This window comes from Myiozetetes cayanensis, unplaced genomic scaffold, assembly GCF_022539395.1.
Source record: "Myiozetetes cayanensis isolate MyiCay16 unplaced genomic scaffold, myiCay2020 scf5-8, whole genome shotgun sequence".
Classification (NCBI taxonomy): Eukaryota; Metazoa; Chordata; class Aves; order Passeriformes; family Tyrannidae; genus Myiozetetes; species Myiozetetes cayanensis.
Window position 1 is genome coordinate 94,025,198 of NW_026087742.1, and position 72,089 is coordinate 94,097,286.

Genomic DNA, 72,089 nt, shown 5'->3' on the forward strand with positions numbered 1-72,089 from the left:
TCATCCTGTGACAGAACACAGTTATCACTGGTCACTGCAAGGTGGTAGTTCCATGCTTTTTCCCTTAATTTCAAGGTAATAAAAATATTTTACACGTGTGGGTTTTTTCCTTCTAGTTTTTCATATTTTACTAATGGTAACTGATAATATCAGAAGTATACAATATCTACAAGTAAATGCCACATACATTCTGGCTGTTTTTCTGCTTCACTTGTCCTTTAAAGCACTTCTCATCTAGATTAATGTATTCAAAACCTAATTTCAATTATTTTTATTATGCCTGGCTTCAGCTTTCTGCCATTAAAAATGTGAGTGTACAGTTCATTTAAGGATTCAATACCCCTGTTAGACTGTAACTCATGTCAGCTTCCCCATTTAAATTCCAGCAGTTCATGGAATTTAGTTGATTTATAGAAGTTCATTTGGAACTGAATCCCTGCCTCTGCCACTGAATATGGTTTTGTGTAGGGATTATTTTACACTAAACCGTAACAGTTAGTAATAAGCCATTTCTGTTTTGGGTAGCTACTGCTGATATTGTGTTTTTTTGATTATCCAAAGGCAACTTTCTCTCTTTCCACTCCACTTTTAAAATATTGACTTCAATATTAAACTGTCCGCTCCTCAGTGCTGTAGTTAACTCTTTGGCCAGTCTTGGCATGAATCCCAAAAATTAGAAGTGAAAGAATTGAAACAGGTGGAAGTAGCGCTTTTAGTGTTTATGTAAAAACTTCTTTTGCAGTTCTGGTGAAATGCATCTTTAACTTTCACCATACCATTTTGATGAATTGAAACTCTGGAGCAGGGTAAGACAAAATTCTTATATGCCTGAATTGGAAGATTTTACTCTAGATTGTATTAACACATTTATCCTATTTCTAAGAAGCTGAATTGAGATTTAGAGGGGAAAAAATAAGAACAAAACAAAAATGGGTTTAGAAGTCAGTGCCGGGAGTGGTTTCACCTCATGACCACTTGTAAATGAATGAAGTGGAGCAGTCAGTGCAAATGCAGGGCCAGAAGGCACTGGCTGAATAGTCATTCAATTCTGTTGGATTTTTGCTGAATAACTTACAGTGTACTGTCTCAGGGAAGGAAGAGACTCCTTATGACTAGGCATGAACATGTATATTAGTGAGCCATACTTAGAGCTCAGGAGATAACTTTACCTTAGGTTGTCTATCATCATTTTTCTTTCGCTGTTCCAAATAATCTCTCTTTTTCTGAAGAGTGGAGCTTCCAAGGATGTACTCTATTACCTCTAATGAGCTTCCCTGAACTGACGTATGGAAATGCTTCCTAGCAAGCACATCAGTTGAGCAGACACCATTTATAACAACTGCAGCATAATAAATCAGAACCTGTACTTGTTCTTGCCACTCTTTAAGTGTCTATCTTATTTTCATCCCTGCAAACCTGTAGCCATCTGGAGAGTAATTCCTTGAAGTGACAGAGATAAAGCAACAGCAAAATGCAGATGCAGTAAACTGAAACTTTTAGGACAGTTCAGGATGTGGCTGTTTAAATGTACAATCTCTTCTGGAGTAACATGTTCTGAGATGAGCTCCCCATGTTTCAGAGCAGTGCCCTCAAAAAGATCTTGAAGCTTGAGTTTCTCTGAAAAGAGAAAAAGTAATCATACATATATGAAGATGGATGAAAGTTGTAATTTTATATATAATGATGGCATTAAATGAAAGCTGATGACATGAGCTGTTCATGCTGTGAGGTTGCTCTGGCATACTGGGGTTACCTAACACTAACAAAGCTGAGATGAGACAATATGCTCCAGCAACCAGAATGCTTTCCAATTATGGGTCCAACAGTTAGTGATGCACTAATATTAAGTAATCATTTGTTTATTTCAACCTGTATGTGCTCAAGGTCAGAAGACACACCTATAACTGCAGGAAAATCTGGTGGTGGTGTTTCCTAGTGCATGGGGTACACCTGAATAAAGAAGGTAATGCATGATCATTTTGGTGTGTTAATCACATTTCTGTCTGAGTATAGTGATGTGGCCTTTATTGTTTGCATGTACATATTTTTGTCTTTAGTAATCTTTCAATTCCCTGTTTTAGGTAGGTATTTTATTGCGGGTATCACCTGCTGCAAGATAGATCCTATAAAGGACATGAAAGACTCTACCAAATACCTCTTAACACAAATTTAAACTTGTGACAATAATTGTCAAACCATACTGAAGATAAGATGGTACCAATGGCTATATGTTCCTTTATTTAGTCCTGCAAAACTTAATCTGAAATTTTGAGCTTGATGATTTTGAACCCTTTTAGTTTTCTCAGACTGTGAAAAAAACTTTGTGAGTGATTTATTTTCATACTTGAGATCTCAATGTGTTACCCTCAGAATAAAATTTAATTTCTTGTGGGACATTTGCACCCAATGGATGGATTTTCTACATAAATGTCTTATTTATGCTTTCTGCTACATATCTTTCTTAGTGAAAATTAGTCATGTGAATGCCTACAGTTCAAATACAGTTCATGCACTGACTCTGCTTTGAACTCATCATTAACATTATTCTCCTTCTTAAATGTCTTGTGAAGGTCTTGTGGACTAGGAAAAATGGCTGTATCATACCATAACTTATTTATTGTTGTGTGGGAGCTGCACCACAGATTATATTGCTCTCCTTGATATTCTTGGCTTATCTACCTGTAGCTTTCTTAAGTGTCAAATTGCTGTTGACCCTCAGTCTGAGTGTCATTCAGTAGGCTCCCTTACCCTAAATTATAACCTTTCGTCATTAAATCTGTTTATAGAGCTATAGAGTTGTGTAAGATTGTGGACGGCTGTGCCAATATCTTCTATGGATTCCTTCATCATGAAATGATGAAAAATACCTCTCTTGTAAATGAAATTTCAGAGGGAATTAAAGAGCTATTGGATTTAGTTATGATGGTATTATATGACTTCTTAAGTTTTAGTGTTTATCTTTCTTTTTAGTTGCATGGCTGAAAGACATCATGATTCTTTCAGCCTACAAGCTTTTCAAGTATGGATCAATTTTTTTCCTCTTCTGGCTTACATTTAGGCTAAAAAATATGAAATAGATCTGATAAGTTAAAACATATTTTCTCATCCACTCACCACCTGCACTTAAAGAAATATTTGTGTCTAAGGAATGACAGTGAAGTAGAGTAGTAAGGAAGAAACTTTGCTCACTGCAGAAGCAGTGGGGAAGGCCACAGAGCTGGACAGGGATAAGAATTGGATCACCCTTGTACATGAAACAGCTGGGGAACAGAAAAAGTAGATGACCTGTTAGAATGAGAAAGAGCCATGCTAGGTCATTTATTCAAACTTCTGCTCTTCCGTTGTCTGTAAAATGCAGACAGTAATAAGCAATAATAGTGATAAAAAATTCTCATTCACCTTTTCAGGAGAATCCTTTGAAAATATCCCAATAATGTAAGTTAATACAATATTTAAAGAAAAAAGTTAATGAATTGTATAAGTAAAAGCTTAACTTCCATACACATGGTTTCAGTTTGGAAATTGACTCTCTTTTCTATTGCTCCTGTGTCAAACCAGGAGGATCTTGCATGAAGCCAGTTAAATCACAAGGCTGAAAACTGAAGTAAAGGAAGAAAGAACTAGGTCCTACATTCATGTACTTTGACTACTTAGGATTAACTGTTCATGCAAAGCGATCCAAAAAGAAATTCAAACAAGTTTTACTTGAATTTAATTTTCAGACTGAAATGAATTCTGACAATTCACTGTTGCGTCAGCTCTCCTTCCAGCAACTAAGTGATAGTGACATTTATATTAAGGTCACCTAATGCTTCTCATTAAAATATCTCATATCTTAGCTATCACTGGCTTATATTTTTTGGCAAAGCTTGCCACTCATGATAAAATATCCTGCCTTTTATCAAGCTTTTCTTTCTCCTCTCTGACATTCCAAAAAAGTTTTGGTAATAATAAATTAGTCTCTTTCAAGTGTGAAGTACAGAATACATGGACAGACTCAACATCTTTCAAATTTATTTTTTTTATTAGGTTAGAACTTTGGAAACAGATGGTGGATTATGGAAGAAGCAATTAGTGCCCTGTGAGAATATGAAATAGGATCTCATTTTCTTTTGCGGCTTAGCTTGCTCCAGATTCAAAACAATAGGTTAATGGAACAGCCTCCTAGGTGAAGGAAATACTGAAAGCTAACAGTAATAAAATCTTCCTCCAATGTAAGAAAAGGTTGTTGATTTGTAAAATTATTAAAGGTGAACTGCAGTCTACACATTATTGAAGATCTGCCTATTTGTAATTCTTTTTTTTTTTTATTATGTGCATTAGGTGACTGGTATTTCCAGTTCTACAGGACTGAGTTTTGTGAAACCACTTTTATGCATAAATTATTTAGAAATGCAAATATTTCCCTCATGTCAACTGATATAAAAGATCAATGTAATTAATAATCCATTATTGCCAAATTGTTTAAAGCAGCTGGAACAGTAGCATAGAAATAAACATCTGTTTATTTTTCAAATTAGTATGAAGTCATTCTGCTCAGAATTCTAATTATATATGCTACTATAAGTGCTACATTCCTATTATTTCTGAGACGCTTTTCTGACATGCTGTTGAAACTGGTGTAATTTTCCTTTAATTTTGTGTAGAAAATGTTTTTTTCTAATTGCATTTTGCAAGATGGGAAATGAATTTGAAAGGAGGCTCAAAGTAAAATATGTTGTTATGCCTTTCAGCTATTTTATTGATTTATATATCCTTATATAATGAAAGTAAGCTTATTTGGCTTGTTCATCCATTTCTTCACCAACTTTGTATGGAGAATCCATCATATTCCATTGGTCTTTATATGTTGTGCAACTGCTGACTGAAAATAACAGCTTGATCACATAAGCAGATGCTGCCTACCTATTCTGCAGTGATGAGACATATTTAAATACTGTTGACTGATCCCTGCTACACAAAAGTGGGCTTTTTGAGTAAGGGGGAGTACTTATAGGAGGGCTGGGCAATAGACAATGCTCTACTTCAAAGCTTGCTGTAATTTCTCCATTAAAGCTCTACATGGAACAGACAAAGTTTATAGTTCATAGCTTTTGTTATATGAGGAAATTCAAAGCTTACAGTTGTAAGATTACTCAATAATTGTAATTGGGTCACTTTGTATTGACTTCTGAGAGTGATGGGGCAAGGGGGTTGGACTAGGTGACCTCCAAGGGTCCCTTCCAATCCAAGCCATTCTGTGATTCTGTGATACAAGTAATAGTTTGTAATGCCCGTGCACACTCCACCACGGACATCTTTTAAGAATCAAGATGTCTGCATTTTCTTGTCCATTCTCTATTTCGCAGAATTACTCAAGGACTAATAATGTATTCAAGGTGTGGTACCAGGACACTGAGGTGTTGCAGATACCCAAGCAGGCTATTTTGGTTCACTCTAATAGATGAAATCAACTGCACAACTCTGTATGTTAAACCAGTGCTACAAAGAAAACGTTTAAGAGGAAAACTGCATGAGACTTCTGAATCACTTTTAAATCCTATGCTCCTGTTTCAACCACAATAGGTTCCTATCAGATATTATATTTCCTTATGCAATCTGCATTTAAAATTTTAATGCACCAAACAGTAAGCATTATAAGAACATTTGAGAATTATGTGAGTATATTTTTCCTTTATTAATGTTTGCTTGTAAAATGCAAATATGTACTGGGAAATATAGCCTCAAAGACTTATTTACAGTCTTGAACAAATTTGAATGCAGTAGGTTGCTATAAATATAAAATATTAATATGATGTATGATTTTTTAAAAGTGAAAATAGAGGTTTTTGAATTTGTTAAACAAGGAAATTTAATACTTTCTGTACAGCGTGAGTCTTCTTCAGTCAAAAAACTGGAACATATGTCTTAGTGTGAAAAACCTAGCAGTGAACTCCTTTACCATTATTATTCCCAATTATATTTGTTTACATCTGCAGACTTATTTTAAATGTGGAGCTAACTTTACTGAAAAGAAAAAAAAAGAAAAAGAAAAAGTAATACAAACCATCTGCAAAGCGTAAGTGGAAGCCAAGGTATTATATTTTGATTGAAATATTATTCCTTCATTTTAAGACCTAAAAAGGACAATACAAAAATAAAAATGATAAAATGCTGTCTCCAGCCTTCTTTTCTACCCTCAACCAATATACTGTTTTCTACACTGGATTACATGAGAAATTCTACATCATGTAAATGTTACTTCACACATATATTTCTTTATCATTAATTCATCACTTCCTCTTTGAAACAAGCCAAATATACAGGGTGGCTGAGATTGGAAGGCAGCTCTGGAAGTCATGGTATCCAACCTTCCTAGAATCCAAGCCACCTAGAGTCAGTTTCCCAGAACTATGTTCAGATGGCTTTTAAATATCTCCAAGGCAGAAGATTTTACTGCTTCTCTGGGCACTCTGTGCCCATGCTCAGTCACTCTCAAGGTAAAAAGAGTATTTCCTGATTTTCAGAGGGAATTTCCTGTGTTTCAGAGTGTGCCCACTCTCTCTGGTCCTGCCACTGGGCACCACTGAAAAGAGCCTGGTTCAGTCCTCTTTGCACTCTCCTTCAGGTATTGATGAGATCCCCTTGAGCCTTCTCTTCTCCAGGATGAACAGTGCCAGCTCTCTCAGCCTTTCCTCATGGGAGAGGTGCTCCAGTCCCTTAATCATTTTTGTGGCCTTTTCCTGGACTCTCTCCAGTATGATCACATTTCTCGTACTGGGGAGCTCAACACTGAACACAGCACTCCATATGTGACCTCACCAGTGCTGAGGAGATGGAAGGGATCACGTTCCATGACCTGCTAGCAGTACTTTACTGTAGCCCAGGGTACCATTACCCTTCTTTGCAACAAGGGCACACAGAGCTGGTGCAGGCTCAACTCAGTGTCCACCAGGATTCCCGGGGCCTATTTTACCAAGCTCCTTTCCAGACGGACAGCCCTGAGCATGTACTGGTGCCTGGGGTTGTTCCTTCCAGGTGCATTTTTCCCTTCATGTGGTTTATTTTGGTCCCTTTCTGCAGCCTGCCAAGGTCCCTTGGGGTGACTACATGACCCTCTGGTGTATCACTCACTCCTCAGTTTGTGGTCATCATCAAACGTGCTGCAGGTACACTCTGCCCCATCATTGACTATCGCTGGGGGGGGTTGTCCCCGCAACAGACCCTTGGGCACACTTTGTATAGGAAACGGGCACACGGATGTGACCCACAAAATGGCGTTTATTAAAACAAGATGTCAGTTTATATAGAGGGGAATATGAAAGAGTCTGGAACAAAGGAGGGATTCTTGCTAGGAACATCAAATCCTAAGGTTTAGTGATAAGGGAAAATGGAGGGATTGGCTGCAAGGGATATGTCCAGCCATCTAGGGAGAGTTGGGAGTTAGGGAAGGAAGGGAAGGAGGGGTCTGTGGGTACAAACAGGGGAGTTCCACAGAGGTTTGTGAGGCTGCGTTCTGTGGCTGGGTCTCAGGCAGCCCTTTGCAGCTGCAGTTGTCAGAGGACTTAAACTTCTTCCTCTGAGGTTTCTTCGCAGCCTTTCTGCATCTCTCTCCATTCTCTGTAGGCTTCTGTTGGTCCACCTCCGACAATTGACCCCTGCCCTGGTGTACACTGCTAGTTACTGGCTCCAGTTAGACTCTGTGCCACTGACCACCACCCTCTGGGCCTGGCCGTTCAGTCAGTTTTCAATCCAACTCAGAATATAGACCTGGTATGGATAAAATGTGACCATCAAGGCACTTGCAATTTATAATTTCTGGAATAATTTATCATTTGTACAAATCCAAAATTAGTAGACATATCCATGTAATTATTTATGTATTTGCATAAGTATTTTTCTGAATGTATATCTCAGACTAAATAAAGAAATGAAAGAATTAAAGTTTCAATTTCTCTCTTGTTTTTATTGATTTTACTGATCTCCAGCTCCTTACTAGTAGTAACCCCTAATAATATACACTTTGAAGGAGGATAGGTCCTCAATATGGAAAAATTTTTATTTCATAGAAACAAAATATATTAAATTCCCTCATCTATACATAACTATTACAAAATTGTATATCTAGATTCTAGATACTAATCTATATTCATAACTGCATACTGTTTTAAACTACAGTGAGAAAAGTAGACTAACCCAAGAAAACCTTTTATGGAAAATGTAGAATCCAATAGTTTTTTAAGTTCAATTTCCAGTATACGGATTGCGAATGACATGGCATTCTGGAGGTCTTGCAACATTTATAAATGTTAAGCAGAGATCACAAAGAAAAGCAAAACATCACACTGGGCACAGCATGTTAGTCAGTATTCTTGCCCAGGGGTTGGAGAACACTATCTTTTTCATTACTAACAGATGTCTCCCATAATAGCACTCAGCTTTTTTTTTTTAAGACAATAAATGATAGTTTATCTATTGCTTCCCACAGTATTATTCCCCAAACCTGTTCATCATAATTTCTTATTTCCTCCTCATAATCTCCCTTCTACTTCTGGCTAGTTTTTAGTCTCCTTCCCATTCCAAATTTGTCTTCCATTTTCCTCCACACCTTCCTCTTTCTCCCTTTCTGGAACTCATCTATCTTGCTTCCCTCCCATGCTCCACTGCCCCAAGTCTTTACATTCAAGTCTTTGTGAAAATTTTTGTTCCCATTTTTCCTTCTGGCTGTCTTGCTATGACTTTTAATAATTAAGAACAATCTTTCTGAGTCTTGGATGTGAGGTAATAGAGGAAGAGAGCCTCTGTCTTTGATGCTCTGTTTTGGTTTTGTTTTGATTTGGTTTGGTTTTGTTTTGTTGTGTTTTTGTTGTTTGTTTGGTTTTTGTTTTGTGTTTTGATGTTGGTTTTTTTTGGTTTTGTTTTTGTTTCCCTCAAGAATAGCAGAATTTAACATGGTTACCTAGCAGGACATGTATTATAGTACTATACTAAGAAAAGTATTCATTTAGTTTTCCCTTTTTCATGGCATGTTGTTTAAAACTTGTGCAGTCAGTCAGTGAAATAGTTAAATTCTGGCTTGACAGAAGCATCTGTCAAAGATGAATAAGAGGTGTGAATAAAACATCTACTTTTGTAATAAACAAATGCCTTTTCCCCAAGGGATAAAAATTGGGCAATATGATCTGGTACTGTATCACATTTCATTCAAACCTAGCCAGTGGTCTCATTTGGCTGTCTCTTACACCAAATGTCTGTCACAGCAGTGGAATAGAAAGAAAGTGGAATGTTGCAAAATGACCCATCTAAACCATCTTTTATAACCTTGGACTTTTTCAAATATAAACAATAAATGCAATGGAGACTTCAAGATACCTGTTGACCCTCAAAAATCATAATTAATCAAGAGCTAAAGACAAATATCTATTTCCTTATATGCATTATCATCTATCATATATAAAATAAATAGTTATAAATTACTAAGTCTCTGTAAAACAGGTGAAAATGCCACATTTTAAATAATTAAAACAGTCAAAACATAGCTGACATGAACAATTTTGCTGCCACATTCCAAAGCCCAAAGTAAGTGAAAGAACATGAACAAGGAAAGGACATCAATGGTTTGTTGTCTCACTGAATGTGGGCAACATTTTTTTTTCTACTGCTCTTTAATCCCTTTTCTGAACAACTGAACAGCATTTACAATGTTTTAGCTGAAATGTGGAAATCAAGTATAAATAATCCTAGTCTGAATGATGTAAATTGATAAGAGTAATATTCAGTTTAAACCAAGGTTCATACAGTAATATCTGTATGACACACCCTTAGTCACTTTAACAATAGGGTCAGGCCAGGCCATTACTGGCACAGAACATAGAATTCCAAATAGAAGTAACTGAAATTTTAAATGTGGTTTAATGATGTGGCCCATTAAATTACAAATACACTCTGAAGTTGATTCTTCTTGTCCACAGGACAGCTTATAACCATATTTCCCACCTGAGCTGAAAATATTCTGTAACTTAGTCTTGAAATTTCTTTCCGTGATAAAATTCTGAGAAAATGTAACTTTTGGTAATTTTTGTTTCTGTCCTGTTTCAAAACTATGTTTTTATGATATTTTCTTCAATGTTTAGAGGGAAGACTGTGAGTCCTAATCCGTTCATCTCTTGTAGCTCTTCAGATAGAAAGACCATTACCTTTGCATTTTCTATTACATGAGATGTGTTTCTTGGCCCATAAATGCCTTCTCTTGTTCAGCATGTAATTTTTCTTCCCACTTCATTTTTATATTACTTATTTTCCTGCCAATTTGAAATATCTCTCCATGGCCCTAGCAGAATTTCAGTTAATTTCTCTGATATCTTCTTAATCATAGTCCAAAATGTCAATATCAGAAATTGAGGACTATCATTTTTAGTATCAGTCTTGATCATCTAATAATAAGCATTGCTGCCAAGATGCCATTTCAGGATGAGAAAGTTCAAGTGTCAAGAGATAATGGGTTATGATATAAACGACCCCTCAGTTTAACAAGAATTTTATCAGATTGTAACAGTCTTTTTCATGCTTGATTTCTTCTGTAGTCAAAGTACCGTGAAGGAAACACCACATGTTGTTCTGCACTAACAAAAGGATGATAAAAACAACTCAGAGAAAACAAAGTATCACAAAGCAAACTTTGATGCATTGCTTTCAGAGATCTCTGTTTCAGTTTTTCAGATAACCTCCATTCATCTTTTTCAACTGTTATGAAAAAGGGAAATTCATGATTTGCATTATTTTGCTCCCATCTAGAACGGTCAGAGAGTGTCGTAGTTTGATGTGTTACCAGAAATATGCTCACTGAAGAAGGCTAGTGCTGCATGACTGTGAGGTAAAAGATCCATATTTTCAAGGATAAAATGCTCTACCATAAATATAAAAATAATGATAAAAATTTAACTTTGAAGGAGGCAAATAGTGTCAGACATGACTGTGTTTCTAATTGGAATTCTGCACAAAGATACCAGCATTTTAAAAGCATTTATCCATAATGGACCATTGATACTCTGGATAAATTTCTGCTATAAATAACCCTTGTGCAATCCCATTATGACTAATGAGGTTGCAATACTTTAACCTAAGCCTAAATTTCAGGTACTGTGAAACGGAAGATTTCCCTCTTTTTCATTTAACAAGTTATCATAGCAATCTAATCTAGCTTCACTAGTTCCAGTGAAGTAGGTCTTGATTTTCACCACTTTGATAGATGAAATGAAGGAAATCTGAGTAACTGTCATTTTGTGCAATTCTGTAATTTGAAAATAATGCTTTTATACATAAATTGCCAAGGAATTATATTTCTTCAATGAGCATCTTAACTCTGAAATGGGTATGAGAATGATTTATGTAATTAAACAACTTATTACATTAAAAAGCAATTTTAAGTTCAGACATTCATGAATATTAGTTGAACTTAATGGCTTGTTTCAAACAACTAAAAAGAAGAGAAACTTCACAGCAGTTGATATGTTTTACTTAAAAATTGTGAGATGTTGAATCTAGTTTCTGAATACAGAATCACAGAATCACAGAATAGTTCTTCCTAATATTGGGGTGAAACTTATGTTTTAGTTTATGGCCATTGCTCCACATCCTGTCACTGGACATCACTTTAAAGAGTCTGGTACCATCCTCTTGGCACCCACCTTTGAGATATTTATATGCATTAATGAGGTCCCCTCTCAATCTTCTCTTTTCTTGACTAAACAGGCTCAGCTCCCACAGTGTCTCCTCACAAAAGAGATACTTGAGTCCCTTAATCATCCTTGTGGCTTGTGCTGGACCCTTTCCAGTAGTTCTTTGTCCTTCTTGAGCTGTGGAGACCAGAATTCAACACAATGTTTCAGATATACATTAAGGGTCTTGGAAATTTTCACAAAATATAATGGGCACTGATATACACCCACCTCATTTGTTATTGAGACAGTATCCAAAACACAGACCTTTGCATTTACTGAATGTTCCAGGAGGAAACAAGCTAATTTTTAGTGTAATACTATTTTTACTGACTGAGACAGTGCTGGATTTTCACTGTACTGTCACTGATTAAAACAAAACAAAACTTAAAAAAAAAGTACATATTGGAGAAACTTTCTGAGAAGTTCCAGAAGCAAGATGCAATTGCATGAGTAATTATTAATAGGTTGCCTACCTCTGTCACCATGTTTTGGGAGCACCATTTAGACATGAATTATCATACAGCCAGTTGCAACAACAAAATGGCTCATTTTGATCTTACTTTCAGAAGCCTGACCTGGAAATAAGTAATTAAAATTATTAAACTTTGAGGTAGGTGTGGAGAGATCGACAACCAGTTTTCCACAAATTAAGACAACATTTATATTTGTTTATTGTAACAAAGAATCTTCTCAGAAGTATACAATAATCACATGATATGCATGATATTCACAATATATAACATTGAAATTTATTTATGTTTAGTTTTAACAGCTTTGTTTCCCTGGAAGTCCATGTTACTAGCATGTCTCTGAATTACATCTACAGCAGTAAATGAGAAGAGTTTATGTGAATAATAAGCAAGCTTTTCTACCACAGATTTTGATCATCAGATGTAGCTCCCTTCTCAAAAGGGAAACGAAGAGAATGCAACAGTATGCAAGTTACTAGCCATGAGGGTTTGAGGAAACTGCACAAGAGCCTGAACAGTTGAATATGCTGACAAATGACCTGGAAGAAGGAGTGAATAAAATGATCATGTATCTGTCTTACAAAGGATATGGTATTACGGAGGATAGTCAAGTCTAAAGTGGACTGAAGATTTCAGAATAATCTCGTGATACTGAGTAGCAAAATGAGCAAAAATCATTGTTAAGAGATGTACTTGAATAAATGTATTCTAAGCAGATCTATACAGTGATATTCTCAGTAATTATGTTGAATGATTATGGTCTCAGAGAACTTCAACTCAGTGTTGTATGGCAACCAAAATGGCAAAGAGATTATGAGAAGTTCTTACAAAATGAAAAGAGAAATAGAATAGATCATGTTGTTCCAGTGTGAATGTATGGTACACAGTTTCTGTTAGTGTTGTGTGCAATCTTTAAGAAGATACACCAATATATGAAAAGGTATAAAAGAGGGAAACATTCTAATCACAGCTACTGTGAAAATTCTGGAGCCCTTTTCAATGGGGAAAACAGGGGAAAGTTTAAAGTGTAAAGAATAATATAACAAATATGGTTTTTAGCATTCACATAAGAATGAATATGAAAGATAAAATATATCTATTTACTTCCAGTAATTGGACTTGATGATCCTTGGATCCCCTCCAACTCAGGCCTTTCTGTTCTGTTCTTTTCTACTCTGTCATCATAATAAAATTAATGCATAACAGGGTTGGGTTTTTCTGTTTTTTCTTTAATGTTACCACAGTGTCAGAATTTCTGACAGGGATCTAGACCATAATGCCGTAACATTATTGTTTGTTCTGTTTAGGGAAGCTCTACAGAATGAGTTTTCTCTTATTTGTCTCCATTGTACTTTAATTGTGTTTGTGCTAAACAGAAGCATTCTATGTATTATTCAGCTCCACTTCTATGGCATCAGTTCCAAAAAAACCAAAGTCACAAAACACAATCAACAAAAATATTCACTGTATTGATATTAGAGGAAATAAGAGCAAATATGCCTTATATTTTCCTCAGATATATACTTTGTAGTGGCTTTTAACCCAATTTGCCCAGTTTCTAAATGGCAAGCATTGATCCATATACTATTACAAACCATGACCTCACCCATGTTTCAGCCCACTGGCTTACAATGAGCAAACCAAGTAATTGAATGCAATCTCAGCGGTAAAACAGCATGAAGAACATTAGAAAAGCTGACCCCTTCTCTCCACTCTCACCTCAGCAGTCTATAAAATTTATAGAAAAGCTCATCAACTTCTGCAATGCATTCCTCAAGGAGCACAAGGGTTGCTGAACTCTGTCTGTAGCCACTCAATGAATTCCACAGGACTCTCCATGAGAGCTCCTCTGCTCTGTTCTACTTGTTGAAGCATGCAACCAGCCTTACCCTGCAGGGGTATATCATGCTATTGAACCACTGTTGCGTAGTGGAGCATTCTGAAGATCTGAAGTGCAGACTACAAAGAGAAAAGAAAAAGGGCAAATAAAAAGTCCCTTGGTTCAGGAAGAATTGAGAAATTTAAGCTGAATTGCCTTACTTTTCATGGCATTTGTGGAATATAGGCAGACATATAATAAAAGCTCCATATAGTTATTGTGGGAAGAAAACCATGAAGGAACCCTATTTTTCTAAAGGACAAACAAAGGTTAGACAACATATTTACTAATAGTTTTTGTACTGGCTGTGAACAATGTCCCATGCACATCTCTGTAATATTAACTAAGTTTTTTTGTGATATTCCAAAAGCTTTTCTATGCTGTAGATCTACATGCCCTGCATTTTAAAAGTAAGTGATATTAAGTAAAATACTTGTGTAGAGTTACATTTTCTGCCCAATTATTGCTGGGAATTAAAAATTAAAAGGGAAAAATCAGAAATTTTTAGGAAGGACCTGCCCTTCTGACAGTTTTTTTTTTTTTTCCTCATCAGCTTATAAGGATGCCCAAACAGTGTCTTCAGTGGGGGTATGTGGAGGGAGACAAGGAGAAAGAAGGCTGTTTTTGTTTTGTTTTGTTTTGTTTTGTTTTGTTTTCTCTTTTGTCTCTCCAATAATAGCTGTTTCTCTTAGGTCCACAGGGAATGATGCATATATATCCACAAAGAAATATAATGTACTCTGCTTTTTTCCACCCCTCTATTTTACTCTCTGTTGTCAGATCATATTCTAATAGTCTTAAATTACTACCCCTAAACACACACTCTCATGCAGTGCCACCATATCCCTCTACATATGAGTTGTTTCTGCCCAGACTTGATGCAGGATCAGGAGCTACTAGTATTTTCATATGGTAGAAAGTTACATCTAATTAGATAGTCACACTTAACTGCCCAGTAGACTCCTCTGGCCAAGTGCTCTGGTGTGCTCCTTCACTAGAAATGGGTTGTGAGAGAGTAGCTTGATAAATGGTATATATGTATTTGATCATGAAAGGCTGTATTTCCCTATTTTCTCTGCTTGTGATTATTTGAGTTCCTTTGAGAAACAGCCAGGTAGGATGAGTTGGTAATTAGTGTGAGATACAAAGGCTAATTGCCCAATTATCCCTAGAAGGACAGCTGGGAAACTTAGTGTCCAGAGCCAATTGGAACCAGTTTGTGTTTAAGAACAGATTCCAGGCTATTATACTGGATAAATGCTCTTCCCTTGAAAAAGTTCCTTCTAGTTACAAAAAAATCCATCTCTTTAAACAATAGAACCAAAAAACCAAGACACTAACATCCCCTACTTCCCCCCCACACCAAAACTAAACCATTGTATTTCATTTCATTTCTGTTAGTCTTCTGTGGTGGGTTGACCCTGGCTGGATGTCAGGTACTCACCAAGACCATGCCATCATTCAACTCCTCAACTGGGCCGGGAAGAGAAAATATAAAAAAGGGTTCATGGATCAAGACAAGAGCAGAAAGAGACCACTCACCAGTTAGCATCATGGGCAAAACAGACTCAACTTGGGAGAAAAATTAATTTAATTTATTATCAATCAAGTCAGGAATGAGTAAGAGAATGAAAAAAAAAAAATCAAATCTAAAACCACCTTCCAAGCCTCCCCTCCTTTCTTCCCAATTTTACTTTAGTCCAAAGTTTCTTTACCTCTTCCCCTCCACCAGTGAAGGGGGATGAGGAACGGAGTTTGAAGGTACACTTCATGACATCTTGTTTCTGCTTCTGCCTCCTCCTCAGGGGGAGAACTCCTCACACTCTTCTCCTCTTTAGAGTGGGATCCCTCCCAGAGGAGACAGTCCAACTCCACAAACTTGTCCAATGTGAGTCCTTCCCACAGGCAGCAGTTCTTCACGAACTGCTCCGGTAAGGATCCCTTCAAAGGGATGCCATCCTTCTGGAACACTCTGAGTCCCCAGCAGAGTCGCAGGTGCTGCCAGCAAACCTGCTCCAATATGGGCACCTCTCTCTATGGGGCCTCAGGTCATGCCAGGAACTTGCTCCATTGTGGGCTTCCCAAGAAGTTACAGCCTCTTCAGGCATTCCTCTGCTCCAGGGTGGTGTTCTCTAGGGGCTGCAGGCTGATCTCAGCTCTACCATGGAGCTCTCATGGAGCTCCAGTGACTGCAGGGGCACAGCTGCCTCACCACGGATGGCAGGGGAATCTCCGCTCCAATGCCTAGAGCACCTCCTCTCCCTCCTTCTTCAACGACCTTGGTGCATGCAGGGCTGTTTCTCTCGCATATTCGGACTCTGACTGCTGTTCTGCAGCAGGTTGTTCTTTAACTTTCCTCTTCTTAAATCTCTCTCCCAGAGGTGGTACCACCAACACTGATGGGCTCTGCCTTGGCCTGTAGCAAATATGTCTTGGAGCCGGCTGGTATTGGTTCTGTTGGACGAGGGGGAAGCTTCTGGCAGCCTCTCATAGTGGAAGCCATCCTTGTAGCCCCACTGCTACCAACACTGTGCCATGCAAAGCCAATACACTATCCTGCATGTTATGTTATTAAACTATTTCCTTAGCTATTGAACCAAAATTGCACTTTTAAGAAATTCAAAATGCATCTACATCAGTGTATTAGTAATAAGTAAGAGGCAGCTTTGGTAATGAATGCCTTGACTGTTCTCCCTTGTAGCACTTTGTGGAGCACTCTGAGAACATGTAGACTGGATAGATTAAACTAAATTGAAAGAGGAACTACAGAATTGTGCCTAATGCCCTCCACATATTAACAGGCAAACTCAAGGCCAGACTAGAGATACTGTGAAATAAAAGCTTTATAAATATACATACTGTGAACAGCAAGTCCTCAGCACCAATTGTTTTGCTGCACAAATCTACTTGTACATGTAAGAGAAAATAGTTTTGCTGTTTGCCAACGTATGCATAACATCAGATTCTCTGAATTGGTTTCCTGTTCTTGATTGTTCTCTAGAGTAACCCTTTATTTCTATTGAGAGTAGATATGACAAAGGGAGATAAATCTTAGTAGGCTAAAATAAACCTGTGTTAACATTCACATTGTTTTTTGATTCTTAAAAATAATCTACAATGTTTTAGGAAGTTTTATCTCTTCTCATAGTGATTTTCATCACCAAATTTCCTAAAGCCTTTAATTATACATTAGTACAGTGTTTAATTATACAGTGTTTATATATATATATATAGATGCATTTTATATATGCAGTACAGCAGACATATCCAGCTTATTTTAGACTTCAAAGCTCTTTTTTATGAATTTCAGAAAGAAATTGCTGCACATATTTTTCTGAGGAGAATGTGAGAGATGTGCAAGGTAAAAACAGGATGGTAGAAGCTCAGTAGTTGAGCCCTGAGATATTATTTTTTAGTGGTAAGTTTTAAAAAAAATATATTTGCTAGTCTACTATACATTTTTTAATCGTGTTTGCAAGAACACACTACTAAATTTTATTAGATAGTTATTTTTTGCATTGCCAGCAGGAAATATTTAAGAAATATTACAATAACACGTTTCTTCAAGAAGCAGTAATGTAATAAAATGCATCACTAGTTTTGATTGCACTGATAGCTTGTAGGAAGAAAAGTCCCTTTAGGGAGATGTGCTTTGTGTTCATATGGAATAGGAAAGACTATTTCGCAGTGCGTTAAAACCATGGGAACCATTAAGTTTGTATAATAAAAATCTTGTAAACACTGATAGTTTTATGGTTAGTCTTTTCAGCAGCTGTTTTGTATAAGAATCTGTGGATGCTTGAAGCCATAACACTCTTCAAAAGGACCATATTAGCTATTTGTTAACTCAACCTATATTTTCACTCCCCTAACTTGGATAACCATGAATAGTGGTCCAATTTCAATCAGTTGTAATAAAAAGTTATTTTCAATTTTGTGTAATAAGAAACAATTTTGGAGGGTCCATTGACTTTAGAGCATGGATATTATTTTCCGGTGAGGATACAGAAATGGAGAGCAATTTTGAGAGAAGCAGAACGTGAAAAAAACTTTAAACAAGCAGAAAGGAATTCAGTGTCACCTGAACGAAGAACTTACATGAGGTTGCTCAAGACAGTGGTACAGATTAAACGCAGAGAGATACAAGTAAAATAAATTGTGCCATAGTTGTGTTTAGAATTTCTTACCACCCATCTCCAGTAGCTGCTATAAATATACGGACTCAGGTTGAATGGCAGTATTCAGCTTATCTGGAAATAGTTACCTGATTTGCTTAGAAGGTTAAAGGTCTCTTTGTCACAGACATCAGTGTGATGGGTTTAAATGAGTTCAGAGGGCTGGGACAATTGTATTGAAAACAGAAATTTATGAAAAACTTCAATAGAAACGTAACTCAATGGTTTTAGTTATCCACTCAAGGATAAAACTCCACAGTGGGACTGCAAGGACATAGCTGGAAGAATGTTTAGATTTTCCCTGTAGAAAAAGACTTGCAATTTCAGTCTGTGTTAACTCCCATTAACCCATTAATGTGTTTGAGTTCTGCAGTCATAAACATATTTCTTTCCCTAACTTTTTGCAGGGTAAACATTCAGATAGTTTGACTTTTAAAATCATTCCATATAGACCTTGCTTGGTCCCTGTGCCTTGACAAGTACAAATAAACAGTCTCATCTCTCTACTATGTGCAACGTTATTCTAATTTTCCCCAAACATAAAACCCCTAAAACCCAAACCAAAACAAAGGCAAAAACCAACCAACCAAGACCAAAACACCCCCCCAAAATACCATCAAACAAAAGCAAAGAGAGAGGTGTTTGTATGATGACCAAAAAGTTGTCCAAGAGAAAAACATGTTCAAGTGTTAAGGATGCTTAATGAACAGGATTTGTAAAACTTCTGTCTAAGCTCCAGCAGCTAATCCCACTGATATCTACTCAAACTCTGAAACTGGTTGTAGCCAAGTCCTGATGCACCAGATTTCAACTCTTATTTTTCCTCTTTCATCTACCACCTCAAAAAAAGAGAGACATTTTCTTTCCCTGCTCTTTAAAAATCCATTGAAAAAAGTCAAAAAAAGTGAACTAATCCTGTAATCCTGTACAACGTTTGAAAGAATTGACAGAATGAATAGAAAGCTGTATCAAAATATTTCAGACTTTTTTTTACTAGGGAAAAATAATGTTTTTCTTAAGAAACCTAATAAAGAAACAAAAGAAGAAAAAAACTGTTTTAATGAGGAGGGCAGTAACTTAACTTTTGAGAGACAGGCCTGTCATTACAGACTTGTTCAATAACAGCATAGAAAAAATTCCTATTGGGAAAGAAGCTCTCTGGAGATTAACTTTTTCTCCTAAGTGTTGAGAAAACCTCTTCTCCTTAGTATCTCCTCTATTATTATGACCAATTAATGCCCTTAGCCCAGTGAAAGCTTTTGAATGCCCACAGATGGAGTATTCACTCAAGTTTCACACTCATGGAATCTCCTTCTGGAGGTGTTCAAAAGCACCAGCTTGTTCAGGTAATTCAGAGTTCCAGAAGAAAACCCAAATTTTCACTGGACACCAAGACTGCCAGTGTAAGTTGACTGTTCAGCACACATAAACTCAAGTGCACTTGAGTAATGAATTTTACCTGAAAAATTAACAGCAGTACCCATTTCTGTGGCTTAGATTTTACTGTCATAAATAACTTAAAACAACAGATTTTTTTATAGCTAACTTCCTTTTCTCCCTCTTTTCATTCATCTCCTCATGTTTTTAAGCCTCTACTAATTTCCTGTTATTGAGGAATAAATGCAGTTTTTCACCACATTCTCATTTTAAATCTTAAATTTTAATGCTGCTATAAGGAGACTTCATGAAGCAAACCCCAAATAAAACATTCTCTCTATTTGCTGGTGTTTCAAGCATTAAATTAATATTCTTGAAGTTCATTCATTAAGGCCCTAGCTTGTAATTAGGATTCAGGCCATGCTTCTGATTAGACAGGAAAAAGAAAGCAGCCCACAGAGAAAGGCAGCTTTTCATTTGAATCCAATCAGGGAGAGCAAACACACTCCAAACAGGGTTTCTGTGGTATATAGATATAATTATCATGAAGGAAAAGGGAAAAATAACTTGGAACCTTAATGAACACAAAATAGCGTGTTTTAGCCTTGAGAACTCCCTGAAGCAATGTTACTCTTCTTAGTATCAATCCTATTGACCTAAACTTGGCAATAGATGACAAAAAAAGTTTCCCCATAATTAATCTAGTGTGCTTCATTATATTCTAAAATGTCTGAGCTGATTTATTACATCTGGTAGATCCATGCAAATGAAGGGTAAGACAGTATTTGGTGTTAACATGCAAGCAAGCAACAAGTTCATGGTAGCCATGTTAGAAAACAAAAAAACCCAAACTAATCCCACCCTTTGAAGTATATTATAGGGATGAAGGTCATTATTACAATGACAGCCACTAGCACCCTTGGAGGTAAGATCACCAAATATTTCCAATAACTTGTGTTTGCTGCAGGGAACTCAATTAAACTAAGTTTCACAAGAACAGGAAGAATCCTGTTCTTAGTTAACAATATTGGAGTTCTTTGAGACCTACTGATAATCTGATGGTTGTTGAACTGTTTGTATAAATGAGATCACTTAAATATGAGATAGTTTTAGTGATCTAATTTTAGACTTCTGGAAATCTTCCTTAGAATATAATAGTGAAGATTGTTCAGCTGCTGTTAGCTTATAAACTGCTCTTTGTCAATAGATTTTGTCAATAAACAGCAGGGTTTTGTTAGTTTTAACAGAAGGTGATGTGCAAAACCAAATCTTCACAGTAATGACCAAATACCCAAGTCTTGCCTAACAGATTTTAAAATATATATTAGCAGTTTATCTCAGCTAGTTGGTTTACTAGCTGAAGTAGTAATTTTTATGTATCGTATTTTGTAAAATATAACCAAATACCTTAGGTCCTGCATAACAATTAGTTTTTCCAGACATGTTACCCTTAGGGATTCAACTCTTCTGCCTTTTTTTAGGAACTCCACATATTCTCTCTAAAATCCATTCACCACTCTACTCAGTAGGACTGTAGACATTCAACTGATAAGGATATTACACAAAAATAGAAGGGCCAACTCTAATGTTTTCAAAAAGCAAAGGTACTCAAATGTAGTTAATATATATTTTTTCCAGAACTTCCACACATACTTATGAATAATTTTGTTGTATTTATACAGCTATATTTTCAGAATAAGTTAAGGTTAAGAAGCAGGTCTGTAAAATTTATTACAATACTAAGATATTTCTGGTTCTGGGCCAGTGCCTGTATTAGAAGCGTATGAACCTATAAATAAGCATTTGTCCTTACTAATAAGAGTCTTATGACTTGTCTAAGTTTTCCACAGCCTGAGCTGGTATTATTCTGACAGTCATCTAGTATTAGTCACATAACTACTGTCTAACCTGTTTTAGCTCAAGGAGACTAACAAAAATGAAAACTTGCCCCTATTGAAGTTCCTGGGAATTTTACAATCATCATGACTGAAAAACACTACTTCTGACTGTCTCCATCTCACTGCTAGTGAGTTGAGTGAGTCTGTGTGGGGTTTAGTTGCTGGCTGGGTTCAAATCACAACACTGTGAGAGAAAATATACTTAGAAGAGTTATGCCTATGAAACTAACCTTTTGAGTTGGGTAAATCAAATGCTAAAAAATGTTAAGGACGAAAACAGTGTTACTCGAGGAATTATTTAGAATTTAAATTTTAAAATGTGTCTGCAGACTGTGTAACAGCAACTTCTGTTCAGGCTAGATGTACTGCTACGAAAAATAAGGAGAAACAGAGACAACTTGAAGATTATCTAGGTATACATTAAAAAAACCACCTGTATTATGGAACATAGTAAGGTGAGAACTTGGTATAAATTATAGAATAATCCTCTTTTGTTTCTATATTGGAATCATAGGCACATCAGAGATACAGTTTATTTATGAATTTTTATATGGAGTCATTATCTAATCATAAGAGAAAAGGGGGTTCTTCAATCTTAATTTTTGAATTTTTATATCTGTTTAAAGTGAAATATTTCTAAAAGCTCACAATTCATCCGAGAAAGCTTAGATGGTTTTGATTTCTATCACTGTTAACATTCAGGTAATTTCAGAAAAAAAAAACAAGCAACCAAAACACACATGTTTATAACTTACTTCTCTTGAAGAAAGAAACTCAGGTAGATAATTAATTGGTTTATCAATGAATAAAAGTTCTTGAGTACTTTTTTTTAGTAATAATAGGTTTTATTAATAATTTCTTCAAGGTTTCACATTTGTGACTGATACCTAACAGAAGTAGAACATTTCCCTCATAAGCACATATTCCTTTCTGGAAGCCCCTTAGTTTTTGTAGACAAACTAGAAACTAGGAATGAATGCAGGAGAGGTTGAAAGGCTGACTTTTATAGCAAAGTTAAAGGGAGAATTCACAGTCTCTCAGTCCCCAGGAGCATTACATAGTGCATTCTATTTGGTTCCCTCTTCCTAAAGTAGGATTAGATAGGTTCTCTGCCATCATGGATATGCACAAAGCTGTAATTATGGCAGCTACTGGAGAAGGAGGTTAATCCATACATAAAGGAACCCTTGTATGGTTAAAATACAACATATATAGGACCATGGTTCCCATAAGGGCTTATAGAACACAGTGACAGTGGTATGAAGGGGTGTAGGGAGAACTTTAACAATTTCAAGTGGGTTTAGAATTTTGAAAAAATGCCATTGAGCATCCTGATATTACTGAAGGTTATATTTCAGAATTAAATTACTGAGGTAATATCACTAGCATGATACTTTCTTCTGTGTAGTTAAAGCCTAAAGTTAAAAATTCATCCATAACCTAACTTACAATATGTCACTCCTTGGTGTAATAGGATTGTCTCCTATGCTGTATTCTTCATAAACAGCTGTTCAGAGCATTCAAATACCCCTCTCTTATCTCTGGGATGTTCTCTTCATCTCTTTATTTCCCTTTAAATCACATCATACATGATTTTTCATTTAGTGAAATTGATAAGCTTGGAAAAATGTATATGAGGTTCAGAAAACTGAGATGTTTTAAAATTATATTTCAAATACGTAAATCTGAATGTTGCAGCCTCTTCTTCCTCCCTTGTTCTTTCATATGCAAGAAACACAGGTCTGTCAGCAAGTGAAGTCGAAATGTTGGTGATGAACACGTATAGTGTGCTGTCAGAGAAAAATACCAAAATTTATCTTGTTTGTCTACCTCCACCTTTCAGCTTAAGTAGCTTTTCTTCAAAGAACTGAAGACTTGCAGCAAACAAAACAAAACCAAAAGAGAAACCACAACCACCAACAAAGGAAGATTTTTTTTTTGTCCTTGCCTGGTTTTGGCTAGGATAAAGCTAATTTTCTTTCTAGCAGCTGGAACAGTGCTGCGTTTTGGATTTAGGATGAGAACAATATTGACACACAGTGATGTTTTAGTTATGAATGAGCAGTGCTTACAGTAAGCCAGACTTCAGTTTCTCATGCTGCCCTGGCTAGTGAGCTTCTGGTGCACAAGAAGTTGGGATGAGACACAACTGGGACAGATAACCCCAACTGACCGAAAGGATATTCCATACTGTATGACATCATGCTCAGGATATAGACTAAGAGGAAAGCTAGCCAGTGGAGAATATTACTTGGGAACAGGCTGAGCATTGGTCAGTTGGTGATAAACAATTTCTTTTCATCTGCATAATTTATTTTTTCTTAGGTTTTATTTCACTCTTTTTATTGAACAATAATAATAATATTATTTTATTTATTTTTCGTGTATTAAACAGTTCTTATCTGACCCATGAGTTTCCTTACTTCTACCCTTCCCATTCTCTCCTCTATCCCACTGTCTGTGTGGCTTAGTTGATGGCTGGTCTTAAGCCATGACTTTCCTTTAACCTTACTTTTTAATTCTTGGGTAAATTTAGCTGGTTTTTCACCCAATGAAAAAATATTGAAACAGACACTTTCTGGGTGCAGCACAGATATATAATATATCCTGATACACCCTCAAAGCACCAAACAGCCATTGCATGAAGGCACTTAAAGAGGTCTTATTAAATTTCAAAGAATGTGTAGATTTTTTCAGGAGAAAAAGAAGGTGGAAAGACTGAGTGTGGACAAAACCCAAATGATGACCTATATTATAAGGAAAACTATTAGGCAGGTGAGATTAGTGAGAAAGTATCCATTATTTATTATTATTTCTAAGTTTTTGCTCTTGGATTTCATCCTTTTCAGCTGCAACAAAGTTAAAAATATTTTAATGACCGTAGTTTTCCTTAATCAGTGATAGGGATAATTTGCTTGATCATTCCTTTGCTGAACAAGATGTAATGAATCCATAATAAGTAAAAAATGTGCTGCAGTCCATGGAGTGGAGTGGGCATTTGGAGTTGGGATGGAGAAAGACAGTCCCTACGTTGAAATAATACAAGACTCAAAATTAACAAAGGTCTGGTATGCCATAATTTGACCTTTTTGTTACTGTAACACAAACTTTATTTGCTGGATTTCATATTAATTCTTTTGCTGTTCTATGCCTCATAGATAAAGGGAAAGAGGGAGATATCCTTTTCCTACGTCTTATACTATGTATGCTGCCAGGAGTTGGTATGTTTTATTCATGTATTTTTTGGAGTTCACAAGTTTACTGGTTTGGGAGATATCACAAGGCATTTTTATGCTCTCTCTTAAAAAATTCAGTTCCTGGTACCCTAAGACTTTAAAATCATTTGAACAAGGAAGTAAGTAGTAGACTTCAACAAACTCTGTCTGTCACTTGTGTATGTTTTCATTATTCCTTCCAAATTTAGTCTTCAAATAACCAGGAGGCATCTTTGCCCATTTAAACATCAACTCTTGCTATTACAGGTACCACAAAAGCAAAGCTATCTATTCTAGAATTGGCACAGGTATATTGGGCCAACTACCCTCTATCAAGTTAATTTACTTTCAGTTCAATATAACCAGTGAGATGGTTAGTTAAGAGAAGTGTATAGAACTCCATCCCCTTACCTCTAAAATGCAATATATTGCAAACTTGGGACATAGAGAGATCAAAGTCTATAATCACAGAATCACCAAATGACTTAGGCTGGGTGGCATTTCTGGAGAACATCTAGAGCAACTCCATGCTCAAATTAAGGTAAACTAGAACAGGTTGCTCTGCATCAAGTTTGATTTTTAATCTCTCCAATCTCTTCAATTTCTCAGTGTTTGACCATCCTCACTATAAAATTCCTCCATCCTGACTATACCATTACTACTTCTACATTCAGATTGATTTACTTCTATTTTAGTTTGCATCTTTCCATTGAGCAGAGTCTGGCTTAATCTTCCTCACTCCCTCCCACCAGTTATCTATAACACTAAGTTTCTCCCCGAGGTTTCTCTTCTGTTACTTGGGTCACATGGGGAGAAAACTCTTTCTCACTCTAATTCTGAAGACAAGACGAACCTGAATACAGAAAGCTTTCATATCCACAAGAGCCCTATACCCTAAATAAAACCAGCAGTATGTGGTATTACTTCAGAAGTTAACTAAAATACTCAGAAGGCAAGTTTTATGTAAAGCTGAAAAAAATTAGAGTAGAAGGAAATTGAGTAGAAGTGAGTTACATGGAGAACTCTACACAAAAGTGTACTTTTGCACTCAAAGATTCTGAATGTTCCTTAGAATTCAACAGCATTTTTTTCTTTTGGGGTAGCTTATAAGAATGATGTTTCTTAAAATAAAATTTAAAAATTAGAAAATATTTGGAGTTCTGTCATCTTGGTGGCACTTTCAATCGAAATTACAAATTGTTTTTACTTCATCTGTAATTTTATCCTAATTAGCCTTATTCTTAAATATTAAGCTTTTCTTTTTCATTCCATCTCCTCTTGAAAGCATGTGCTCAGCCTGTGAAATAACTAATGACTCTGGTTTTTTCCTCAAACTTTGGTACATTATTTCCTTGCCACTCTGGAACATTTCACCGTGAGCACATCATGCTACATAGTGGCAGCAACAAAACCAAAGGCAGAAGAAGAATTTCAGATAGGCAGATTATTTTTTTATATTCTCGAGAAGTTATTTTTCTTTTATTTCCTTTTGTTTCTTATGACACTTGTATCTATTTAGACAGAACTGGCATTTACAAGCAAGAAAGAAAAACAAATAGACCCTCTTTCTTTTGGGGAGAATAAAATGAAATTATTTTTCATAAAGTGAAAAGATGGATTGAGAGTTCTCTCCTCTGATTTTCAATAAGGTTATTTATAGTAGTATTTGCAGAACTCAAAAGATTCATTTGTCTCAGGAGTACAGGAGATACTTGTAGTTTCTAAACTGTTTCTTGTATATCAGCTACACTGTTGCTGGGCAGTTGATTCCATTTGCAAAGATAAATTTTGCCTCTTATCATACCACACCTATTCATTGAAATCCAAGTGAATCTAACAAAACTTCAAATCATAGAAGCATAGAATTGTTTGTATTGGAAGGAACCTTAAATATCATCTAATTCCAACTCCATAGTCAGGGACACCTTCCACTAGAACAAGTTGTTCAAAAAAAAGATGCGGCTACATGTGGGGTTTTTGTTTCTTTGGTTTTTTGTTTTGGTTTTGTTTGGTTTTGGTTGTTTTGTTTGGTTTTGGTTGTTTTGTTTTTGTTTTTTGTTTTGTTTTTAACATATGCAGAACTATGAATTTTGTATGAATTAGGCAATTCCATGTTTTATGGAATTGTGAATAATATGAAATAAAAGTCTTTAAGCTTTTTCTTCAAGAGATAAAGACATTTAGCTCTACCTAAGTAGGGTATCAACTCCAAAATATTTGATGTGGTAAGATGTTAGAAACTTTGCCTTTAAATGCAGACAAGTTTTAGTGACAGAAGTTTGTGCAAATGTAAATGTAAACAGAATATTGTATCTCTCAAATTGTCTCTACATGATGTATTATGACATTTTTTTCTGGAAATGGCAATACTGTAGGTCAGCAACCTTTGTTGTCAGCAATATGATGGGTGTTGTTGCTGCTTTCTTCTTTAAATCTCCAACTTCTACTTAGGGTCACTTTAATGTTTGCTAACACTCTTTTACAACTATCTATTCCTTCATTGGTATATAGATCCAGGTTATATGAGAATTTTTGCTGCTTTTTTTTTAATTTATATACTATTTATGTGTTCTTTGTTACTTTGAGAACTGCTTTTGATTACTTCTGGACCTTCTTCTAAAAAAACACAGAAAGCCAAAAGACCTGCAACAAATCCCTTCAATCCTTAGTAAATGTTTTACAGCTGTGGGCACAAGCCAGAACCTCATCTCTTAAGATCCTGTGCCCATACTCCTCTTTCCTGCACGACATGTCTCTACTTTTTAGAGCCTCCATTATTGTACTTGGCCTCTGTTATCTCTGTTCTTTATGGGATCAAACATGTAGAGAAAGCTCAGAAAGCAGTGGCAGTTGACACACTGTCAAGAGCTGATTAATTTCTTGGGCATCAAAATGTTGATTTTAGAAGGATATACTTGCAGGAAGTGCCTAAAGTAATACAGGAATTAAGACTATTCTCCATTTTCCATACCACTACAGAAGAATAGCAGCCATCTTTCAGTACCCATTTCAAGACCTTCCTGATCAGGCAGATGAATCTGAAGCAAAAACCAGTTATAATAAGACCCCTCTATGTGTCTACTCTTAAACACTTTACATTTGATCAGGAAAACATCATCTTCATACAAGTGTCCATAGACATCCTTCCATTATGGAGATTTTGACACTCACTTTAAATAATTTTTTTAATAAATTATGAATTTGTTCATGTAAAGGTTACTTAAGAATGTAGTTTTGAACAATACTGAGTTGCATAATAAGCAAGTTACAATATCCAAGGTACAAAAGATATAAATGTGAACATTTAAGAGCAAGTACTAGATGGATGTGAGGAAGAAGAAAGGATATCTGATTTCTTACTAATCTGAACATTATTTCACTTCAAAATCTGTAATTGAATTGTGAAGAAAAAAATACACTCAATGATGAAGAGATTAAAGATTTAGTCTAATGGGCAACATTTTTCTCATTGTCACAGTGGGAGCATAATTGTATTCCATATTACCTTCTATAAATCTAGATTTAGACTTTGATTTAGGGATTTTGAACAAATGACTGTGGCAAGGTCATTGGGTTATTTTCAAAAATGTCCTGATAGTATTGTCCTCCAAAATATTGCTTTTTCTACAGGGGAAAGTACAAATTCTAGTTTGTGTAGAAAAAAAAGGAAAACCCTGGGTGTTTGACATGCTTTCTGTTTAGCTCTATAAACTCACAGACTTATTAAGACATAGACAATAACAGACCTTAAAGTATGTTATCTTACAAGATTCCGGACAACCTAGTGCTTGTTTGAATCCCCTGACTTAGAATATCCAAGCTGAGAATAGTTCAGTATATTTCTGCTGCTGCAGAGACTACTAGCATGTCATGGTTTCTGCTTTTATTTCTGACTGACATCTCTACCTGCCACTAATTTCCTCTTCTTTTACAAGATTTCTCCTTACTTCTTTCCTTGTGTGTTTTTGTTTATCTATATGTTTCCTCTTTACATTACTTACATTGTCATACAGTAGTGGTTTTTTTTAATTTAGTTTTATTTTTATTTATTTATTTTGTGTGTGTGTGTTTGGTTTGTTTGTTTCTTTTTGTTTGGGTTTGTTTTGTTTTGGTTGTTTTTGTTTGGTTTTTGGTTGGTTGGTTGGTTGGGTTTTTTGGGTGGGTTGGTTGGTTGGTTTGGTTTGGGTTTTTTTATTATGTTTTTTGTATGTGTGTGTATCTTCTTTCTGTGATTGTTCAGGTATGCAGACAATTGGTTATGCTAGCTAAGCTTAATCTCTTTCAGGGTAGGTATGAACAAAAGCTTTTGCAATCCTGGTATTGATTTTGCTGCCTTAGTTGTTTGGCAGTAAAGAATGAGTCACACATGACTACTTAGCTTTATATTTCTGTAATGGGAAAAGTAGGAGAATTTCTTTCAATATTTAATAGTTACAACAAAGTCAAGAATAAAGAAGCTGTGATGCTTCTCTGGAGAATGAACTTCTGACAGCATATTTTTGTTAAGGTTATTTTTTATTCTCATATTACTCATGCAATGATGCAGATTATTTGTCCTTAAACATTAAATTGTTCATGTCACCAGAATCCTTTTGTTCAGTGAGGTGATGAGAAACTGTCTGAATAAATAAAGCACAAGGGTTGCATTGGATGCTTTAATTCAGATACAGGAGGAGGAGGATGAGCAGCTTTTTTTATTTGTCAGGTTATGCACAGAGGCTTCAAGGCCTTAATCTTACCTTGAACAGCCTCCCCTCTGAAGGATTTTGGGCTCTGGAAATACAGAGATTGTGGGATAGGAAATAGAGTAATATACCAGCAAAATGAGAAAGATAAGGATGAACTTCCAGCAAATTCGAAGATGTTCCTTTAAAGCCATTTGCAATTCATTTCTTGATTCTCAGTTTGAGGGAGTTAACATGTGTTGATGCTCCCTCATTTAACAGTTCACTAAACGGTTCAAAGAGAACAAATGCTATTTTCCAATCAGGAAGGTTTAAGTTTTGTGAATATGTGGCTACTTTCCTTATTCCACCTGAATGTGAAACTGAAACCTTGTATCCTCTCAGTTATACAAATAAAGCCATAAATTAGATGAAGGTAAACATTTACCCAAAATCTGGTCATGTCAGGTCTTGCACAGAACTGATCCATTCTTGCTTTTTCTGCATTCTGTGCAGAAATCCTTATAAGCCACCACTTCTAATTGCTCAGTTGCTATTCAGAATGAGTATCATTTCTCTTAAAGCCAGACAATTGAATGCTACTTTCATAATTATTTCAGTAAAATCCTCATTTGAATGTCTTCAAATATTGTGTTTATTAATTAACATTACTTAGTCTATCTAAAATGAAACTATTATTTTAATGAGAAAATGTCATTTTGTGTTTCAGCCAAGGTTTATATTTGCAAAACCAGTACTTTAAAGAAAATTCTTTTAACTGAATTTATGCCTCTCTGTTGCAGTACTGGGACAATTTTATATAACCTCAGAGTCATAATTTAGTTTTCTTGATGTGATACTTGCTTTTGGTCAGATGTTGAGGTCAAGAAAAGCCAGTAATTTCAATTACTGGGAATAACTGGAATGGTTGGTGTTTTCAAAAATAGTATTGTGATGACTTTCCCTAAAATAAATGCAGAGGAAATCAGTTCTTCTGAGGACCTAATCCCCAAATTCACAATCTATCGTTTAATTATTTTTTTTGTCTTTGCTCTACCTAATAGTTATGATAGATGGAAAATTTTAGAAACAATGAGTAAAGCAAGGAATGGAAATTCCTATGCAGGGAAAAGGCAAACAGGTAATGTTGTCATCATTGCCCCCTGCTCCAGAAGGGATGTCCATGTTTAAAGACTTCTTTAATCTATTCAGCCTTACTCACAACAATTCTTTGTTCCACTTACCAGAATCTTGACTATTTTGCTTCCTCTTCCTTTATTTCAATCCTTTAATTGCTGCAGAGATTGCATATTGAATTAACCTTACTCAAGAATAAACCTGAAATCTAGTTGCAGATTTACAGCTTTCCATCCCTCAATTTCCTATGTTCCACCATCTCCAATTCTCAATTTCTGTCTTCTCTCAAGGTCTATTCCTAGATTTGCCTTTTGCTCTTCTGCTAGTGCATCCTGAGGAAAGCTGTATTCTAGAGTCCACGTGCACTTACATAGGCCATGATATACCAAGAACTCCCTCATGTATCCTCACTATACAGAAATTGCAAACTACACGTTGTTTCAAGGTTGCTGTTGTATGACAGACTTAGTCTGCAAACTTTTTTAATGAAATCACAGCCTTTTGCTGCAATGATGAAGCATCACAATGTAAACATAGTGCATAATATAATTTTGCTAGACTAGTTTATGCCAGGGCATAGATATTTTTATGAAACAATTATACCTATGATAAAGATCTTTGCTTATGATGATTGTGCTTCAAACACCTTCATCCCATGGCTGACAGGATTTCATCTGTGAAAGCTGATAGAGGGAAATTGATTTCATTCAGCACATGACATGTAACTGGTGAAGAAGAGAGAGGAAGAACTTTCAGTTTCTGCAGAGTATTGATCTGGAAAATGCTGATAGGAATAAAATGGAATCCCTATCAAGGATCTGTTTTGCTCTTTGAAAATAAGTTTGTTTCCATTTTAAGCAGTCCAAGCATTGGTTGAAGGTTAGTTATAATGTACAAATTAAGTGATTGTCACCTACTCTCTTGCATCTGTTTCTCTGCTCTGTCAATTTTCTGTGGCTTTTTCAATAGTTTCTAAATCATGATGCCTTTTCAAGTCAAGATGGGTTGTAGGCTGCTTTCTGTTTACAGACCAGCAACAGCATTAATTGCAAGGTCTTTTTAAAGGACATATTCATGGTCTTTTTTTAAAGATAGGTGTTAGCTTGCTATGAGCTTAGCACAAGATCTAGAATTAGGATACTTAAGATGGGATTGGCAAGAAAATCAAACTTGCAGGTCATTTTTCATTAGATTTTGAGAAGCTTATCACACAAATGTTATTTTGAGCTGATATAACATAGAGTTTGATCTTAAAAAGAGTTCAAATCTAATTTGTTTTTAAGATTTCTAGGCCTCTGCTACATCATCTGTCTTTCTATAGTCTCTCTGGAGAGCACTACTGCTAAATCATTTTGCAGCAGTAATTTGCTGCAATGTTAAGGAGCCACACAGAGAGGAAATGGTTTTTGTGCTGTTTGTACTTGCAAGAGGTAATATGTCAAAACACTTACAGGTTTGGCAGAAGCAGAGCTGCAGGTCTTATGCTTACTATTAAGTGGGTAGGAAATGACCAAGTCTTTCACTGCAAGAACAGCTTGTACAAATCAGAAAAATTTTAAAGAGATTGAACTCTGATTACATTAGTTGCTAGTGTTGTGCAAATACTGTTGGATGATCAAAGTCTGTCCTGTAACATGTTCAGGAACCACTGTCTACTGTTTGGGTTCTGATATTCAGGGTGGTATTCACGCAGGGGGCATTTTCTGCTTTCAACAGATCTACACAAAGGGTTACCTTCAACTACTTGTGCAAAAACTCCTCTATGTGCATGTAAGCAATTAGTGAATGGTAAGCTTAGAAAAGCTTACCATGGTAAACCTTTAGTTATCTGAGTGACGTAATTGAATCTGCTAAATTGCGGTTCTGTTAGCTACCCAAATTAAGTTACTGAAGTTTTCTGATTATTTTAAAATGTGCAGCACTTGATTATTCTTCCATTCTCATCCTAGTCGTGTTTGGGGACTCTTCGAAGATTCTACAAAAGCTTGAATACATCCTTCTGAAGGGGGCTCATGAGGAAAAGAATAACTTCACCGATTGTTCTGCTTTGAAATCTTGTGTTTCTGCAGTAGTATGCTGACAATAAAACTGAGATAATCTCTGATATTTTCTTAGGTATGGGGTAGAGAGCTCACACTTGGGAATGCTGCCTTTGCTGATTGTTTCTCTGCAAAGGAGATCTTTCTGAATATGATTCAATAGAGAATTAAGCTTCACCAAAGCAGAAGAAATATTTTAATTAAACATTACCAGCTGTGTTGTCTACATTGCATTTTAGGAATTTTAAGCTTTGGACAAAGGCTTGATGAGTGAATTAACAAAGGGAATATGTATTGCTCTGGTTCTCTATTTTTGTACAGTGCTTAGGCTTTAATGTGTTATCTTAACATATGTTTTAAGACAAGTTTTTGTTGTCTTTCATCCACTTTCATCCACTTTCATCCACTCTGTTCCAGAGTAACCAGATGTGGGGTAATGAACCTAAGTACAGTTTTACACACTTACTGAATTTTGTTTTTAACTTCTCGAGACTTTTTCATTAGCTGGGTATATATTGGAGATTTTGCAACATTGCAAGACTTCCACTTTTCATGAAGAATAGGTGTGGATACCCTCTGATTATAGGTAAAGAAATGCCAACTCAACCTAATAATCACCTAGTGAGGGACTCATATTTCATATTCTGTAGTAATAGAAAATAAAGAGGGCTACATATCTTCAGTAAGAATGAGGCTCCTAAGTTCTCTGTTTCCTATATGGCCCAGAAATAGTTTACGTGTGTTCAGGTTAGTAGTGATATTATACAACCCTTCACTTCGAAACAGATCCATGTTCACTCACTTCTGACAATATATAAACTTGTATTGCTGTTCTATCTTCTTCTTCCTGCCCCTTATTTTCTCTATATTTAGTCAACACTCTAAGTTATCTTCTGCCTACTTTTCAAAACCAGATATTTCTCTTGGTCCTTAGTCAATGCTTAAAGCAAGTTGAACTTAGGTAACAAACTGAAATAAGGGTAGAAAACCTTTTTCTTTAGAATGAATGGAATTAGAAGAGTTCTCCAGTCACTTTATTCCCCTAAAAGGAGCACTCCTCACCAAAGGCTTGTGGGAGAGTGTTAAATAAGCAACTGCATTTTATTTCTAACCTTAAAAAAAAAAAATGAGGAGAAAAATGATTTTTGTTGTGATATTTTTTCCATGATAATCCCAAACATGCATCCGTTACTAAAATTAAGTGGAATATTCAAAAATCAAAGCATGAACTTGGTAAAATGACAATTTGGAAATTGCTTCTGCTCTATTGTTGCAGTTCAATGATGCAGAGAGAGCTATAATACCATAATATATTCCAAGGTTTATATATATTTGATATTAAATAGTGACTAGTGTAAAATATACCTGAAAATATATTAAATGCTAGGGCTAATTTTTAAAATCTTACAGTTAACAAAGTTTAATTGAAAGTTTGAATGAATTAAGAAGTCTTTAAAAGATTGGTCAGCTTTTTTTAGCCTACAAATTAGTCATATTATTCACAGTTTCTGCCAGCACCAAGCAAAATCTTTCTACAATTCATGTAACCACCCACAACGGTATCAATAATAATAACATAAAAGCAGAATTACTTTTTACGGAAAGGCTCTGTGACACTGGTGTTATGAGATGATCTGCAGAAAGCCAATTGCCCATAATTATATATGTTTTTGTGCTTCTTGCTGTGCAATCATCTCATAGGTAAATTTCCATCCAAATACAAGATGGGCTGCTTGTTTTTAAACCCTCTCCTAGAGCTGCTGGGTTTAATGGTGAAAAGTCTATTGGCAAATTACAAGAGGTTTTTTTACTTGATAATTTAAACTTCATTCTGTGTAAATGAACATTGTTAAAACCCTTTCCAGGTTAAAAGAAAACATATTAATATGAGGTGCTTTTTGTTTGTTGGTTGGTTGGTTGGGGTTTTTTCCCATTTAAGCGATCTTATACACAGAATACAAACCCCTTTTCAACTTGTTTAGGGACAAAAAAAAAACAACCTCAAAACCAACAAATAGACAAAAAATCCACAAATAAAATGCTTTGGAAAACAGGTAAAATGCAAGAAAAATCATGGAAACAAATAAGTAGAATTTTAGTTTGTATCTTGCTCCATTAGAATTTAATAATTATAAATTACACTAGTCACTATTTAACTATTTTTTTGAAGATGGCTTTTTTTTTAATATAAATTTCCTAGTCTAAACCTTATCGTTAGGTAAAATTTTTCAAAACTATGCTTTCCTTAACTTTAGCCATCTGTGTTTGTTATATAAAGAAGCTAATATTGAATTTTATATCAGGCAGGCCATTTTCAGCATTAGATCTTTCAAAATCTATTTTACTAGGCAGACATTCTTCTTAAGGAACATTTTTTACGTATTTTGAAATGTGTGATTAATGTCTGTTGAGAGAACTTAGGATTGGAAATCTTAATAAGTGAAAAAGAAAACATTACTCAAATTCTGGGACTTACTAATTTTCTTCTTAATTATGTTTATATTGATTTTTTTAAGAGAATGCTAGCAGTGCAACATTAATCACCAAACTGACTATAAGAAGCCATATCACGGACAAAAATGAGAGGTGAAACTGGCTTCACCTATGTTAGTGTTTTGGTTTAGATCAGAATTGTGCTTTTGCAGCAAATCTGATTCTCTCTGCTGAGTTTGGCTCAAGCATATTAAAAACTTAAAACTTGCAAAACTGATTGCTTTCAGATGAAACTGAAGCAGAAGATGGTGCTAATGGGTTTTCAGTCTACAGGACTAGATTGCAGCCAATTGAAGTAACAGAGCTGAAATGCAGATAGTATGGACATCAGCTCATTGGCATCAATTGTTTTGTTCTATGGAACTGTTTTGATTGTCTTACAATATTTATTAATATGGAGACAGGCCATTATATATGGCCTGATTTTACTTTCAGTCCAACCTTTTATATATACAGACATTCAAAAATAATGCAAAATAATAAATGGTAGGAATGCATAGTGTAAGAAGCTGCATATCAGAAAACTGGGTGATTTGGGAATACGCTGATGAAATATCGACTCTTCCACTTTAAGTTTAGCAGAGGCTTTCAACTTGCTGGCATTTCCTGGCATAAAATTTAGTGAACTTTATGAAGGTGATTTGATGGCCCCCATGAACACATTGTATTCATTTACTCAGAAAAGATACTGTAAGAAATTTTGGTACTAAGTAGTGTGTTGGGGGGTAGAACAAGTCAAAGGCTGAATAAAAATGGAAAGGGAAATTGTGTGTATCATCACAAACATCAATCCAGGAATATACTGAAAAACAAAGCATTTGCTTTTATTGGAAGTCTTTTTTTTGCAAAGCTTGTCTTTTTTCCTGTTTTTGTGTGAGCACAGGCTGTGCAGAAATTTCAGGAAGCTTCAACCCAGTTGATATGCATTTAATTTCTCAGACAGACAAATTCATAGAGACTTAATATGACCAGTTAAGGCAAGACACTGAGTGAAGGAAAATGTGGCATGAAGGGTCACGTGTTCACGTGAGGAATGAATGAAGAAGGCCTATAGGAGGAGAAAAAAATAAAATAAAAAAGGTATGGTTTGATTTTTTTTACTGATATATCAATCTTGTTTGATATTAACAGCTTCTTACATAACTGCCAGATTAGTGTCAATTCAAAGAAAAAAAATCAGAAATACTATTTAAACCCTCATAAACATTAAAATAAATAGCTTTGGGAGCTAAGTAGCTTTGTATTGTATCCAAACATGCATTTGGATATGAAATTAGACACCATTTTGTATTTTTGGTTGCAGTTGGTTGCAATGGTTGCATTCCACCACCTACTTGACAGCCTCCTCAGATCATGTTTACAAATATCTGACCATTTCCTTGACATTTAGCAAGGAGCTTGACATACTCTGCCCGTATTTGATATGGGTTTTATGGCTTCAGAGAAAATTAGCATAAAGAGAAATTCATGTTACCTTTTATTCATGGACAAGCACTTTTCATTGATGTTGTATTGCTCTTAAAATTACGTGGAAGTAATGCAGTATGCACAACTTTTTTCAGGTTTTTTTTAATTTATTTTTTTTATTATTATTTATTTATTCATCCACTGTAGCTTTAAATGTTAAGCACTCCCTGTCTAATGCCTGGTTTCCTACAGGGAGTTTGTGAGGCATGGTCTTGCGATGGAGAAATCTACTGGACCGTAACTTACACATTACCAAAACTGAACTCATATTTCAGCTTCAGTGGCATTACTACTGTAAACAAGACTAGTGAAATCCAGCTATAAGCTGAAAAAGATAAGACATTTTTATTTTCCTTCAATCATCCTTTTCTGTGAAGTTGCAAACAGATGTGAAAATCACAGCCTACTTCCCATGACACTAAGTGAGCCAGTGTTTCTGTCAAGATCCTGTGTAGAAGAGAAACCCTCCACACCAGTATACAGCAAAGAACCAGCAGCCTGGTTTACTGGTTTGCTCCAAAGAATAAAAAATATTAGGACATTTTTATTTTTACATTTTCTAGATAGCAGAACAAAAGGAGATAATTACCAAATATATTGTGAGAAGTACATTTGGGTGATGAGTTATGCAGTGCCTATATGATTTTTCTGGACCTTTTTTGGATAGCTCTTTTAGAAATTACTGCTTATCCAGTTCTTTTTTATTACGTCAAGAGAGGTAACTATTTACAATTCTAACTGCTGTTGAGAATCATTGGGGAGAAGTTAAAAAAGAAAGAAAAGTGTTAAATATATAGCAAATAAATAGTTAAATTACAGAAACTTTCTTATTTTGTAGAAGATAAAGTAGGTTTTCCTGTAATTTTGGTTAATAAAGGTTTATGAATATTCGAGTGAATAGTAGAAATCAGTAAGTAATATTCAGTTTTCTTTTAACCATCAATGGTTAAAATGATGAACGATCTAGACTTATGTAGTTAAACAGAATTCTGTATTAGTATTTCTGTTAATGAATCCAAATTGTAATATATGCACACTTGTAAATTTATAACTTTGCAGTCATGAAATGGTTTTGAGTTTTCTATGCTGATAAGTTAGGAAAATGCATTGTTCTATATGTTGTCCGGTTTTCTCCCTTTACATAAGGATGGAAAGCCTGAGTTAAGAATTAAATCAACAGCCCACCTGAAGTGCATGTACACTAATGCACGCAGTATGGGCAACAAACAAGAGGAGCTGGAGGCAATTGTGCAGCAGGAAGGCTATGATGTAGTCGCCATCACAGAAACATGGTGGGATGACTCGCATGTCTGGAGTGCTGCTATGGAAGGCTATAAGCTCTTCAGGAAGAACAGGCAGGGGAGGAGAGGTGGAGGGGTGGCTTTATATGTTAGAGACTCTCTGGACCCTGTTGAACTTGAGGTCAGCAACAATAAGGTTGAGTGCCTGTGGATCAAAATCAGGGGGAAGACCAACAAGACTGACATCATCATGGGTGTCTGTTACAGACCACCCTACCAGGATGATGAAGGGGATGAATTATTCTACAAGCAGCTGGCGGATGTCTCGAAATTGTCAGCCCTTGTCCTTGTGGGTGACTTTAACCTGCCAGATATCTGCTGGGAGCTCAATACTGCAGAGAAGAGGCAGTCTAGGAATTTCCTGGAGTGTATAGAGGACAATTTCCTTCATCAACTGGTAAATGAACCTACCAGGGGTAAGGCCCCGCTAGACCTGCTGTTTACAAACAGAGAGGAGCTGGTGGGAGATATAGTGGTTGAAGGCCGCCTAGGAAATAGTGATCATGAAATAATAGAATTTTTAATACTCAGAGATTCAAGGAGAAACAACAATAAAACCTCTACGCTGGACTTTCGGAGGGCAGATTTTGACCTATTCAGAAGTCTAGTCCAGAGCATACCCTGGGAAACAACCCTTGAAAACAAGGGAGTCCAGGAGGGATGGATGTGCTTCAAACAGGAAGTTTTGAGTGCACAGGAACAGGCCATACCGGTGTGCCGAAAGGCAAGCCGGCGGGGAAGACAACCAGCCTGGTTAAACAGGGAGATTCTGAAGGAAATCAGGGATAAAAGAGAGTTTATCGACTATGGAAGAGAGGGTTGGCTACTTACGAAGAATTCAGGAAGACAGCTAGATCATGCAGAAAGAAAATCAGGGATACAAAAGCGCAATTTGAAGTTAAATTGGCCACTTCTGTTAGGGATAACAAAAGTCCTTCTATAAATACATTAATAACAAAAGGAGGGGCAAAGAAAACCTCCATTCTTTGATGGACTCGGAGGGAAACATAGTTAATAGAGATGAGGAGAAGGCTGAGGTACTTAACACCTACTTTGCCTCAGTTTTTACCAGTAAGACAGGTGGCCCTCAAGGCAACTGGCCTCTGGAGCTGGTAGACAGAGAGAGGAAACCAAATAGCCCCCTGTATTCCAGGAGGAAATAGTTAGTGACTTACTGAGCCACCTGGATCCTCACAAGTCTATGGGACCAGATGGGATCCATCCTAGGGTAATGAGGGAGCTGGCAGAAGAGCTTGCCAAGCCGCTCTCCATTATCTTCCAACAGTCCTGGCTCACTGGGAGGTCCCACATGATTGGAAGTTGGCAAATATCACCCCAATCCATAAAAAGGCTGCAAGGCTGACCCTGGTAACTACAGGCCTGTCAGCCTGACCTCGGTGCCTGGCAGAGTTATGGAACAGATCATCCTGTGTGCAATCACACAGCACCTACAAGATGGACAAGGAATCAGACCCAGCCAGCACGGGTTTAGGAGAGGCAGATCCTGTTTGACCAACCTGATCTCCTTTTACGATCAGGTGACTCACCTGGTGGACGAGGGGAAGGCTGTGGATGTGGTCTATCTGGACTTCAGCAAAGCCTTTGACACTGTCTCCCATAAGATACTCCTGGAAAAGCTGGCAGCCCATGGCTTGGACAGGGGCACTCTGTGCTGGGTTAGGAACTGGTTGGAGGGCCGGGCCCAGAGAGTGCTGGTGAACGGGGCTGCATCCAGCTGGCGGCCGGTCACCAGTGGTGTCCCCAGGGATCAGTGCTGGGCCCAGTCCTGTTTAACATCTTTATCGATGACCTAGATGAGGGATTGAGTCCATCATCAGCAAATTTGCTGATGACACCAAGTTGGGAGGGAGTGTCAACCTACCAGAAGGCAGGAGGGCTCTGCAGAGGGACCTGGATAGACTGGAGAGATGGGCTGACTCCAATGGGATGAAGTTCAACAAGGCCAAGTGCCGGGTCCTGCACTTTGGCCACAACAACCCCTGCAGCGCTACAGGCTGGGGACAGAGTGGCTGGAGAGCAGCCAGGTGGAAAGGGACCTGGGGGTGCTGGATTGACAGGAAGCTGAACATGAGCCAGCAGTGTGCCCAGGTGGCCAAGAAGGCCAATGGCATCCTGGCCTGCATCAAGAACAGTGTGGCCAGCAGGAGCAGGGAAGTGATCCTTCCCTGTACTCAGCGCTGGTGAGGCCACACCTTGAGTATTGTGTTCAGCTCTGGGCCCTCAGTTCAGGAAGGATATTGAGGTGCTGGAGCGGGTCCAGAGAAGAGCAACCAGGTTGGTGAAGGGACTTGAGCACAAGTCCTATGAGGAGAGGCTGAGGGAGCTGGGATTGTTTAGTCTAGAGAAGAGAAGGCTTAGAGGTGACCTCATCACTCTCTTCAACTACCTGAAGGGAAGTTATAGCCAGGTGGGGGTTGGTCTCTTCTCCCAGGCAACCAACAACAGGACAAGGGGACATGGGCTCAAGCTCTGCCAGGGGAAGTTTAGGTTAGATGTTAGGAAGAAATTCTTTACAGAGAGGGTGATCAGGCATTGGAACGGCCTGCCCAGAGAGGTGGTGGATTCACCATCCCTGGAAGTTTTTAAAAAGAGATTGGACATGGCCCTTAGTGCCATGATATAGTAATTAGAGTTGGATCAGGGGTTGGACTTGATGATCTTGGAGGTCTTTTCCAACCCAATCTATTCTATGATTCTATGATTCTATAAAAGCATAAAAAAAGTCAAGAAATACATTAGGCTCCCAGAGTTGGGCACAACCTTTTAAAACATTTTCTTCAGGCAGCTGCTGTGGAGAGGTGTGAGACACAGCAGTGTGGGGCTACTTCCCCAGTGGATTAGAGTGTGAGCTTGAACTGAGGTAATGGAGGTTGAGGTTCAGATCCAGCTTCTGCTTGAGGCACTTTTTCACCTTCCCATGGAGTGCTTAAACTTTCAGACTATCCTGCTGTCTAAACTGTTGGAGAGAACTGCAAAGATTCAACACAGGGCCCTCTAGTCTCTGGGGTTGTATTTAACAGAAATACTGGACAGCAAAAATAAGTTGTTGTGGGGTTTTTCCTTCTTTTTTTTTTCTTTTCTTTTTCAGAGCTGCATGGGAATCCCTAATGTGGCTTTGCACAAGGAACCATGAAGATGCTCTAAATCTTTTTTTAAGGTGCCTTAATTTTGTGGGGGATAGTCTGTCACTAATAGTAGCAGAAATATACCCCCTTTCTGTTCTTCCCTGTGACCTACAAAACAAATTACAGTGTTGTGCTTGTATCTGTTTGCTATTCTGCCCACTGAATTTTTTATTCCTTCAAGATAGACTTTCCCAGTTAAATGCTAGAGTCCAAAATGATGTGCAGTGGAACATCCTTCTGAACAACCTGGGCTCAGGCTGCTTTAGGCAGGAAGGATTCAAATCTGATTTGCCACACTTCAATTTAGAAATTTTACTCAAAACTCTACAGGTCTGCAAGCATCACGTTTCACTGTTCTGTGACTTGCAAATGAAAGGAGTGACCTTACTCATCAGATATTTCATACCTCAGCCTTCTGACATCCCAGGGCTTTTTAGGATGTTTCTCGATGACTGAACAAAGCACTGAGCTCAGAGAAATGTACTACCACACATAGAAGGAGAAATATAGCTCTATTGATGTGTTTTTTTCTGACCATGCCATTTTTAAAACACCACTATCAAAGATGAAAATTTTAAACATTGTTTTTCTTGCTTGTATTGAGGTATAAAAGAACAAGATTTTATTCAAAATAAAATTGCCCAGTTGAAATTACTTACCTTCCTATCTTCGAGGAACTCACTTTCCAGGTAGTATGAATTCAGAAAATACTCCCACAGTCCAGGTTTTCTTCAAAAACACTTGAATACTGGCTGTGACCAATGACATTCTCTGCTGAGGATTGTATAAGACCAACTCGTTAACATACATATAGATACAGACCACCCCACAAGTATCTCTGGTACAGATATTCTATATTCCATTGTGTGCTCTTCATTCCTTTCTTTATTACTACGATATCTTGAAATTAAAGGTTCAGTTTCCACTATAGATGTTTCCAGGAAGCTCATTATTGGGGGTTGGCTGGTTGCAGTGTTGATGAATATGGAGCTTGTTGGCTCTGGTACAGAAAAGGGGAGTGTTGTTAGACAAAACCATTCTCCTGACTGTGATGTGTTGTTTCCAGGGCAGCAACACTGGTTGGGAGACCATTTAGAATTGTTTTGTTATAATGGTATCTTTCACAAGGAATTAATTATATGCAAGTCGAGCAATGATAATATGTGGCAGTCATGGTTGCTGTTATGCTGTTCCATTACATCTTGTTTACAGCAATGAACATGGATCGTGTTTGTGCCAGTTTTTCTGTGAGGCACGAAACTCTGGCTCTGGTAATAGCAACAGTCTGCATCTTTTTGTAAACTCAACAGTTCTGAATGTCCTGAAGTTTCAAAGTTTTCTTGTAAGAAGAGAGCAGAAATGAAAGATTTTCTTATTGTTAGCTACAGGAAATCTCTGCTGAGCCTGGGTGCACTGAGACAGCAGATAAGACACAGATGTTTACAGAATGTGACTTATCCTAAGGAAGACAAATGGCCTTGTGAACTGGACATCTGGCTCAGATTTAAGAGACCTGGGTTCAGTTCTGCCATGGATTTTCTTGAGCAAATTGTTTAATCTCTGTGCTTTGGTACCTCATCTGTTAAATAAGGTAGAACAATCCTTTTGCCTGACACAGCTAATGGCTATTTAGGGCAGAGATTGATCCTTGTTCTCTGTTCCTACAACACTAAGCACAATAAGACCCTGGTCCCAGTGGGGCCCATCAGGTTCTGTTTCAATATAAATGAGTGTTAATTTTAAAGTTATGCAAAATATAGTGATAATTAAGTGGTCTCTCTCTCTCTAATTTATACAAATAATTAGCCGAGTATACCGCGTTTAGAAAAGAGAAGTCTGTGGCTGTGAGTAATTCATTAGAGGGAACGAAAGGGAAAAGACTAGCTGAAAAGACAGAGATAGAGTATGCAGTCTTTTATGCTGAAGCTGTTTAAGGGTTGAAATTCAGAAGGTTTTTTTAATGGTGCAGTAATGATACCTGAAATTTGGAGCTGGCTAAATCCCTAGGCTTGGATCTCTACCCAGTGGCATAAAGAGCCATCTATGACAGAAAAACAGAGACAGGGAAGCTGAGTAGAGAAGAATCACGTACTGCACACTGTTACCTCTGCTGGATAGATTGTGGGACTGCTGGCAGACTCAACTGAGAAACTGTTAAAAACAAACTAAAAACACACCACTCAAGAGCAGGGAAACTGTTTGTCTTACAGGGAGAAGCTTTGAGGCAGTATTTATCAAGTGAGTTAGGAGGCTTGGAGGAACCCAAGGGCATAATTTTCTTCATTTCTGGCCTTTTTTTAGGACTATTTCTAAGAATCATTTATATAGTACCACAACAAAACATTGGGATTCAGTTTGAGAGAACTTCATTGAAATGAGGAATCCAACACAGAATAAGGAAAGTTACTTGAAAACAAATTTACTTAAAAGTTTTGGAGATTCAATTTCACAGAGTCTAATTTTCATTTACCAAGTAATGAAAACAATGAGGGGAAGAAAGAAAAGGCTAAAATCTGCAGGAATATCTCTATATGTAATAGAAAACAGTGCCAAACTGTTAGAATTGGGGAAAACACTACTGGTTTTATGGGAGTTGATGATGGAATTGGAAGTAAAAAACGAGTTTTTGCATTTACACTTTTTCTGTGCTCTTAGAGCAAATCCAGACAGTGCAGACTAATGGGGTGTGGTAACTACTGGTAAAACTAAAGGAGCAAACTGATTTGTTAAAGTCTTGAAGATGCAAAATTTTTGTAATAAGGTTTTGTCTCTGTAATCATCAATCTTTCAGCTTGAACACCAAAACCAGAGGTACTTGTTTAAGAAAATATTGTCATAGTACAAATGAAGGGTGGATCCACTTTGCTACAATTACTTTGCCTTGTGTAATATGAGCTTCTAGATTTTGTTTGGTATGAGAGAAGAATCAAGATTTAAAAAATGTAATAGTTAGCTTTTTCCTGCTGTTTATGCTTCTATTCAATTACCTATGTATTGAACAGAAGCAATACAAGAAGAGTATTTGTTTAACAGGAAAGAAGGCACATGTTTTTTTGAGACATTTACATGCATAAAGAAAGATTTCTTAAGTTATTAAAAAAGGAACAGAGGGTAGGGCAGAAGGTTTGGGGTTGGTTTGTTTTAAAATTTGAATAACTTTTTACTATTTTTAATTTTAAGTATCTCAGCAACTTAAGAACTCCATCTGTCAATTTTGAATCCCAAAGAAAAAGAGAGAAATGTTAAAAAAGAGTCTTTAAAGTCAAAGCAGTACAAGCCATTGCTGACTTTCTAGATTTCTCTGTTATAGCAGCTATGAAAGTTAAGATTTAAAGTTTGCTCGGGAAGTTTTTGCCAATAGCAACCACTTTCACATATGGTAGTTGAGAGAAGAGGAGGTCATGGATTATTTCAGCACAGTAAATCACTTAGGCCACTATCTCTAAAACACTGTTTGTCTGCACCAAATATTTGGAACATGTAAATCTATAGGAAGAGAAAATATATGTATCCAATACATATATAACATACTATGCCTTGGGGGAACTTTTATTCTCAGTCTGCATTTTAGCTAATGAAGGTAACATGAGGGTATAGTTGGAGAAATACAATAACTGATTTGCTTTAAATGCCAATACCCTGCCCAAACTTACCTTGTTACTCTGTTAGCTCACCAGTATGCAGTATTTCATTAAAAAGTTTTTAGAGTACAGGCTAAGCCTGAAGGGCCAAATTATTACTAATGCACAATAAATCCTCCTCTTTATCTTTCTTGTAATTCTAGTGCTTGCAAGATTTAAAAACCTCTCTAAGACCCTCTGTGGTGTAAGTCTTAGTTTCTCTACCTGCCTGTCTTCAGGGTGAGAAAGCTTGAGTAGGTTTTGAGGTGATGGTCATAGCAAGGGTAGGTAGGTAATGCTACCTGCCCATGGGGCTAAATAAAACCCTAGGAAGCACATCTCAATTGGGAATTTGAGCTTTTAGTTCAAGATTCAGACAGTAATAAGGGACAACTACTTCTAATGCTACCCAGATCTCCAGTTTCTTGAGGCAGAAATTGCCTAAGTGCTCAAACACAGATTTAGCTGCCCTGTTGAGAAGATAATGTTCTTCTTCCAGCTGAGTTATCTTGCTATATGACTTTAGACAGATAGCTGCCCAATTCTCTTTAAATCCCTAAAGAAGTCTACAATGCAGGTCATTGTGCTGATCCACACAGACAGCTGCATCAGACAGTGGGTGGTAGAAAGCAGCAGAACAAAGTGACTTTACAAATATTTCAGTGTCATTTTTCCACAGCAGACCCATCTTGTTCTGAAATAATTGGACTCCCACACATGAGGAGAAAGGCTTCAGTATCAGGATTGTGGAAAAGTGGAGATATATAAATTCACAACCCTTGGCTTGAAGTTACACTGTCGTACACTGAAAAAAGTAGATTCCCGCTAAAGAGGGCTAGCCAAGGAGATGGGGATGTAAAATACAACCAAGGATGAGGTCTGGAGCTGAGTTCTTCTCAGGCAAGTTGTCCTTGCCCACTTGCCTTATTTCCCTGTGCCTCTTACATTCCCTGATGCAATTTTGTTCAGATTCAACCAGAAAGATGAGGAGTCTTCTCCATTTTTTCCCTGCATGTGTTACAGTCTTGTACTAAGGTAATTCAGGGCATGTAAGGTCAAATCATCTCGTGGGTGAGAAAATACCAGGATCTAATTCTCCCTTAACATTTTTCCAGTTGAACAGTGGATTAAATATAGAAAGAGATCTCATTTGGAAGCAATGACACTGCTTAATGGCTGAGCTTATACTTTCAGGTAAATTGACCAGAAAACAGACAAACAAACAAACAAACAATAGGACAGAAATAATTTCACTGTTTCAAGTGTTGCAATGACAAGCAAAAGGAATAAAATAATAATAATAAGTAATAAAATAAATAAAATAAAAATAAAATACATAATAAATAAAAAATAAATAAAAATAAAAATAATAAAATAATAATAATAAATGATAATAAAATACCGCATCATACTTTCAGGAAAAATACCTTACTGATCTGTCATCAGAGCACAGCAACATAGCATTTATTTCCTCTCTCTGAGTGTCAGAGACAGAAAATCAGCTGTGAACATCAAAATTAGTGGAAGTATCAGTTTAAAATTCATCTAAGACTCTGACCATTTATTGGAAGTGTTATTAGGGCTCTCTTATTTGCAGTTTTCTTTCAGGAAATGTGGCAACTTAGGGTTAACATTCTGTCAAAAACCTATCATTTTCCCACTTCCACCATCCTCCTTTGCAGAAGCAGCCTGACTTGCTGTACAAATGTCATTAGTTCCACAGGGAGCTTCAGACCTTTGAATGTCGCAGAACAGTCTATTATTTAGTACTGCTATAAGATAATCTTTTCAAATGCTGTTTTCTAGTGAGAAATCTCAAAGATGAACCTATAAAGAACAGATGCCAGTTTTCAGTCGCTCAGGAATTCTGTCAGTTAAGTGACTTTTACCTTTATGCACTGGGACTTTGATTTTTAGACACAGATATCAAAAAACAAAAAAGCCCATGCTATCACTGACAGGTTTCATAAAGGTTTGTTTCCTTTTCCTTTTCTTTCCATATTTTACAATTCAAAAAACAACCTGTACCTTCATCTGTCTATCATTTTTGCGATGAGTATTACCAAGAACATTTTTAAATACATTCTTAACTCAGAGCTGTAAGTAATTAAAAACGTAAGCCAAAACAGAAGGATTTCAGTCACATTTCCTTTTCTCCTTAAATAATGCCATCTATGTGCAAGAGTTTTAAGGTTCAATCTGTCTGCAACAAATGTTCTTCTTGCACAATGTGAGTTACAATAACTTATTCAAGTTGAAGTTGCCTTTTTGGAGAATAAACACTGGACATATCCATGCATGTTCTGTTTTCCTCAGACAAGTTCCCCAAAAGGCCTATCAAAGAAAAAATAATGAGTAATGTTACTAAGACATGGTTTGTAAGGGTTTCTCAGATGTAACTGGTTTGGGTGTAAAAGAAGTGAAAAGCAGAGTGGAACATGACAGCTCAGACATATTTTTCCTCATGTTGTGCTGAACAAAGAATAATCTCTGAGCACTATCCACAGTAAACCAAAATATTACTTGTTACACGAGAGCTTCGAGTGGATCAACACGCATGTTCCATCATGGTGTCATCTCTGCAGCTGCCACAAGTTAGTGCTGCTGCTGCCCATAACACACTCTATCACTGCCCAGTATTCTCTCTGGAGTCAAGGAGGAGGCAGGGGAACCAAGAGCAGAAGCACACAGTGCATTGTATCCTCATCACTTCTCAGATCAGCATGACTTCTCACAGCAATATGGATATTTACAGGAGATAACCATCAAAAAATGCCATACATGTAACCTCTATTGAGAGCCAGTAAATATGTTTTCTTGAGTGAAGTTTTGCTTTTTTTTTTTTTTTTTAATTCCAGATCTGAGTTTTAATAAATTTTCAAGCAAACAAAGCACAAGAGAATCTTACACATTGTTGTGATCAGTATTTTCATCAGGGCACAGTCTCTCTCAATATAACTTGCATTTTTTGGAAGAATCTTAAACTTTACCACAGAGTTACAATGCTTATTTAAGGGACTGTGATCCTACACAAAAAGATTATCTACTGAAAGTCATAATTTCAAATAGCCAGGTCAAGTTATACATCCTATTACTTTCGTTATTCTTTTTCTCTGTGTGATCTTGCTATTACAAATGGAAGAGCATCTCAATTCAAAATCTTTATGGCATTTGGGGAAAAAAAAAAAGTCAATGCTTAATAGAGTTCATAAGTCAAAAATCTTGCCAGTAATATATTCTCTTTTAAATCTAAGTATTTAAAAGTTCTACTGCTGTTTTAAAAATAGATTAAAAATATTACACTAATATTTCAATTATCTAAAAATGAAAATTTAACAATAATGTACACCTATTTATTTTTGTTATTTCCTTATAGAACTTAAGACAATTATGGAAATTATCCCAGTCAAGGACAGGAATTATTGTTTTTGGTTTTTTGATGATGGTAAAACTAATTTCTGTAGTATATTTCCAGGAAAAAGAAATGTAGATTTTAATTTTAGCTCTTAAACAGTACTCTGCTAGATTTGGAAGTAGCTTTTCTGGTATTAAGTGGGATATGTCAAATGAACCAATACTAAACTGCTCACACTCTAATTTAATAAAATTAGAAAGCTCACTCTAAATAAATTTATTTTCGTAGAAAGATGGACTTCTTCACTTGAGATATCAGGACATATATTGAAATATGAATCTCTGCCTCTTCACTTTGTAAATCACTATGTTTCTACTACTGTACATAGTGGCAATCAAAAAGCAATGGTATCTCAAATGCAAAACTGCCATGACAATATATCACAAATGTAATCTAATTTAGTGATACATTTGTCCTGCTTATAGGCAAAATACACTTACTGGAGTCAGCATTTTCTACAGGTGGACACACTTGGAGTAATATGTGAAGTTCGCATAAGCCTCTTAATATCCGGGCCCTGGTAGTTTTGATGCATTCACTGAGCAGTACAGGGAATGAATAATGCCATCAGACCAGATTCTGTAGTAGATCTACAACACTCTGGAATGGTATATAATAATTATGGTGAAAAAACCCAACCCAGAAAACCAAAGAAACAACCAAAACCAACCAAAAAACAGGAAGAGGGAATTTCCTTCCTTACAGCCTCTCAAACAAAATTTTGTTAACCACTTTTCTGGGACATTTTTTATCACACATCTTACACCCACCTGCATGTCCACTTGAAGATTAAGTTTCATCAGAGATAATAGTTAGAGTAGCAGCATGAAAAATTGGAAAGACTAAGAGGGAAACACTCAAATAGAATGACAATGAAAACCTGGTGAAAAATTGTTACCACTCATAAAGTGTCAGTTTGACTTTAAATTGATGCTATATGCTTTTAAAGTGTTCAATGACTATAAGTTTCATATGATCCTGATTGGGATTTTTTTTTTTTAAGAGTGAGCCATTGTCAGCTTTATGTACTTTTAATTCTCATTAAACAGACATTTGTAACTGAGTGATAGAATAACAGGGAAGACAACCAAAAACATACAACTCAATTTCAGTTTCTGTCTTTTTATATTTATTAATAAGTATGTTTTGCCATCCTATGACATTCTAATTGTGGAAGACCATATTTGCTTCTGCACTGGTTACTTTGTATGTTGCATTTTGCATTATCCTTCGTTATTCCATTTTAACCTCTTATTTGTACTCCCTTGTTTGTAATTTAGTATTTTTAAAGGCTGCACTTTGATTTTCTCAGAGTTACCAGCAGATAATACGTTCAGTTTCTCTTCTCATATTTTAAAAAATATTTTCCTAAATTATTTTGCCTCATATTACTTTTCACAGATGTCTGTAGAATTAATTATCTTTTCTAGAAAGAGGCTTATTTCATCAGATAGACTGGTTCTGTTTGAGTTTTACCATTAAGTTCATCCAACTATCTACATGTCTCCGAGATTCTGAACTACACAAAAATTACTAATTTATAAGGAAGAAACATATTTTACAAATGAGATTAAATTTGAAAAAAAAATCCTAAACTATTATAAATATTTCCTAATCAATATATATATATTTAGAATTCCTAAATCCTAAATCCTCATATATATAAATATAAAGCAAACTTCTGCATCACAGAAGTTCTTAATTTTGACAAATTTTCCCTTTGGAGTGAGCTAAGGAAGTTTATATTATAAACTATTCTATTTCATTGGTAATAAATTTCCTTTAATTTACTGTTGTACATGGAGCCAAGAGGAGGTAGGTGATGTGTTCCAGATACAGAAACAGAAAAATATGCTCTAAAGAAGGAATAGCAAAGTCATTTGAATAAATCAAAACTCTTGTGTCTAATACTGTTGAGAAAGGGATTAAATGCTTTAGTGCTGATTTTTTGTGTTCTTGGATGTAGAAGTTTTTTAAAAATCATTGCCTCCACTTAAAAAGTTTTCTTTCCCAAAAAACATTTTGTAATGAGTATTTGGCAATGGTTTTTAATATAACTTTCTTTTCCAATCTGAACCTCCTCTAGTGCAACTTGGTCTCATTTCCTCTAATCCTATCACTTGTTATTTAAGAAAAGTATGTAAAAGTTGCTCTAGAACTCTAGTTTGAGCAAAAGTAGTCATCCTCTGACCTCCTACTTACAGATGGTCTTTTTCCCTGTTTGGCAGTATGATCCATCTTCCATGATGATAATTCAGGCTAAGCTATTTAGACATCCTTGGTCATGCTGGCACAGTCACAAAATGGTATAAATGGAAGCCTTGCAAACTTTAAGCAGAGATATAAATCAAAGTATCAATAAAGAGATGACAAAATAAAAATTATGATGTACCAGCACATGGAATATTGATTAAAGATTGGTGTGTTTCAAGACAGCTATGGCAGAAATGAAAAGGTCAGGGGAAGGCAATTAAAATGATTAGAAATGTCTCACACTCAAAGGGATGCCAGCCTTCAAGACTATGATGCTTGTAATACTCTCAGGCTTGCTTGGGGCTAGAGATCACAGAAACTAATCTGTAGAAGAACAGATGAATGACTGGCAACCAGCTAGTATTAATTTTCATAACATCACAAGCAATCTTCAGTCAGGAGCTGATCTGGTTTCATTCCTCTTATATAAGACCTCTGAGCCTGGAGTTCCATGTCCCCAGAGCAATCATAGACATCTGTACATATAAATTTAGAAAAAAACGTGTTTCTGATGTCTGCAGTTGGAAATTTTCAGTTCTAATAAATAGGGTTATTATTTTTATGAACAAAAAGCACTAAGGAATCACAGAGATTAAATTACACAAGTAGCAATTTATTCTGTCCAAACAAGTAGTGTTACATGTGGGAAATATTCATGAATCAGTATTGATTACAATTCTGCTTCTAACTAATTAGATCTACACACTTCCAGTTTAAATGTCATGAGTGTAACAGATACAAGTACCCTGCAGGAGTTCAGGAATAACCTTTACTTTATTATGTTGCCTGTCCAATGAAAATTTCTTTCTTTGGAAAAGTGAACTCTACTGCCTCAGGTGCCAAAGCAACATTACCATACTCCATTTTGTAGCACTATGCAGACCATTATTCAAATGGAATTATTGAATGGAGAAAAACCAACATCATTAAATATTAAAATATTACTGAGGTTCCCAGGTGTGAAAAGTATGGTAATGGGAAAAAAATCAAAAGGGGAAAACTTTTTCTCATAGTAAACTGTGCCTGAGCCAGCATGTCTTTGATGGATTTCTTTGATTACAGTCAGAAGATGATTTAAAATATCTAACTGATTGAAACATTTCTCTTTCTATTTTTTGTGAGATAAGTTTTTAGTGTCTTTACTGTCCCATCTGTGATTTGTTAACTCACTTCATTCATTCTGGCTGCTCTAGCCTAGTTTCTCTAGTTACCATTTTGAGTGTTTGTTTTTCATGGAAGAAATATGCATTTATGATGTATTTGAGGCATAAATTTTAGAATCCCGTAAGATATTAGGTTTTATTTGTATATTTACTTTTTTTGACAGGAATAAGGAACTTGTCTCTATGATGAAAAGAGAAGGAATGTACCACTGTTACCAAAAAAGGCAAAAAATCAGACTAGAACTAAAATAGAGGGTAAACTACCATGGCATAGGACAGGGAAAGAAAGACAAGAGAAAGAATGGGGAATATGCAGAAGATTCATTAAATGATAGGGAATGAAAAGTGATTGTTCAGATGGCAGCTAGCAGAAGCTGCTGGGTGTTAGGTGACCACCAAAACTGCTTTATATTCTCCTCTCCACAACTGAACAGGTAAGAGAAAATATAACGAAAGACACATGAGTTGAGATAAGGGCAGGGAGAGAACACTCAGCTGTTACTGTCATGGGCAAAACAAACTCAACTTGGGGAAATTAATTTAATTTAATAACAATCAAATCAAAATAGGATAATGACAAGTAAAACAAATGTTAAATACACCTTTTCCCCACCCCTCCCACCTTCCCGGTCTTAGGTTTATTCCCATTTCTCTACCTCCTCTGCACAAGGGGCACAGGGAAAGAGGCGAATGGGTGTTATGGTCACACGTTGTCTCTGCTGCTTCCTTCTCCACAGAGGGATAATTCCTCACACTCTCTCCACTGCTCCAGCTTGCAGTGCTTCTCATGGGAGGCAGTCTTCCATGAACCTCTCCAGTTCTTCAGGAATGACTGCTTCACCATGGTGGTGTGACTTGCCTCTGAGGCAGGAAAACCAGTTTCATTGTTAAAGGATCCCTTGCATGGATTAAAGCAAAATGACACTAAATAATTGATACAACAATGAATTTTATTACAACAACTGCTTTGAAACAGTAACTGGAAAAGAAAATCAACCCTAATGGATTGGAAAAAGGGTGTATAGTCATCCTGGAATGCCCAATCACCATAACTGAGGAAGCTTAAACTAACATGTTAAAAAGGTTTGGGCTGAAAGAATCTCTTTGCTCTACCTTAACATTTTCTGAGTCTGTTTGCTGCCTCTAATGGCCACTCCTGGAGGGTCAGAGAGGAGCCCTTCCTGCTCATCCTGTCAGTTTGAACTACCCGTGTGCTCAGGTGTCGGTGGTCATGGGAACGCCTGCACAGCCCAATCTCAGCACAGAACCCTCTCAGTCACCTCTGGTGCAGCCTCGCTGATAGATCTAGATTATCTACTTTTAATATCAAAGAAAGAGTAAAAGAAAAATTTTGGGTTTAAGCATGAAAGAAACAGTCACTGTAGGACATAGAGGAAAAGGACCATCTTCATAGCCAAGCAGCTAGTGTGATCTGCCTGTGTGATGTTATGGCAAAAAAATCCAACATTGTATATGGATTTAGTGATGCAAACTCATTAAGTCAGAGTTGTCTGTAACCTCTGAGTGTCAGGTAACACGAAGCTGAAGTTAGCAAACACAAATAGGAATATATTGTGCAATTTTAACAAAAACTGACTGAAATAAATGAAACACTTTATCAAAGGATGCAGTGAAGCCCACCTCCTTCCCACTTCCCTCCCCTTTCTGAAGTTGTTAAATTGTTAAATTGAGACACACAATTTGTTTTAGCCAAAGTTCTTAGGCCACACAGAAGAGTGCCTGGGTGAATTTTATGGCTAGTGACAGAATCAGTCATATAGACATATGTTCAATATCTGTTCATATAACCTATTCACTGAAAACACTTTTTTTGTGAAATAATATTTCAATTTAACATGAGATGCTTAAAGTGGTAATTTAAAATTATTTGATCCAGATGGTGTAGTTTTCACAAAGTCTGAAGTTTAAGGAAAGCCAACAACTGTCACTGAGACTGCATTTTCCCAGTCTCTTGTGAAAAGCATCCTTCAGACAAGTCATTCAGGAGAATCATAACACTTCATAATTCCAAACTATAGAAACTACCACAAGTGATTAACAACTAGTGGTTAGCAATCAGGAGAGAGGATGTACTTTTCAGTGTACTTATTGTTTATTTAGATTACAGCATTATATACTATTACTTATAGCATAAAACATTATTAAAGATGATGCTTCTTTCTTCATCCTCAATTTTGGTAATATCTGTTTTAAAGATGTAATGCAAATACTTGTAATTCCTCTAGACCAAACCTGTATCTGTATAGGAAAAATACATAATGTTTTCCTTAGTTCTAGCTCAGTTAAAAGGATTGAATATGTCACAAGTCATATTACCGCTTCCAATAGTATACTCCTGATCACCGATTTATAATCTGGATCACTGAATAAATCAGGTTATTCGTATACAAAGTTATTCAGTTATAAATTCTTATTTATTCTCCTAACTTATTTTCTTTTCAGTACAGTACCCAAAGAGAAGTTCTATTTATAGACTGAAGTTTTATTTATAGACTGAAAAAAACAATTGAAGGTTATTGTTTGATTACTTTTAGTGGTTGTCAGCAAAAGTTTTTAATTCTTTTGGGAAAAAAAAAAGAAAAAGAGGCATTAGTTCCATCCTCTCTTGTGTATTTCTTTATTATTTTCTTACATTATAGGAGCAGCATTCAGTATTTCATATTACACACTCTTGAGAAGAAATGGGTTGAATTTTTTCAGGAAGTGAACAGTACCAACAATATGAAGTTGTTTTTTTTTTTTTTACTTTGAAAGGTTGGTCAGTTAAGCAATTTTCAATAATATCGTTTGACTTCATTAGAAGGAAATCCCTAATCTCTTAAAAAAAAGAAAAGAAGTTTTTTCTATTTTGTCTCTTTCATTTGTGACCACTGAATCATCTCTTGAAACTTTGAATATTGTAATTTCTCATAATTTATAGGTTTCAGAGCAATTGCGTTTCATATCTTAGTAGATACAGTGTCTCTGTAATCCTGCAATATTGAGTATGATATGCACCATCAAAAAATAGCTCTTTTTTTCTTCTCAATAAAACCATCCATTAAAAAATTGCATTTGTTTTTCTCTGCACATAAATTTTAATAAAGAGAATACCAGTTAACAGTATTGACTGGGTTTTTTTATTTTTTTTTTGCTTTCTTGAGAATCCATATACTATTACAGCATAGTATCGATCTCTGCCTAAAGCAAAATCAAGCAAATTGATTTCACAAGCCACAAAATCTATCATGATGTTAATATATTACTAATTGAAGAAGTGGTTAAATAAGTGAACCTCACAGTAAACATGAGAGCTTAAAACCCAAAGGTCTGGCAAAAGAAATTACACCAACAAATTTAGCTTTAATACAGGGACTGCATTATCCATGAATGAGCTAGGTCACTACAAAGAATGCAATGTTGTCTCAATGTCATAAATGGTCTTCCTCAAAGTGAGTGCAAATACCTGGAGAGTGACATTCCTGAACTCTGACCAGAAATCACTGAAAATTTAGGTGACAATGAATATAAAATCCTACAAGCCTCTCGGATTACATGTCAAGATGCAACCTTTCTTTCCCCTCCCCTCATAGATGAATTGTGTAACTCATCCTTACCACCAGATCTTGAGACCTCTCTTGCATGAGCACTTCTTGCTCATACTAATACCCAAGTAGAACTTGCCTTCCCTCTACCTTGGTTGCTCCCATGAAATGGATACCACAGTAATGAACACTAAACAACATTTGATGCAGCAGAACGATGGTCTTACAGAATTTTTCCCTTGTTCTAATTCAATATGTTTCATTGAAAACTCTTTCTTAAGATCCCCATACTTTCTGTTCTGTCACATACCAAGATGTTAACTGATTTAATGCTTGAAAATGTTGATAAAGTATGAGAACCTGAGAAGGCTCACTCAACTGCTTTAACACAAAAATAAGTAAACTAAGATGTGAAGGCTGTGATGCAGGAGGAGTAACTTGTGTGTCTTCCTGATCTCCTTGTCTGCATGCTAATTCTATCACTTGGGAAAAAAAATCAAAAAGTTTGTTTTTAAAGATCCTGTAACCTTCACTGTTGCCTTGAGTAGCAGGGAAGAAGTTGACAGATTGCTGGTTCCTATTTGTAGTCAGCAAAACTCCTTTTATATCTCATTCTCTGCCAGAAAAGAAAAGGAAGCTACTCAGTCAAGAAGATATACTACACCATTCAGGAAAGCAGAAAAAGAAGTGGCAGACAAAGGGAGCTGATTGCCAGAGTTTGTTACTCCCAAGGAAGTGAGTACAGGCAGAAGTAAGTTAGAGCTCAGAATAGTCAGGGCATGTGAAGGAGAATCACAGAAAGTACTACTTATATTGATAAAAACCCTCTGCAATTCATGTCAATTTCTCTTGCTGCAAAAGTGGTTCTATTTTTGTCTTCTAAATACTCTGTGATTTTTTAAATCAAACCCTTATTTCAATTTTTAATTTTTTTTCATGAAATTTATTTTCTTGGAAAAAATAAATCTGATACCACCATTTTCATGACTTCCTGACTTTTTACACTTGTCTTTCCTTTTTGTACCTTGTAACTTTTCAAATGTCTTCTTTAACTTCAGAAGTATCAGGTGCTTCACTAGATTCTTTGTCACGGAAATAAAATAGGGAACTTCAGTCCTAGTTTAATAAAGCCTCAGTTTCTATTCAGGATGAAAATTGGCAAGGAATGGTCTTCACATCCAGAGGAGTCTTTGACAGATGTAGGAATGTCCCCTCTAAATTTAGGAGGTGACATAAAATTTATTTGTAGCACTAAAGAGAAGAAACACCAGCAAAGTGATGTTAAAGGAATTTATTCGTTTAGGTATGCAGATGACCACTTGTATTAGGAAAAATTCTTTACCAAAAGAGTTGTCAAGCATTGGAAAAGGCTGCCCAGGGAAGTGATTGAATCACCATCCCTGGAAGAATTTAAAAGTGTCATAGTTCCGATTTTAGCAAGGCATTTTTCTTTCCCTTCTCCCTGCCATGTGTGCCCTGTGTATAGGCCATCAGGTAGCTATCAGGTGAACAAAAGAGTCCACTGGTCCACTAATGGCTGAGAGATTAGTCTCCTAGGAAACAGGCAGATGAAGGAGCTAAAGTCTACTTTTTTCTCTTGTCTCCGGGGCAACAGGGGAGGAGGAATTTTGGTGGGCTGGGGGTGTGGTTGGCACACAGGTCAGGAGGAGAGGCTGGTGTGCCGGTGGGCTCGGGACCTGCTGCGAGCTGCAGATGCTGCCTGGTTCTTTTTTTCCTGTCGGAGGGGAGTTTGCTGCTGCTCTCTGCTCAGCTGTTGCTGGCTGCAGGCCCTGCATAAAGTGAACTCTAACCAGCTGAAGATTGTGAGTTTTCTTCCATTGGGAGAACTTTCTGTTTGATTGCTGGTTTTTTTTCCTTCCTTTCCCTTATCCCCCCCCCCACCACTCCCTCTCTCCTGTCCCAGTGTGGGAAGGGAAGGGGAACCGAGGGGTGTTTTTGTTGTTTTGTTGGGTTTTTTTCTCTCCAGCATACCCTGGAAGGTCTTGTTTTTTCCCCCATCCCAAGTGGTGGCAACCAGGGATCCCACAGTGCCGCCTGGTGACGGGCACTGGACATTACAAGTTCTGCACCTCCAGTGATCCAACAGCGCCACCTGGTGAATGGTACAGGACATTACAAGTTTTGCAACAGCACCTCCTATTGACTGTGGTTGGAATTGCACTAAGGGGTGCAAAAATTGAACTGTTTACTCTTCCTTTTGTTGGTTTATCAGTTTGTTCTTGAAGGGGATTATTGTTGGGTATAGGAGTATTGCTTGGTTGTTTTACTTGGGTTTTTTTCCATGTTTCTATTAATACACACATACCTTTTAATAAAGGGCTGTTATTTTCCGTTTTCCATAATTTGTTTTCCACCACAGGACCCTCTTAATTTTGGATTTATAATTGCTTAGGAAGAGAAGTGTGGGTCTTTTCTCCTAACTCATCCTCAGCAAAAGACCCTTGTCTCATTTAAACTGGGACAAAAAGACATGTAGATGTGACACTTTGGGATACAGTTTAGTGGTGGATTTGGCAGTGTTAGGCTTATGGTTGGACGTGCTTATTTTAAAGGTCTTTTCCAATTGAAATGATTCTATGATTCTATTGCCTGCCTCTTTGTGGGCACTACTTGCTTCACTGAGACCTTGTAAAATAAAAGACCTTCATTGACCTAGCCAATTAAAAGGCATAAAGTTTCTCTAAGTGTCTAAGACACTATGTGACAGCTGTTTTTGCCACTTCAGCTCTTGCTTTAGCTAACTACCTCAATGTTCTTGAGATGTTGTCATAGCCAGTTAACACAAATCTTTTTATTTACCAGTTTCTTCTTCCTTTCTCTCTTCCCCCTTCCATAGGTCTCGAACTTTATTTGATGTATCTTGAACATTAGATACATGCCTAATTATGCCATGTTATTACTATGACATACGTTTCACGAAATGTATGTGATTTCTGCAGAAAAGAAACCAAGTCTGAAACATTTGTAGATTGATGTTGTTATTAATGTAACTTGTGTTATAATCTGTCTTCTACTCAGATATAGATAGATCTGTTATTTTTCTATGTATGCTAATATTTAGATGTTTATAATATACAATAATACAAAATAAAAATTTTAAACAATTTAGCTGTTTAAGATAAAATAGAGAAAATTCAGAAGAGATATGCAACAAAACCTCCAGACATATAAAATGATATTTAAAGAAAGAATATCTGTCTGTTCAGTGAAACTGTGGAAGACAAAACAAATAATAAAATGCTTAGATTGCAATAAGATTTAGTTTAGATATCAGAGAACCTTTAGCAATTGTAAGATTAGAGGAGCAATGGGGATGCCTGCAGAAGTTGAGAAATCTTACAAGAGTCTTCAGAAATTGCATCCTGAGTATCTGTTAAAGATGACATAGATATAGTTGTTCATTCCTAGAGGCAAACAATGCACTAGTGACCTCCTCAAGTCCCTTTCAGTTCTGTGTTATTCATGTCCTATTTGGGGGAGTGGAGGGGAGAGGAGATGCTACAGGAGTAGTTTTTTTGAGAAGCTTCCCTCATGTCTGACAGAGCTGATGCCAGCTGGATTCAAGACAGATCTGCTGCTGACCAAGGCTGAGCACATCAATGATGATGACAGCACCTCAGGGATAAGAGATTTAAGAAAGGATAAAAATGTTCCACAAGAGTATCTGAAGAGAGGAGTGAGAGAGACAACTATGCAGACACCAAGGTCAGTGAAGAAGGAGGGGGAGGAGGTGCTTCAGGCATCAGAACAGTGATTCCTCTGCAGCCTGTGATGCAAATTGTGGTGAGATAGCTGTACCCCTGCATCCCATGGACATCCATGGTGGAGCAGAGACCAAACTGCAGCCTGTGGAGGTTCCCTGATGGTTGATACCCAGAAGAGGCTGTGGCCCTGTGCTGTCCATGCTGGAGCAGACTACTGGCAGGACATGTGGCCCTATTGAAAATGGAGCCCACAGTGGAGCAGGTTTTCTGACAGAACTTGTGACCCTTTGGTAGATTCGCACTGTGGGATTAACCAGAAGTTAATTTCTGAAGGACTGCACCCAATGGAAGGAACCCACACCTCCGGGACATAGGAAGGATACATGCTGGAGAAAATTACAGAGGAACAGCTGTGAAAATAATTTTGAGTTTTTTAATTTTTTTCTCTTCAATCCTGACTAAGGCTGTTCCATTTCTTTACTTTTTGATTGGTAATATTTAACAATACATCTTTTTGCAAAGCATTAAAGAGATTCTCTTTAACATTTCTTAACTGTTGTTTCAATTTTTTCTTTTATAATGGTGTCCTGTACAGCTGATCCAGAATTTAAATGAAAATTATACACTAAAGATGGGTTTTAACTAGTTGTTAGACAAATTGCTACCATCTAACTGTTAATGTGTTTTGTTTAATAATTGACCTATATTTAGATCTCTTTACTGTTTTTACTCCTTATAATTTTACAGTGAAATATACAGTTCACATCACACATGGCTACTGAAGACAACTCTTATTGTCACAATTACCACTTTTAATTTTTGATCCTAGGTATGAGATCCAGAATCTCTGATGAGCTTTGAAATGCTAGACAGTATTTTCTCTTACTCTACCCTTATATAAAACGAAGATAGGAAAAGGTAGGATGTTATTTGAGGATTTAGAAGGGGTTGGAATAAGTGGCTCTATATAAAAAAACAAGTTGAAGAAAGCTTTGCTTCAAATATCTGTTTGGCTGAAAGACATTAAGTCCTGACATAATGCAAGGAAATCTTCCTGTGAAAATTGCACATAATTTATTAGGTCTCATTTTTCAGCTACTACAGGATACACAAAATCTACTTGACATATTATGGGGCAGATTAATTTGGTGAGGAGGAAAGAACTGTAATCTTGGAGGACACAATTTTTGCCAGATTGATATAAGCCCCAACACTGGCTAAATAATGCTGCTCATCTTTATTTATATTAAAATATGCTCATCTTTATTCATATTAAAATATGAATTAGTCATCACATAAGACAATCAAAATTTGAACTTTTCACTTCTATGGCACCAGCACAAATGTCAAGGCTGCTTAGTTAGCCATGAGGAATAAACATTTATGAATGAAATCTATTGGCTAGAAAAAAGGCAGTATCGACATTCCCTGTGAATGAACTGAATTGCATCCAAGCAATATCTGGCTCTTTTGGCATCTGTTTCTATTTCCAGAAGAAAAATTCCTACAAAGCTCCTAGTAACATTGTTAACTAATTGCTTAGTTTCTAATTATCAATATTAACTAATTGCTTTGGCCTACAGCCAATAGTAGCTGTTTTTATCATTCTTCACAGTCTTGTGAATTGAGTTGTACTTTTTCAAAACTGCATACCATATCAAAATCCCATCAGAAAAGCTCTGCAATGGTTTCCTTTATCCTGCTTAACTTCAACCAAGAAACAAATATATTTTGTTGGTGTGCTTGTAACAGCATAAGAATGTATATTTATGACATTCTGTCAAAGCTGTATGGATAGAAATATTTTGTTATTTTCATTTGAAGCACATGCCACATATTACTTGTCTCTGCTTTTTGTATTGACTATATGCCTCCTCTGGGCTGCCTAGGATACCAAACAGTAAATATCTGAAAAAACTTATCAATTTTTTCATAACTCCAGTGTGCTGCATTTCTGGTAGAATTCCAAATAGTTTTCAATTTCAAAATGAGACCTTCTTTCAGCTTTTCAGGGAAGAGAATTTTCATATCTTAGTATAATTGTTTGTGTGATTGATTAGTTGAATACATCTCTTTTTTTATGGTCTGTATAGCTGAATAGTTGAAAACAGCATCTTTCATTGTCAGTGAAAGTATCTTAGAGTGTCCAAAGCATTCTTTTAATCTTCTGTAGTAGGTTTAATGTATTGTAACATTAAATTTAATACAAATAGTTTTTAAACTTAATGATGTTTAATTAAGAATTATTTCCTACTATTTTGAGATTTTGGGGGACATGTCAAATGTGATCTCTTCTTTGATGTAAGTTGGTTAAATTTTTGGTGATCTGTTCCCATATGGATAAACTTGGCTATGTAAACCCTATCAGGGACAAATTGTAACAAAGTTTAGTATTAAAAGTTTTGTGACATATCTGCTTAAGCCATTTTGTGTTTTCCCCATGTAGGAGTCTATCAGATACAATAATTTTACATATTTTTGTCTGCAAATATTTTCACTTAAATTTCTTTAAAGTGTATATTTTTTCTTGTGCCAGTGTTCTTTCACACTCTATATCGAGTATAAGTAAAAATAAATCAGGGAGTTGCTTACTATCATGAAGAAACCGGCAAACTCAGTGACATACTACCTGGAAATACTAGTCTGAAAAATTCTTCAACTACAGAAATTTCTAGGATAACCCGAATTTTTATTTAATAAATTATATGAAAAGTGCTGCCTACTAAGTATTTCTGTTACTTTGTATATATATATATGTGTATATATATATGTATATACACATATATAATTTTCATGTATCAATACGAATGTTTATATAAAGTGATAACAACAAATATAGACAGTTTTTCCCAGTTTAATCGTTTCCTTCCAGTAGCTGACCTAGAGCTGTGGTGAACATTTGTATTGCACCTTTAGTGAAGGTTTGAAATGTACAGTTGATGGGATTTTTCCTTTCCAGGTCTTCCTTTGAGCATTTAAAACAGGATTCATTTCAGTACAGATCTGTACTTCTAAGTGAATTAATCTGAATTTACTTTACAGTCAAAGGCATAATTACATGGTCTTAGTTAATGTTTCCTCTTATCTGCTTTATGCATCTTCAGTAAGGTGAGACAAAACATGCTGTACCACTGTTCACCTCTCTCAGTTGACTAGAGACTACCTGTAACATCTCCTTTTGGTCTTTCTAGGCCTATGGATTCTTGTCTGAAAATATGACAAACACCCTAAACAGAGTTTCAGTTGCATTTTTTATCATCTGTAAAGGTGATCCAAATTCTATCAATTATGCAAGTTTTTGCACTTGACCATTATTAGATCTTTAAATGTTTTGTTCAAATGTGATTGAAATTTTTTGATGAGCCCACAGAAACAAGGACTATATTTGGATTTAAACAGGTAGCTAATAAAACACTACTCCACACAGGAATCTGGAAAGTTAGGGAAAAATAAACTAAATGTTAAATGCTGCCTAGTGAACTAATTTTTTTCCATGCACAAAGACAAACCAGTTGATGCAATCACATTTTTTTTAAAGTGAAGAGCCAGAAAACATGACCAAATAGCTGTACCAGTCAGTACAAACAATTCCCTCGATGCTCTCTGCACTAGTGAGGTAACTGCTGGAAAAGTGCCTGCTTGCTCACCTTGCAGTGATACTCCCCTTAGCCAGGGATTATACAGCCTTTCAAGGCCACAAAACCTGATCCAGACTGACAGCACTGCTGAGACAGGAGCTGCTTCCCCTTGTCTGCCTCTCCTCTGCTCCCTGCACCAGACCTGTGCCCCCAGTTCTGTGCTCACCTCGTCTGGCTGTTCAGCACTTGATGCATTTCCACCAGCAACTGTAAACTCCTGCAATATTCCTGACCACCTCTCTTGTGGTTTTGTTTGTTTGTTTTTGGGTTTTTTTTTGGTTAAAATAAATGTATTATTTATGATTCGCACAATTTCTTGTAAACAGGAAAATCTTAACAGATTAGACTGTCTTGTAACTCAAAGCAAACTAAATGCCAATCCCTCTTCAGAGTTTAACAAGACCTCTAAAAAAAGTTTCTGATCTGTTTTCTTTCTGCTTCAGACTCTAATATCTCTATTCCTTGGAAACTATTACTTTCTACTAGGGAACCATATAAATACCTGCCCAGACACAGTAAGACAACTACATTTTTTAATGGTTTCTGATATTCTTTCCTTTACAATAGAATTGCCCGAAAATGTAATTAAAAGAACATATGGAAAGCAATATTTCAGCCCTCCCCATTGGTCTCTTTCAGTTTATTTGCCTTTCTCTCCAATGGATATCATCAGAGCAGAATTTCTTGGACATAAGAAAGGGTAGAGAAGGGACATCTGGATAACCTTTGTTGTCTGGGCTTTAATGACAGCACTTAAATTTTCTCCCTACTTTAGTCAAAGAAAAATTCCTAGAGTAATCTCTAGATAGATGGTAGCTGTTTTGACCAAAAGTTATAGATCAGCAAATTTTATTTTATTTGGTTGGTTTTTGTATTTTGTTTTGTTTTGTTTGTTTGTTTGTTTGTTTTTGTTGTTGTTGTTGCTTTTTAATTCTTTTGCCCTGCTGCTATTGTACAATGTCAGGAAATATAACCTTCCCAGTCAGCACACATTCATATTCTCACTGGCCCTTGAAAAACAGCTGTTACATTGGCTAAGGTTGGGTGTATTTCTAAAACTACCAATGTGCAAACAGCTCTTAACCTTTCAAAATTGTGTGCCACATATAAGGGCTTTTCTATTTGAGTCAGATTATATCTTTAGAGGATCAAGTTGGAACCAAAAAAACCCCCAAAACAGCCATGAAAAGCAGAGCCATTATAGACCAAACTTTAAGAAACAATAAATAAACAAGTACCCAATTCATTAATTTATAGGATACGACATGTGCTTGGTCTCTTTGTACATGGTTTAACCACAAGAGTAGAGAAGCCATGGGTTATATTAAATCTATATTTAGAATATGCTTGGTTATATTTTACAGAGCAGCAAAGGCAGATGGTTTGTGGCCTCTATGATCAGCCTTATCTTCAATGACATTTACATGACAGAATTGGGAAACTTTATAGAACACACCAATGTTATATTTTCAGGTGGGTTGACAGTGTTTGCCCAGAAGGTGAATTCAGCTTGAAGATAGATAAAACTTTGTATGCATGAATAGTGAAAAAAATTTTGAGCTGTATTTTTTTTCCTAATGTACCATTCCCAAATTGCACAATAACAAACATAGAAACAGAAACATGAAGTAATAATCAGATACACTTTTGTTGTGTGTTTTGTCATGTGCTACCACTTTGTGGAAGGTAAGACGTTCCTTCAGGACCTCCAGGTGCAGTCAGTAAAACCTTACATTCAACAGGATGTTACCTTCATTTGAAACCAACAAAACTATTTTGATTGCCCTGTATTTTAATTCAGGTTAGTGCTATTTTTCTGCAACAACATAGCAGCCAATGCTGCATTGAATCAGTACAACTGTAGGAAAAGCAGTCAAATTTGGGTTGTAAAATAGCCAGATCAGACCTGATTGATATATTGAATTATATGAAGATTGCTGTGGATGACAAGAGAATCATTTATCCTGTCATAGAAAAAAAGCCCTTCATTTCTTCACATCCTGAGGATGCTGAGTTGAGGGGAGAGTCACTGGCCACTTTGTGGGAGAAAAATATGCAGTGTTCAAGGACAGTTTGCTTTTACCAGACAGGAGCTGGCAGAATGACTCACAAATTACAGTCATGATGATATTTGCTGTCAACAGATTTGACACTGCAGAGGACGTGACAGTGATTCTTTGAGAAAGATATGTCATGCAAGTGAATTTTCCCAAAGCAAAGGTGCTTATAAACATTTATATTTATGTATCCACCCCTGTATATATTTTTCTTTCTTATTTTTTTTCTTTTTCCTTCTTTGTTTTTAATATATTATTCCTTCTTGGAAGGCAGAGAAGAATAAGACTAAAATAGAAAGCGAATAATTGTTCCACCACCATCCCCCCTAAGCATTTTGCTTAGCCCTTGAAGGCATCCTCAGTCAGGTCATGTTGAACCTTGAGAACTACAAAATATTTATTTAAGTACTGTTTATTACAGTTAATTGCAGCCAAGCAGTCATCTTTCAAAACAGTCTTCCTGTGCTGGTTTTCTAAAATATTTTCTAACTGCTTTACAAAATGATGGCACATCACAGCTACTTTTCTCAGAAAATCAGTGAGAAAAATCTAGCCTCTGAAGAATTAAAATAAGCCCCATTTTTTTACTGACTTTTAATCTACAAACATAGATCTAGAAATTCCTGTTTGGGAGACATCGGCTGAACTGTGTTAAACTGCTCTGTTCCACTGCACAAAATGCTGGGGATTTACATTATGTCCTTCCCAAATAGAATTTAAATTAATGTTAATCTCAACTGTTTACTTCTTAGTAAGTTCTATATTTTAGCAGTGTTTGATAATCTATATTACGCCCTCCCTTTTTCCCTCCCTAAAAAGAAAAAAGCTATATGCGACACAAGAAGCCGTTTAAGGCATACATTGAAGGGTTTATTTTGTCTTTGTTTCTGAGGTGAAAAAACTCTTATAAATCTTGCTGGAAAAAACAGGTAAAGTGAAAAACACATGACAAATATATATACTATTGAACCAAACTCCATTGTGATCCTACAATGCACATGATCACCATTATCATAAATTGATGAGTGTAGTTGCATAGGAAAAGGAAAAATAATCATCAGTTCTGACACTGACATAGGTTGGTTGAAATCAGCCTTTTGTACTGATTTACACACAAGGTGATTTTTGATGGAAGTTCCTTTCAAGGCTTAGTAAATATAGCAAGATCTTGTTTCTTCTCTTGTTTTTCCCTTAGCCTCTTTGTTTTATCGTTAAACAGTCTACATTTCCCTGTTATTGCAAAGGGAAGCAGTACTCATTTAAAATAGAAACATATTTGTGCTAACTTGTTGGCTACTGATTTCAGTATTGGTTTATTCTTACTATTAACACTTTTCTTTTTTTTTTTTTTCCTAAGGCATTATTGAATACGTTCCCTTGGAAACAGGTAAACATGGTAAAAGCTACAGCAGATGGAAAAAAAATTGATTATATCTAATGTTTTAATGGATTGGTACAGCAAAAAGCTGCATTGTATAAATTCATATGTTTTTCCTCTGCCTCAGATTTTAAACATATTTAATTTACAGCGTTTAAAATTCTGCCCATGCCTGTATGACAGTCAAACAGAGTCTATCAAGGTCATTCTAAAAGACACATGTAGGCAAAAGAAAAGTAAAAAACCCCAAACCAGTTTGTATCATACAACAGGAGGACACAGATCCAGTCTTCTCTGACTTTATTCAACATTCATATTGTGAACAAAATTATATAAAGAAAATACTGCTAACATGACATTGCCAAGAGTCTGCTTGTTCCTGTTTTTTTTTTTTTCTCCCAAGCTGCTTTTTTCTCAAGGATAATGAGGTATATGGGCTAGTATATGATATGTTTCAGTGGGGTTTTTTTTCAAATTTTTCCTCACACATATGAGGCGTCAAATATTCGGTATATTTAAATCAGTTTGTACCAGTGCTCGAATCTTTATGTATGTAATTGTCCATTTAAATTTGGATTATAGGAATGTTCCAATTTTCCTGAAATCTGTTAGTTCAAAACAATTCAGTATTGTGATGAAATGGGTACTATCTATTACATTTCCACTTATTTTTTCCATAGCTTCTCTACTGAGAAGAAGGGTGTCTAAAATCTGTTGCCCTCCATAGTTGATACTTGACTGTGAGAAGCTGGGGGCATGAGAAGGACAGACATCCATAACAACGAATTTGAACTCCTGCTTGTCAGAGGACTACCCTTGGCATCAAAGTGTTACCTCAAGAAGAAAAACCATAGATGATAGATAAGGCTGAGAGAGCTGTTAATCATTATGCTGGCCTGTACAAAGTTCTCTTAACCCTCAAAATTTTAAAGGCCCTTTAAGCACTGTCAATTTGATATAGTATCAGCTACTCTAACATTGCTGAGAGGGTAAAAACTAACAAGGTTTTTCTCAGAAAATAATCTTGTAGCTGTGAGTTGAGCCACTGGAATTTTCATTAAAAAAAAAAGTTAGTAATTTGTATTTGTAGAAGGTGAATAACTAATTCTCAGAAAGGTAAGCTGTGTGAATCATTGTCCTTGTCATAGTCCAGAAAAAAGATAGTTGGATATACTGACATACAAGAACAGCTTTCAGAGAAAGGCAGTCCAATCATATTTCTTGTTGTAGTAGCCCCTTCAGTTAAAAAACCCCAAACATAGTATTAGGAGTGTCTGCAATAAAAAAAGAATACTTCTTTTTGATGAGAAATCCAAAGAATCCACATTGACTGTCAACAAATCCTGCCATGATCACCGAAGCCTCACACAGGACCTGGTCCATCCACCTCGACTGCTTTTCAAACAGTGCTCTAACAGCAGTCTCAAGACTTGCCTCACTATGTGTTCATGGACAACTCTAGAAGCATTTACCTGGGCACAGACAGCAGTTAAAGTGTCTGCACTTTTAAAATTTATTAGTATGGCACTAGGCAGTTTGAAAAAACAAGTAAAATGAAATAAGAGGACCATGGTCTGAAATGGACATTATTTTTCTGATTTTGTATTGAAATGGTACTTACATACAATAGAATTTTTTTTTAATTATTATTTGGGATAAAATGTCACTATTTTTCCATTTTCTTGGGTTTGGTTATTTTTGGGGAACTGTGTGTTAATTTGGTTTTGTTCTATTGTTTTGTGTACTTGTTAGTTTGTTTGGGCTTTTTTTTCTTCATTTTCCCTTTCTCTATATTTAACCGGAATAAATTTTGACTTCATCAACCAGTTTTTTCAAACTTAAAATCTAAAAATTGCTAAATCATCACCACCTTTTCTAACAAAACAATGTGTTTGGTCAGATATGTTCCAACAAAATGTTTTAACAGCATGACATTTAAAGACTGTTTACACAAGAAACCTCTTTCAAATGGAAAAAGGACAACATTATCTTCTTGCTCACTCCTTTTCTGCCTTTGGTCGTGCCATGGTTGCTATCACTGCCTTGCTCTCTGGTTCTACTCTGAGTGTCTCACTCTCTACAACTTCATATCAGTCAATGCTGTTTGGAGATTGGGAACTGTTTAAAATAAAGAACTAAATCAAATGTCTGTCAACAGTCTGGAAATCCATGGACTAGCCATGATACACCTACATGGGTATATGAGACTCTGAAAGAAGTCTCATGCAAAGCCTATGACAAACTACTTCAGTGGACCAGAGTTCCCCAACTAAACTGGAAAAGAAGTTAGACTTTGAAATACAATCAATTCTAGAATAATGAATGTGTGGGAAAGTAATTGGTGTTCAAGTCAAATATGGAAGAATTGTTTCTTTTGGTGAATGTTCAGTTCAATCTTCATTGCTTATTCCACCCTTGGTCTCCTGAGATGAGACTTCTTTCAGAGCTGCCAAATAAATTGGAAACAACTTGCAATTTCTTTAGAAGGCAACAAGTACTCCTGGCTTGGGTTGGATCTCTGGAGCAGAGACACTGAAAATAAATACAAAGGTGTTATATTACCAACAATTTACTGAAACAAAAGTACCCACACTTATCATGTGTATATATATATGTATTTATTTATCATTTTGCTCTTGGGACTGCAGAATAAGGTTACATAGACTTTTGGAATTTATGAAGTAAATTGTAATGCATAATATCCACAATCTCAGCAAAATATTAAGCTGAGCTTTTTGCTGCAGAACTACATTTGTGTGCTCATTAGCATCTGCTGTAATAAGATAAATATCACTGAAAGAAATCCAGTCAGTTCTAACTGATGCCTATTTTTCTAAACAGTTTGCAGGTGGTGTTGTCAAGTCTATTAACTGAAAACCCCATGTTCTACCATGTCATTATCCCTCAGACAAAAAAGTAGAAGCAAAGACAATCAACCTCTTTTTTTGAAGGAGTCCACCAATATCCATGTTTTTCAGATCAATAGCTTCCCTTACTGGAAGAATGTAATAGAAAAGAAAATTGGAAAGCAGCCACCTCTTTTGACTGAGCAGCTCAGTGAGCAGATTGCCAGGCATACTTCCTTGAAAACATATATATAGCCTTTCTCCTGCAATTGGTTCTGCATGGGCAGGTTCCACTTCTGTGTAGTGCTCTGCTGGAATTTTGTTGCTTTCTAGGATTTTAGAGGTAATCGGCTCGGACAAGGTCTGTGAATCTGCTATCAGAGCTGTAATTGCAGGGTTGGGGTTTTTATTGCTCTTTATTTCACCCTCTTATGTCTACATGTACATAAACCTGCTTGAAACACTTGTTAACTTGGAACATCTGCTATGCTTTAGCAGTACAGCACAGATATTGTTACAAGAGGGAAGCTTCAAAATTGTTTGGTATAACTTGGAAAACACTTAAATTGCTAAGATAGTAAAACTTCTGATTCCATGTCCATGTAATTGGACTTGTCTGAGATGAGTAGGTAGGTAGATAGATAGATTAGATAGGTACCTAGATAGATTGATTGATAGAGTGGTATAGATACATACATAGGAACTTGCTAGGACATTTTCCCATTAATTTTTTTCTCAAAAGAAATATCTTTTAATAAACAAACATATGGAAATTCCAAAAATCTTTCAAGAAATAATAATACGTACTATGATAATGTATGTATGGTAATGCAGTGAATGCTCATTTTGGCTTTTAATGCTCAGTAAGTAGCTCTCTAACACATTTCCATTAAAAGAAGTCCTTAAAGACCTGATTGTTTTAATATATGATAAATAATATTCTCTATCTAAATAGTTATTTTACAGATTATTTCCTCCCAATTAATTTTCATAAGAAAGATTCCCCACCTATCCCTTCATAGGAGAAAGAAATACATGGATTTACAATGGATTTACGAATGACTGGAAAAAAGTTGTTGACTGTGCCTGTAATGATTTAGTTTCAGTTTCATCAAAAACTTTCTAGAAATACTTTCAGCAGTGGAATTGTAGAGCAGGGAATCATTGCTTTAGGTCATAGTACTAGCCAGAGTTCAAGAACTCCAAACCTTTCACCTTTCTTTTTGTCCATGCTTTGTCCATGAAAAAACTCAGGCCATAGTAAGAAGATGTCTGTCATCCCATTCCATCTTTATTTCTGCATTTTACTGAACTGCAGAGTATATCCACAGAAGAGTTGCAGTAAAAAGGGTTGTGGGGAGAGGGAGGAAAGAAGGTGGTGGCACTTTGTTGAATTATTTTCGTGGTTACATGAATATTTATGTTCATAGCATGAAGCTGAGTCAGGAGGTCAGGAGCAGTCTAGGGTGGATATCAGGAACAGGTTTTTCACCCACAGGGTGGCTGAGTACTGGAACACTCAGAGAAGTAGTTACAGCACCAAGGCTGTCTGAGATCAAGAAACATTCGGACAAGGCTCTCAGGCACGTGATGGGGTTCTTGAGGTGTCCAAGATTTGGACTTGATGATCCTGATGGGTCTCTTCCAACTCAGAATATTCTATGATTCTATAGTAAGATAGAACAGCTCATGTGCATTTACAGTTTGTGTCCTCAACCAATGACTCAAAAATGTATTTTAGCAGCCACAAACTAGTGAAAAACAGGGAAACCAGAACTACAACTTATTCCATGTGTACCTCTGCTATGCCAGAAGGATATGGGGAGGTAAATATATCACTATGACAACTCTCCAACATTAGAGAATCCTCCTTTACTGAACTAATCCTACAGTGTCTGTTGAAATGGCTTTATGGCTTTAATATACTAGGAAATTAGGACCAATGTGAGTCTGGAGATTTGGAACAGTAAAACCTTTCCAGATGGAAAAGCTTCTATGATTTATCAGCTTCTCTCAAGCAACACACACTATTTTTTCAAGAGAAAAAAAAGGAAAAACAAACAAAAAACAAACTCTCCATAAAAAGGATGGAAGTAAGGGGAAAAAATGGCAAATGGGAAAAAGAGGACACTTTGTATTTAGGTTTTTCATTTAAATCTTCATTCCACATTTTCATTTGAGGTATGTGATTTAAAGCTTCATTTCAGTAAAAGGGGTCATTTGGGAGAAGGGATTTTCTCATAGACACTCAGAATGGTTTGATCATCATTCAAATACTGATTTACTAAGAGTGTTTACTTGCCCATAAAGAGAATATTTTGGCATTCACACTGTTCTTAAAAAAAATTAAAAATAGAGCCCTTTGAACATAGGAATGAGTGCAGCAAGGCTAACAAACAAGATGTTAGTTTGCATTGCTAGAAGTAGCTAATTTAGATGGCATGCATCTTTGAACTGTTTTGAATAGACTGAAATTTGAATTCTGAATTTGAAACTTGAAATTTCTTTTAATTTCTTCCATGAGATGAGTTTACATTCCTCTGAGGAGTGCAATGCTGAAATGTACTCACTTATATCCAAAGTTATTTCAAATTAAATCTAGCAGGAGTCAGTCTTGTGTGAATCATACAAGTTACAGCACATGTGCATGCATTTGTGTGTCTGTGTTGTGATTTAACCCCAGTCATCAACCAAGTACCACTCAGCTGCTCACCCACTCTCCCACCAGTGGGATCAGGGAGAGAATCAGAAGGGTAAAAGCCAGAAAACTTATGGGTTGAGATAAAGACAGTTTAATAGGGAAAGCAAAAGTCACTCATGCAAACTAAGCAAAACAAGGAATTAATTCCCTGCTTCCCATGGGCAGGTAGGTGTTCAGCCATCCCCAGGAGAGCAGGGCCCCATCATGCTATGGTGATTTGGGAAGACAAACTCCATCATTCCAAATGCCCCCTACCCCCCACTTATTCCTTCTTTCTCCCGCTTAATAGGTTGTGCATGATGTCATATGGTATGGAATATTCCTTTGGCCAGTTTGGCTCAGCTGTCCTGGCTATGACTCCTCTCAACTTCCCATGCATCCCCAGTCTCCTCTCCAGTGCTTCAGTACAAAAGGCATAAAGGTCTTGGCTCTCTGTAAGCCCTGCTCAAACATCAAAACAAAAACATCTTTATATTATCAACCCTGTGTTTAGCACAAATCCAAAACACAAACCCATACTAACCACTATGTAGACAATTAATTCTACCCAAGCCAAAACCAGCACAGTCTGAAAAATCTTATGTTTCTGTCTTACACTGGGATTCTGTTCTGAAACAATGCATATTAAAGACTGTATTTTTTGATGGATGTTTTTGACAAATGTTGAATTCAACTCATCTAATAGACCAAAGTTCAAGATATTGCTCTGTACACAAAGAAAGAAATCCACCACGTATTTGTCTTTGTTATTTAGTCATAAATAATAAAGGGACATTCAACCTTCTTGG

General features: G+C 36.3%; 1 long non-coding RNA gene across 1 annotated transcript; it reads right to left on the minus strand.

Moving 5' to 3' along the window:
* Positions 1–7,253: 7,253 nt before the first annotated feature.
* LOC126648860 (uncharacterized) lies at positions 7,254–41,916 on the minus strand. The gene is made up of 3 exons (XR_007630901.1): positions 41,620–41,916; positions 11,667–11,834; positions 7,254–7,749 (listed from the first exon to the last, which is right to left on the minus strand). It is a non-coding gene; the product is annotated as an uncharacterized LOC126648860 (long non-coding RNA).
* Between the last annotated feature and the right edge of the window lie 30,173 nt (positions 41,917–72,089).